Source organism: Micrasema longulum, unplaced genomic scaffold (assembly GCF_059751315.1).
Source record: "Micrasema longulum isolate JH-2025_06_02 unplaced genomic scaffold, ASM5975131v1 h1tg000730l, whole genome shotgun sequence".
NCBI classification, from domain to species: domain Eukaryota; kingdom Metazoa; phylum Arthropoda; class Insecta; order Trichoptera; family Brachycentridae; genus Micrasema; species Micrasema longulum.
Window position 1 is genome coordinate 391604 of NW_028277925.1, and position 72089 is coordinate 463692.

Consider the following 72089-nt stretch of genomic DNA (forward strand, 5'->3'; position numbering starts at 1 on the left):
TACCACGTAAATTCCTTAGATTCATTCACAAACTTAATATACCCACTGAAAATATTGATTATGATAATTTTTTATCTACACTAATTATGTCAACTCTATGTAAAAGAAGAATTAAAATGACTTATTAAATTTATATAAAATAGCAAATGGCGTATTGGACGTCCCGGAATTAACTAGTGTTATCAGCTTGAAAGTACCTGTTCGAAATACTCGGCAGCTAACGTTATTTTTTGAATCTCCTGGCAGTCACAATTATTATTACAATTCACCAATACCTAGAATACACCGGCCAACGGCTAGGTAACGAGTATGGTGAAGTTGATATATTTTGTCTGTCTTTATATAAATATAGGTTAAGTATTCAAAAGGTTATGAATTAATTTGTGTAAAATTTCTTCATATTTTTCTTTATTTACTATTTTTTTTTCTCATGTATCTCTATAATAATGTATAAACTTATATGTATGTATATGTATGCGTGTATGTTTTCATATGTAAATTTTTAAAATATTTTTCTATGTACCATATACCTATGTTGGAACATTTCCTGATTTTTACTTATTATTGTATCTTTTAGCTTTTCTTATGTTATCTTTAATTTTAACTAAATTTACATTCTCATGTTTCACTGCTGCACTTAAATGTAATTTCTTAAATATGTAAAAGCCCATAGGGCGTGTAAATTAATAAATAAATAAATAAATATAAGTTTATAATATATAAGTAAAATGAATGGCTATTTTTCCTGTGGTTCTGTGAAAATCAACTCAAACAACAATTATTATTAACTTCGCGATAAACATAGCGTTATTTTTCACTATTTTAATACAATACTTGCATAAAAGTTAAAAAAAAATACCTTTATGACATTAAGTAGATATTTTTACTATTATTGAAATGTAAACACAGAGCAGTTTGAGCACTGGCCGATTCCATTTAAAATGAATAATGCCAAAAACGGCCACTTTGACTACCACATGTCCTTTGTGATACATAATATGTCAACAGTATCATATCAAAGAAAAATAGTCTTTCGGACAAAATGTTTTAAATGCTAGTTTTCTGATAGAGAATCTTAAAATAGTATTTGCAATCAACAAGCTTCTTTAAGAACTAAAAAACCACGACTGGTAAAAGATGTAAAATAAAGTGTACTTTTTTGTATGGAGTAATAAACTGAGGTAATCGGCGATAAAACCATCGTTTACTGAGTACTGGATGGACACTGGGCGCACTTTACACTATTTTTTTTTGTAGAAAGATATAAACGGTGGTGGAAATTCATTAAAAATTTCAATTATTTTGTATATTTTCCCATAAACAACGTTACTTTAAAACATTATTATTGAAAGTCAAATAAAAAATAAATATTTCACCCTTAGCAATAAACGCATTTTATCTAAATTATGTTATTTTTATAAATTATTGAATAATAAAATATACTCTTACCCTCTTCTCTCTAAAATAAATCTTAAAATTCCGTTTCGCGTGACATGAAAAAAGTATTTCATCTGCCAGTCTGTAGCACTAACTATGCACAACACTCTTTTCTCTATCATTCTTGCTCAAGCAATAATGTTTTTTTCTCATCTATTGATATATTTAACATGCCCCTTAATTGATTTAAAAATAAATTAAGACATATTCTTTCTAGCTGCGATACGCTTTCATTTGCTATTTAATTATGCTCACGCTTATACACATTTAAACACTTACTCTCACACAAATTCACACAAACACACTTGTTTGTTGTAACACAATTTAATATTTATGATTTTTTTTATTTTGAAACTTTGCTGGCCTGTCTTTAAACTGCATCTTTTTACTATTGTTATAAAAAAAAAACACTTTCTGGTGTGACATTTTACACTTATATGTTTATTAATTTGTATAAACCACTTAAATTTTGAGTTATACTTCGACCTGTTTCGAAGTTACCACGTCTTATCTTTTTAGCTCGTATCTTTTTATGTTATTTTATTATTGTTGACTGTTTGTTTCTGTAAAATAAATAAATAGTGGTGAGCTGCGCATAATCGCTTATTTGGACGATTTGCCCCTGCTGCATACGCATGTTAAAAAATCTGTTTTTTTATATTTGAATCCATGTGTTTTTTAAATTTATGTATTACGTGTGCAATCCATAAAACTTATATATGTAAGAAAAAAAGGAGCAAGCGCGTAAATAGGCCCGAAAATATTTTTAGTTAGAAACAAAATAAAATATTCTTCATTAAAACAAAAAATATCTTCGACTCCCAAGGCCCGTATTGCAATGGGAAGTTAACACTTATCTTCAATTTTTTTCTGAAAAGTGAAATGAATTTTTCTGTACTAAAAATAAAATGTGTTAAATGTGTAAAACAATTTTTTTGAAACATGTTCAATTACAAATTATCGACGAAGATTTTCATGCAAATATAAACTATTATGTACTTTATACGTTTCGATATGTACCGATGAAGATAGCGTTTGTAATCGCGGCCCAAGTCATCTCCGAGGGCAAAGCAATTCGTCAAATCCCTTATAATATATCGTCGGGCTTTTGGAGTAAGTTGGTAGCTACAAATTTTATAAAAATGAGATATCTTAATAACTGGCATAAAATAATCTTAACTTAACTCTTATAGGGGTTTATTGAAAAAAAATCCTTTACACGCGGTGATGTAACATCGTGTTACTTCTAGCAAAAGACAAAATATTCACTCAAGTTAAGAATGTTGATAAAAAATATATAAACATACTATTAAATAATTCAGTTCCCATAACTTATTGAAACATATTAAATAATTTAGGCCTGATATAGAAATATAAATTAGAAATCATAAATACGCAGTTCGTTTAACAAGCGTGCAAAACCACTCACTACTAATAACCGACTGATTGAACAAATTTCTGATATTGGTCCTGTTCTTTCACACAAACGCCGGCCAAAGAACCGTGTCTCTGTCTTCTTTGTCATAAGTTCTATTCTCGTGCTCTTTTTTATACAGGAAAACAGATTTATTGTGGTATTTGCATCACTTTCATTCGTATAATTATTCTTCGCATAACAAGGATAAATATTTTTTTATTTTAAATCCAGTATTAAAATAAATTATACCTTCTTTCCAAATGTGGTGTAAAAATGTCTATTCAAATATTACAAAAATTACAACTTCATCATTTAAATAAATAACAGATAAAGGGTTGAACTCCCAATGATTGGCACTTTAAGTGTATTGATTGAGGCAATATTAATTTATATATTAAGCCACCATCATTTTATTGCTAACGATTTTTCGTTGCTTAAACAAATGTTAGTTGATTTTTATGTTATAATTGATATTTAGAGGATTTTTAAATTTTGAAAGATAAATAAAGATAATTTAAAATATACCATTTCAGCCATTCATTGCCACCCCTAGTTATTAAATGGCACAGCAATTTCGTAAGTTATTGGCACCTTTACATTTTTGTGAGAAAAAAATAAAATACCTGGTAATTCTTATCATAAAATAATAAAGATACCAGTCTCGAAGATGTCGCGAAAGCGATGAAACCGGTCACTGGATATTCCAAAATAGTGGATCAAAGTATCACTCGTCTTTTATTTATATAATAAATTACAATGAATTTCCATCAAGGATTTTCACTTACACACTTAAATGTTTTAATTAAACAGATATGTATAATGTACAGATATGATACAAAAAGACAAAGTTTAGTTCAATCTGAATCATCTGAAGATACCAACGCTCTCTTTATTTCAAAATTTGTCTTGAGTTTTTTTTACTTGGTGAATAACTTGTTGATGGTTTGTTTATTATAAACAGTTTTAAATCTTTATTAATATAAAAATGACAGATAAAATAACGATTTCGTTCGGAGGTTTATTTTTTGGTTGAAGCAGTCTTTAATTTATTTTCTTTATTAAAAGCGCGCTTTACTTTTCGTTCTTGTTCATCGTGATTTTTTTTTTCTTTTTAAAATTTTATCCATGTGAGTATTCTTCCATTGCTTCCCAGTGATAACGAAAGGTATTCGAGTTGCTTGTCTTTTATCTGTTCTTATTGGAGACTTCGGCCAAATAGTATAATAAGAAATAGGAGAAAGTGCTGAAATTTTCAGTAGGCTTGCATCATTTGTATTATCAACCTTACTAAGTGATATTTGTTTAGAATGACTGCTACATAAATATATCAGTAGTCAGTTGCAGTATTTGAAATAAGTAATGGTTCATCAATGTCAAAAATAATTGAAATTTCATTAAACTCATTTGCTCTAGATTAGTCTGAGATAACAAGCATAGACGTTATGTCTTGACGGATCTTTTATTCAGTAATAAAATGCCATATTTAATGTAAAACATCGATTTCTTCATTGTTTTGCTGATTGCTGATTGTTTTGCATTTTGCTGATTTTTACAAACACAAGAAAGAATATTTTATTTTTTCAACTTTCAGTTTTATTTAAATCGTTGATTTGGGATGAGCTTTTAACTTTAAAAGCGCAATATCTCACAGATAGTCGAATGTACGTTGCCAATCTATTCCAGAAGCCCGACGATGTGTTTTCTTCAAGTCAGCCGTTGAGGCAACACTAATGTACGGAAGCGAAGTATGGAATTCGAAAAAACAAGGATGAAAGCAGGCTAAATGCTGTCTAAACGTAGTTTTTTTCCAGTTAAACTATGTAAGATAGGTGGACAAATGTCTAAATTTTCGCATTATGTGAGGCTGAGATAATCATTAGCGACAAAAGAAAAGAATTCTGCGTTGGTTTTGAAATGCAGAGAAAAACACGGCGAAAGAAAGAAAGATTTACAATGCAAATATTGGCAAATGCAGAAAACGAGTAAGACTGAAAAAGACAGGGCATGGCCAAATCCAACAAATACTAGATGAAGGACATGTCAAAAGTTGGAATAATCGGCACGCGATATGATGTTCTATCTTCTCTGCCTACACCGACGGAGAAATGACGTGATTGTTTTGTTGATGTTGTTTGTTCATTTCCTACAATATTCGTTCAATTCCATACTTTTTTCAAACAAAAAATAACTTTATTATTTTACCAATAAAATCATTCACAACTGTATAAGTGGATTTGCTACCACAAGAGGTCAATTTTGCTATCCCCTTTAAAATAATTATGGCTCTAGTTATTTTCAAATATGATTAAAATTTCAAATGTGATTAAACCTCTAGAAATAAATAACACAAAATATAAAACTGACAATTTATCGTTTTTCAGATTTATATTAGTTGCAACAGAGAGAAAAAACGTTTTAAAAAAGGAAGTATGGAAGTCTAGGCATCCACAAGACTTATGACCTATCATAGGCTGGTTTCTGTTGCAAAAAAATTGATCTTAACTTCCAAAAGAGGGCACGTCTACAAACATTTTGACATACTCAAAACACTGTTGATTACATAAACTGGTATATGAAGTATAAATTTTAAAACGTTTTCGGGCTTTGCGTAGTAGGTGAAATAATTTAGCCAGAAGAATCTCACCCACATCAATAAAAGTTTCAGTTCCTTTACAAAAGTCAACAGATTAAAGAGTTGGGGAAATGTGAATGTTTAAACATGGGCGCAATGGTGAATGTTACACAGTGTGTAAAGTGGTTTCTTAAACCAGCCAATGACAAGTCGTGAGCCGTTAAATGCCTAGACTTCCATACTCTGTTTTCGAATATGTTTTCCTCCTCTGTTGCAACAATTGTAGATCTTAATTATCCTATGGGGTGGAAATCCAGCATGTTAACAAACATTGTGTGATTTTTTTAAACATTTTAAATATGCATACCGTTTTAACAAGCGAATATATGTTTATAATCTCCGTATTACAAAGCGTCCAAAATATAAAGGATCGCTCCTGAGGCGTATTTCAGCAGTCTTGATTTATCCTTATTTTTCTGACAGTTTTCTTATATGATCTTATTTTCATACGATGTGTATTTTTGAAAAGGGCAAAAAAGTGAGACCTAACGCCATGTGGCGGCTGAGAGGGTTGAAGAGCCCGGCCTGGGACCAGAGGGTCGGGTCTGTGAGTTACACACCAAATATTTCCGCACTATTTAAGTGTTATTTGTACCATTAGGTGTGTACTACATGGCCATGGAATAATTAGCATTAGCACCGTGAAATTATGATTAAATCCTAATAGCATTAGCAGATGATAATTGAAGCTGATTTAATGTCTTATTAAAAATATATATATCTGTGTCCAGGAGAATTAAGAATACAATGAGGGATTCCACTCTTTTCAAAATATTTTTTTTTCTATTAGCGTACTATTTAACTAAGCAAAAATATTTTTTTTTTGTTTGTGCGTTATTTACAAAGATATGATTTTTAAAAGTTACATTTATCAAATACCGCGCCAAATTACTGTAATCAGTGAGACACTTTTCAGTAGTGACGTCATGAAACGGTTGGTTCTCCAGCCAATAACTTCTAAAAATCTATGGAATATTGTTTTGATTACTTCATTAAATTGATCGTAATTTGCTCATTTCTACGTTATGGTTGTTTTTACGAACGTTTCGATTTAGAAAAACCTAGAAAGTTGACATAATCTCTGGTTGAAATGTCAAATTATACAAATAATACTCTTTTTTTCTATAGTAAAACGTTCCTTACGAGGTACGGGGGCTTTAAAGCGGAAACCGGAAATACTATACGTAGATATAAGAAGTGACGTCATTATTTACGATTTTAAAATGAATACTATTTTTGACATTTTTTATTTATTTTTGCGTGCGTTTTTGAGATATTTCATCCTACTACAAAATTTAAAAATATTTACGTGTACAGAAAAACATTTAAAAAATTTGATTCCGGGTTGGGCTGGAATTCTTCATTCTCTGTGTGAAATTGAACCAAAATACTGGACAAGTGATTTCGACTTGATGGCTGCTTTCAGGTAAAAACCCTGAATAAGGAAATCGAGTGGAAATAAAATTATCTAGTAGCATAGTGGTTTGAGCGTTCGCCAACCATGTTAAAGGTCCCACGTTCGTTCAAAGGGTATTTCACTTGATTATTTCAATGTCCTAATACTGGCTTTTAGAAGCGTAACACTGATTATCTCATATTCATGTGAAATATGATTTTAATACAATTCATTATTGGCGTATGAAAACACTGCCCTGTGCATCACTGGGCGCGGAAAGCAAAACGATGATGGTGATGTATATATATCTAAGATGTTCAAAACTAGTTAATGACTATATAACTGAACTAATGCTTTGTACCCTTCTTTCCCATCAAAGGAAAGTAGTATTGCTAACCCTTGGTGTTAAGATTGTCAAACATAGTACCTATCTACTTATAATCCTTTCACTGTGAATTGATTAAAAAAAAAAGTTTTGAATAATTCATTTTTAAAGAATGGGAACCAAGTTGTGATAGGGCGGAGTGCGAACCTCGGGCCCCTGATTCGTTAGTGCTTGACACTATCCACGAGTCCACAAATATAAAGCTTTGTTCATCCTTTTACAATCATTCGGAAAAACTCCTTGTTAAAATGGTACCAAAAAGGAATGTTTCGTCACTTTTCAGATAATTTTATGGACTGCATAGAAATTGTTTACTCACCTTTTAAGTTCTTCCGTTAGTTTCTTTTAGGAAGCACTTTACTTTTGCTATTGCACGGATACCGGTATTGGGTAGATGATGATGAGGTGTATATTTTTGGCTGTTTAAATCAGGTTGTGGTCCCGTGCCTTATTAGTGTTGTGGACTCACGGATCAGAGGTGCGAGGTTCGGACCCCTCTCTACCCCAACTAGATTCCTATTTTCTAATCGTGAGTTATTTTATCATTTATCATTTTTCATTTATCATTTATTTATTCATATATATGTACATTACAAAATAAAATATCTTAATTTATACATATAGAAATAATTAGGTAAAATTAGGTATATGTAAAAAAACACATTAGTATACATAATATCCAAAGAATAATATGTTAAAAAAGTAAGAGAATCTTGTAACGAAAAACTCCCTCAGAGACGTGAAAAATGTCAATGTCCAAAGTGATATTGTTCAACATAGAGATAGCCCTTCCAACAGGCATAACCATTGGCAGGTTGGTTCTGTATATTGGAATGTGAAACAGTCTATGTTGACGCTGTCTTAGGTAATTATCAGGAACATAAAAGCTAATGCTCCGCATAATTTCAGGGTCGTCAATAATACCGCGCAACAATCGAAAGAAGTGCGTTGTTAAATACACATTCCTTCTAGTCTTCAAACTGCTGTAACCAAGCATACCCTGGAGAAACTCAGTAGGATAAAGCTATGGATAATATCCGCACTCCCTCATGTAGAGAAACCGAATAAATTTCTTCTGAACCCTCTCCACAATAAGAGAGTACTTCAACTCACACGGTCCTCAAATCATCGAGCCACTCTCGAGTCTACTTCGCACCAACGAGTTATAAAGAATTCTCAGTACTCGTGTACTACCAAAAACCCTAGCAGTACGCAAGACGAATCCTAACATCTTCAATGAACTACTACAAACACTATCGATCTGATCATGAAATGTTAGGGAACTCACAAAAGTGATGCCTAGATCTTTAACCTTCGCAATCCGCATAAGATTCTGGTCATTCATTCTATAGCGGAAGAATAGCGTTTTGTGGGCCCTAGTGAAAGACATAACTGAGCATTTTGAAATATTGAACAATAATTTATTTCGTCTTCCCCATTCAGATACGTTTAATATATCCGTTTGGAGAGAACGAAAATCATCCAAAGTTTTAACCCTCAAAAATAGTTTCAAGTCATCCGCGAATAATAAAAAACGCGATTTGACTACAACTTTTTTAATATCATTGATAAAAATAGAGAACAGTAATGGACCCAAGTTGGATCCCTGGGGAACACCTGAGTAAGTATTAAAAATTTTTGATCCAAACAAGCCATGTGAAACGTATTGATTTCGGTTTCGGAAGTAGCTCGCCTGAAAGCATTTCATCCGAGAAACCGATCTCACTCAGCTTGTTTAACATAACATCATGATCGACTGTATCAAAGGCTTTGGCAAAGTCATTATATGAACAGTCAACCTGATGTCCTGCATCTAATGCAGCCGTAATATAGTCTGTAAATATCATTAAATTTGTTTCAACCGAGCGACCCTTCCTGAACCCGTGCTGTTCATCTATTATAAATAGCTCGACTCGAGAAGCGATGATTTTACTTATTAAAATTTCAAATACCTTAGCTGGCGCTGAAAGTACAGCTACAGGTCTATAGTTTTCTACGGATGACTTAGAGCCACTCTTGTGTATAGAAGTAACTTTAGATATCTTCTAAATTTCTGTAAAGACTCCTGTATTTAATGACAAATTAAATAAAAAACAAAGCGGCCCCTTTAAAAAATCTACGCATCCTTTAAAAAAGAACGTCGGTAAAAAATCTGGGCCAAGAGAATTGGTATTATTCAATCTATCTATGATCGTAGCTACGTCTTTCTCATTGATATTTGGAATAACAATCGACTGTGCACCGTTTTGCGTAGTACACCGCTTAGCAGCGTTAACGTCAAGAAGCGGAGGTTCACTACTGTATACATTACAACTCGTTAAAAATAGTCGTAAAATTGAAATATTTGGGTAAATGATAAAAACGCAAACATTTCTTTAAAAAAATTGAATACGAGTCATTAACCCTGTAAATGCATAGACTTCCATATTCCTCCTCATAATGTCCTCCTTCTCTGTTGCAAAATATTTATATTTCAATATTTTAATCTGAATATTATTTATGTTATCAACTTTGGAATGTTATAATTTATTTTTTTATTATTTATAATTTACCCTTTCTTTTTCAGGATTGTTATTATATTGTTTCACATGTTACTATAATTAAATTTATTTTATTATGTTTATTTTATTTTTGTTGATTATACGGCTTAACACGGGCACAGCCTTAAAATCATCAATACGTTCATGAATCTGTAAACGAGTGTAATTTTATAATATTAAATAAATAAATCTTGGAATTCTTTGGGATAGATCTTCCGGCTTTTCGTAGATCTCTTCGCGACTTAACAGTGTGGGATGAAGTTGGACTGGCATGGTTTAGCTCAAAATGTTAGGTCTTTCGTTTTTTAGAATATATTGTATACAATTACTGTTTTGCCCTTGTTTATCTTTGCTAAATAGTTTTATGTTCTTTTTGTTCAGTTTCTTGCATTTATGTTTCTTCATGTAACTGTTGTAATTGGCTTAGGCAGTATATATAATAAATAAATAAATAAATGAATAAATAAATAAGTAAATAAATAAATCCAGTCCCTGTCTACAAAAATTAAGACAAACTCAAAATATTGTTAATTTAGTTTATTGTTAATCTCATTTAATATTGCTGTTTCAGTTAACATGCTATTAAAATAAATAAAATTATTAATAAATTCTTTCGCACAACAAAAGCAATGTCCCATTAAACCCTGCTTTGACAGTAAACGTACCACACATTTTGCCGGTCCGACATTTTCAATTAACTCCTGACATATTATGACGAATAACAATAAAATACAGTAATTTAACCGGGTCTCTTGAAACCTTTTGTACTGGTCATGATTGAATGCGTAATTATGTTGTATGATTTAATTCTAATAAATTTTACGTGGTTTATAGTCCAAATATAAATCAACTTATTATGTCATTCTCGTAGACGAAAATTAACTCCATTTAACACATGCGTAATTGCTGCATTTTGGAGAAAACCGGTGGGGAAATATTAATCTCTTTAAAAGGCAATATTCATATCTATTGTATGTTCTCGATGGGCCGAACCGATTTACGTGCGATTTTTAGCGAAACGTAGGTCTTTGCTTTGAGCATATTTATAGCCCTTAAAACTTTCTAAGTTTAATTAAGTAGAAAAAAAAAATTGAGGCATTATTGTTTTTTTTTTATAGTTCACCAAGGCACGCTCACGCGCTAGTTCACGCGCTGCATTCGCCGAAAATGCGTAAAAATGGAAGAATGTTATTTTTTTGCGTACAAAAAGAGTTCGTTTTTTAAATGTTTACAAAAAACATTACTTTTTTTTTAGATCCCAATCATATTGTTTCCTTAAATTCTTTATAATTTCTGCACTTTTATTTCTTTTTACTGGTTTTTTCGTAAAACGAAAATAACAATATCTGACACTCAATACATAAAAAAACACATTTCTAAATAAAGTGAACCCCCGTTGGCGGGAGGAGCAAAGTTTGATATTTGCAAAAAGAATCCCATATCCGAATATAAATTATTTTTATATTTCTAATTCAATCATAAACAAGTACCTAGGTTCCTAATTATCGATGCAAAGTTACACTATCCTTTCACTTTAATCCAAACAGTATATACTCGCTTTCACGCACAATCAGGCATTTGGGTTTCAATTAAATATCAAGCTCACGTCAAAACCGGCTGGTGATTTAAGAACAACTAAATACGCTTTGGAAATGACTGAACGTTTGGACATGAGTTAAGTGTCATAACTTAAGAGGGCTCAGGGTGCTATGTGTACTTAAAGGTTAACGGTTTTATTTAAGAAAACCAAACCTATTTCTTTGGTTACGTAAAAGCGTTACGAAGCGAATTTGTAAGCATACTTAATAATGTTTTATCTTGAGGAGAAACACGGTTCAATTTATCTTTATACAAACGTACTCGCGTATTTTCATCCTGGATTATGGCACTATAAATATTTACCATCGGCGTGTCTCAATAGTTTTGTTATATTAAAAAAGAAGAAGTTTATTATGGGAACTAGAACCATCCAAAAACCGATAAAAACGTCCAGTTAAATTTGCGGTCTTCGGGCGCACGGTAAACACACATGATAACTAGTGTTGAAAAACATTGATTGAAACGTACCAACACATAAAATTTCATTCTGATTTCAGACTGATTTGAAAAAATACAAAAATCAATTTAGTTTTGAGTTGCGGAAAATAAGACAGCGAAACGTCGATTTTTTCTATTTTATTTCGACAAATAAGGTCCAAAATACTGTTGTATTTTTAGCATAGCATCGGAGAAGCAGCTTGAAGACAGTGATAGAAAAACAATTTTCAAATAACTATTTATCGAAATTCTTTGACACCTTAAGAATTAATGTAATCCGAAACAAAAAAATAAATATGTATTTGTACATTTCTAATTTTATTCAATGTTTGTATATTTTGATAATTTATAAAGCGCCGTTATTTGAAAACCACCTCAAGGGGGCTGTGCAATAAATAAATATCCCACCACGTCTTGCAGCTACAGAGCGCATGGACGGTTGGGATTATTGTTCCTTGTCTCCAATTATGATATATAGGAGCTAGATTAACGTCTTGCAGCTACAAAGCGCATAGACAATAAGAATAAAAAGAGAAGTTAGATTACAACAAGCCTTGCAGCTACTGAGCGCATAGACGGTGGGAATTCAAGACCTCATTTACTAAATTTGGATATTTGATAGGTGATAACATTTACCTATTAAATCTAGATTACAAATCGTTTTGCAGCTACAAAGTGCATGGACGAGTGAAATTCTGGCAACTTAAAATTATCATTAAATTAAGAAAAACAAACATTAAACATAAAAGTAAATTTGTAAAGTGTTCGTGCTAAAAAGCAAACAATTAAAAACTAAACAGATAAAGCACCGTTTCAACACTATGGATAACATAATAGATAAATATATCCGAAGAATATATTTCGTAGATTTTGGGTAGTCACTAGTCACTGTCGCAGTGTCGCAAATGTGCATACACATGTTGTTTGATATCAAGCTTTCAATTGTGTTCATTTAATATGTGAAAAAATAAATTTAAAAAAACTTAATATTTTTAAAACATTAGCACGTAACAATGACCACAAAGAATCCCTAATTAATAATTTTATACGTAAAAAACTAATGAAACATCCATTGTCTCAATCATGTACAGGGCTTACATATATCGATAATAATAAGAATAAAACGTTGGTAAAAATAAATTAGTGTTACAAAAAAAAATCTTTTGGTTTCGTTTAATAACAAAAAATCTTTGGGCCAGATTAGTTGACAGTAAAGATCAAGTCAACAAATTTGAAAAAAGCGGAAAATATGAATAAACATGTACTCGTCCTGGTTTATATATAGGATAAAGCGGGAGAGCAATTAAATATAGACTGAAAGACACCTCTGCTGGCAAGCTCATACTAATGAATTAAGCCGCAAAATATTTTTCAGTCTACACTCACTTAGAAGGTTGCAAAAATTCTTACCCATTAGTACTAAATGCACCCTTATACAAGCATTACTACTACCTATTCTAGATTACGCTGATGTTTCCATGATTGATTTAAGCTGTGAGCCACTCGATAAACTTGAACGACTTCAGAATACATGCATAAGGTACGATTTTGGTCTTAGGAAATATGACCAAATTTCTGATTATCGTAGGCAACTGAAATGGCTCAAAATTAGACAGCGGAGAGACCACCACTCCCTCTCACTTCTGTTCAATGTACTTCATAGTCCTAACGCTCCTATATACCTGCGTGAAAAATTTCAACGCTTATCAGTTCATGGTTTACCTCTTCGTTTTAATTCTCAAGGCACTCTCTTAATACCCATCCACAATTCCTCTTTCTTCTCTAACTTATATAGTGTCCATGCGGCTCGACTGTGGAATCATCTCCCATCCACCATCAAAGATGTTACTACATTATCTCTGTTTAAATCACGTCTGAAAAAACATCTCCTTTCTTTTCCTTAATCTCTCCTCCTTTTCTTTTTCCTCTCTCCTCTTTTTTTCCTTTTTCCCATTGAGTAATAGTTTTGATTTAAGGTAATTTATAAACAAATACGTTTATTTCTATTTTTATATACTTTTAGCTTTTTAATCTTTTTTTCTCTATTGAATATGTTTTGTAACTTGAATTATAAAAATAAAACTTTTATTTAATTGGTTGGTTGGAAGAAATTGCCATTTGACAATAAGCCCGCCAATGTACAAATAGCATTATGTACAAAAGTTAAATAAAAAAGAACATTTAGTTCCACAGAGATTAAATAACGATATGTCAAACTATGCATCACATTTAAATGAGTTAGAACATTATTTTGTCGAATCAAAAGACCTAAAAATTTTAAATGTGGGACATAAAGGTACAAAATTAGATAGATTAGAAATTTTAGGAATAAATAGGATAAAAAATAATAGTGATGGAATTTCTATGAATCAGAAGATATAATTCAATCTCCTTAATTGGACCCCGTATATTGTAATAAAACAATAAATATTTTTATAAAATAGAATCCTCTCTTCCAGTACACCGCCAACACATGTTTCAATAATTTGTCGCACTCTGTTTCATTGAAATATTACGTATTGCATCTATTTCAATTTATTTTTTAAATGAACCTACACTTAAGATAATATTTAAATTTATATAAATTATCCTCACACTGTATAATGTTTTCTAGTCTAAAGATGCCCATTAAGTTTACCAAGTATTTATAATTAGTAACTTTTATTTAAATATAAGTTATTACATCAAGTATAAATACGAGTATGTACTTAAATCATGCAATAGCTTAACATTGCTGGGTTCAGCACGTGAATAATAAATATAACCAACTGTTACAAGAAGAAGCAAAATTAATTTAAAAACGCTTGCGACGCGTTGCCTGGTTCATATATTCAGATTTTATTAATGCTAAAAACATTGGAGTCTTCCGGTATACTACTACTGAAATAGTTTGTTCTTAAACACCGGTAGTGCAGTAATAGTACTCATACTTTCAACGGTTTTCTGGTATTAAAGCAGTGGATACCGAATGAATTCCACAATTTTTACAACGAACTGCCTCTGACGCAGCGAGGGATTTTGCAAAAGATATTTTTATTGTCATGATCAACCAAACTTCACCATTATGTCATTTCTTTTGCCGTCAATTTTATTTTTTTATTTTGTTTTTTTACATAATGTTTACTATCAATTACTGTTTTATTGCTAAAATTGTAATGTCATTAAATCAACATTAACCTGTTATTTTCAAAAACATTTAATATTCAAATTAATGGCACGTAATTTAATGTTGCCTGAGGAAAGTTTTATACATACATTGTTTTTAATTCAATATTCTACATGACTTTTTATACTAAAGTCCGAGGAAGAATTGGGGCGCGGGCCGGGCGGTTCAAACAAAAAACATTTAAGTCCCATAGTTATTTAATAGTCCATACTTCAAATGCTTAAAAAATATATTCTTATCAAAAGCCTATAAATCCAAAAAAACAACACAAAATTGTGTTTTTACTTTGAGAGATACATTTAAAACAGTTTTACAACTTCAAACCGCTTCGCTCACCTGAACAATTTACCAAATGTGACTTCCAGCATTTCAGCTTTAAGGTAAAGATCCATATGTGTTGCAATGATAATTTTAGCAGGAATATTGAATCGGTTGAGTTGAAATAGAACCAGAAACATAAATACGTGCTTCGAGTCAATGGCTACTCTCTGGTAAAGATTCTAAAAAAACGAGTAAAGATAAGTCTTCCTCACAGTACAGTGATTGGCACATATGCCTACCATGCCTGTGAGTAAAATGTATGCATTACCGTGAATTAAACTCTCTTAAAAATCGAAGAATAATGTAAGACCAGTTATTTTGATGCAAATTAATAGATAATAAAATTGATTACTTGAAAGACTTCCATTCCGTGTGTTATCTAGACCGACATTACAACATCGTCCACAAACTATTTGAAACAATCTACAATACCTGGAATATGCGAGCAATATAACAATAGATTTACCGAGGCTGATATTTTTTATGGCAATGCATGTAAATATAAGTCGCAAATAATAGAAATATTGAGAAAAACAGATATTTAATTTAACTTTATTTTTATACATATGCACATTTTAAATTTTATATTTCATATTTGTTTAATTAAACATAGTTTTTATTATTTTCTTTGGTGTTATTTTTTTTTGTGTGTGCTACACTAATATTCAAAAAAATTGATAACATTTGTGTACATTCTGTTTTTGTACCCAAAACAATAAGATTTCAGAACCAGCCAGTGACAGATCACAAGCTCTGTAAATGCTTTGATTTTTTTTGCATTATTATTTTACTACTTATTATACGATGTTTTTTGTAACGTAATTTTAGTATGTTTTTAACAATGTTTTTTAGGATATTTTTAGTATGTTCACAACCTTTTTTCTTAAATACTGTTTTTTATTTTATTTTTTCTATGTATTGATTACTGTTTTCATATTTTGACAATCTTAGAACGGGGTAAAAAACCGTATTCAGATAGTCAAAGAAACTTTGTTTAAATGTATAATGTCATGTTTCTGATATGAAATAAAAAAATCCTTGATTTCTTCTTTAAAATTATTCTATATCTATTGATATAGGTTTGATTTATTATAATTAATTTGTTTTTTCGTATTTTCGGTCATTTGCTCTTGTCAAAGCAGTCGTCGTCCCGGTGATAGGGTGTAAACACGTCCCCGGAATCCGCCTCCATCTTCTTCTGTCTCCAGTACTTCTGAAGGTTCCCTGGAGACGCCAGTCGCCGTTGTCAAGTCAGTCCATCTCGTTGGACTCCTTCAACAGGATCGAGATCCTTCGATCCGTCATTGTAATACTAATTTCACCATTGTGTTTGTTCGCATTGTGGCGTGACAGATTAACACAGTTGCACATGAGAAGAAAGCCGGCGTTTATTTCCCGATTCCTGGATTACTCAATTTATTAATTGATTTCAGATTACAATAAATAAGGCATTTCAGTGGTTTTTCTTGTTTTTTTTTGGTATTTATTAATAGACTATCAAAATTAGACAAATTTTTATTTTTATGTACCGAAATATCAGCGCTATGACTTTTTAAAGTATTGTAATGTTGAAATTACTACGTCTGTGACGTCACAAATTCTACCAGGACAGTCCTGCTGATTGGTGAGTTAGCTTCTTAGAACCGAATATTTATTATAAGACTAACATCTTATGATTCTTTGACGTAGTTCAAAGTAGTTCATTTTTTTTTCATACGTTTTCGAGAAACTTCGCGATACAATTAATGTTCTAATTTTTACCGCACGTAAGTAAATTTTTTTTACAAACGATTTTACGTAGCACTGAACTTCTTCATTGTCTATTTTGATTTTATCTTTACCCAAGCATTTTGCACATATTCTTAATCTCAGTGCCGTGATTTTGTTTTGTTTATTAATGTTTTTTTTTTCAACCTTTTATTTTGATTAATTTTGATTAGTTGATCAAGCAGTTTATTAAATTGGGAATGGCTCATGTTTTCCAGAGACTTTTTGCCAAACTTCCTATACTCAAACATCTTACTTTTACAAACATTATGAAAGACTCCTTGTAATTAAACCAACTGGTCCATGGAGAAGTATTGAAATTGGAAAATTGTTGCCTAGTATATGAAATACTTTAATCAGATAATTTCACAACAATAAAGGTCTCAGATATTTAATTTTACTAAAATCATTAGATTGAAGAATTCAACGACACCCTTGATGTTGAAATTGTCAAACGTAGTACCTACCTACTAACAATATTTTCACTGTGACTTTGTTAAATTGATGTAGTCAATAACCTTTAAATAAGCATTGCTAAATGCATGATTGTGGTATTTATCTTTTAGTGACTTACACGAAGGTCATCGGAGTCAAGAAATTAAAAAATAAAAACAATTTTATGTTATGATATATAAAAATTGCTATCATGGAAATAAGCTATTGCTATACATGTAAATACTGCTTTTACTACTATTAGTGTTTGCAATATATCCAGTCACTATCTCCATTATAGTGTACATTCTGATTCACTTGAACGCGTCCAGAAGAAATTTCTAAAATATATTAATTTTAAACTACATATTCTAGCTGCTTTTGAGAATTATAATCAATTGTTATCTTTGGCAAATCTTTTTAAACTTTCCGATGGAAGAATCCCAACTGACTTCATATTACTTTATAAAGTGATCAATTCATTAATTGACTGTCCAGATTTGCTGGAGTTTGTGTGTTTCCGTGTTCCTGGTCGACATACCCGCCACAGATATTCTTTTTGTTCTGCAAGTTCTAGGACCAACTATCACATGTACGCGCCTATTCCTAGGTTCCACAGATATGGTTATCAGTATGAGGACAAGGCTGATATATTTTTTTATGTAAACATTTCGCTAATATTTTTAGTTGCTTATGAGTATTTCTCTACTTGTTACTGTTGGCATAGTTATGCAATTTTATATTTTTTTGTTATGTATATACATATGTAAAAATATTAAGTTTCTTTTTTTTCATATTTATGTTCAATATATGTAAAATGCAATTTATGCCGTTTATGTAAAAATAAATGAAAATGAATATGAATATTAATGACAATATTCAAACAATACCCACAATAATTTTCCAAACTCTCAGTGAAAGTAGTGTAGTTAAATTCAATCAAAATCACCATACAAGAAATATTATTTTTTCAAAGAACTGGATTTTTTTTCTTTAAATCTTGATCTTTTTGTATGAGCGAAACCGATAGGAAGCCCCACGGTCTTTAAAACGGCTTCGGTTAAGTGTAAAAATATATTTTCACATAAAAAGATGGAAGAATTAAATAAATATGAATGTTTGAACATGTGAAAAATTATGAATGTAACGCAGTGTGTAAAGTGCCATTGAAACCAGCCCATGACAGGTCAGAGCCCTGTAAATCCCTAGAATTCTATATTTCTTTTTTAATAATCTTCTAACTTTATTGTAATTTGCTATATCTTACTTTGTTTTTAAATCTAGTCAGTTGGTTAATCACAGATTTTTTTTGATTTTTATTTGAATAAATATATAAAAAAAAATAAAAAAAGTTGGTATTATATAAAATCAGTCGCTTGCTCAGTTGTGCGAATCAAAATTTAATTTATTATTGAAGTATCACTTGAATCTTATAATCTGACAAAATTTCATCATGGTTTCAAGAAATTACAAAAATAAACGAACGATATTATGTTTAACCAGCCCTTTTCTTATACATTACATTAAATTATTAGATCGTTTTTCAAATAATTATTAAAATAAAATAATCAGTTTTGAATTGTTAAAACAGCGTTGAATATTTTTAAATAGTATTTTAACTGAAGATGATCAGCATTATGCTTCCGATACACTTATTTCCAGGTATACTTACCTCGCTCTACTTCGCTCTACTGAGCGAACACTTTTTTAATAAGTTGTTCATTTCGACTGGGTCACAAAATAAGTCTAAGACAAGGCATTGTATGCCATTTTTCTATCGACTACACTATGAGGTAGTCCCGCAAACATTACCTATAATTTTCAATTTCAATTTCAGTGCCAAAAACATCAGCGTTTATTAAATTTAATTTATAACCATTCATGTAATTATACAAGTAACACAGTAAATAAGAAGGTCCATTACTTTTTGCCAGAATCGTGGAAAAGCAGGAGTGTTGTCAAGTTGCGGAAGGTGTTGACCTCGCTCTTTCATGACATTGGTCGTAGGGAGTCAGAAAGGTTGATGCATGCCGCGGATTGAAGATGTTTACTGGATGTCGAAAATAAAATATGAAAATGAGAATAATTAAAAAAATAAATAAATACAAATGGCAATCACGAAGTTTCGCATTATAAATAAATTGTTCATGGTTTATGAATGTATGTATGTGTATGTATTTCTGTATATGTATATGTGTGTATTTGTATGTGTGTATGTAATGTATCAAAATGTGAATACAATTAAGTTTATATTTTATTAACATATTACAACAGAGATGAAGAACATTTAAGAGAAGGTAATATAGAAGTTTGGGCATCTACAGGGCTTATGACCTGTCAATGGCTGGTTTAAGTGGCCACTTTACACACTGTGTAACATTCACCATTCTGCCCATATTTGAACATCTGCAATTATATGTTAATATTAACAGCTCCCCAGGGAGTTAAATCCAGTCCTTGTCTACAAAAATTTGAACAAACTCAAAATATTGTTTATATTTTATTAGTCTGTGCTTCCTATTAATTTGTAAACTATTATCATGTATTAAAATGTAATTGCCAATCTTAGAACGGAGTATGTACCCTTGTTAGCTTTGCAAAGAGAACATAACATTGTATTTTTGATAAAATGTATAAATAAATAAAGAAAACTTTATAAACGGTTGACGGTTTTAAAATAGTTAAGTACAGCATTTTAAGGCCGCACGACCAATGCGAATAAGTATCAAAAATATTCAGTTAGCATCTAAATTGAAAACAGCGGGGTACAGTAGCGACGCATAGCTATAGTGTCTTGCTGGCTTGGCTAAACTAATTTATTTCCCAGAAAAAAGACTGCTCGTGGACACTCTAAAAAGTCGTCGTGTCATTTTGTTTTTTTAAATATATATTTTTTAAATAAATTATTTTGAATTTACTTATTAATCATGCAATAAAAAGTATAATACAAATGAATTACCTTCCCAAGATTTGCTTAAATTCAATTCGGGTTTTATATTTATAATATTACGCCTTTTTTTTTTAAACACAGAAATTCCGAAAAACAAAGAAACAAAATAAAATAAAAATCTTTATGAGTAAATATATTATGGCAATAATATAAAAACCAAATAACAAAATAAGGTAAATAAATAAAAACGCTTTTAAGAATGGAGGAAGTGGTAAATCTAGGATTAGGGGAGATAAAATCGTAAATGCAACATGTTTAATGGACGTAATTGCGCAATCCTGACTCCCTTACATCGCATTGCATGGTTAACTCCAAAGAAGATGACTCTCGGGTTGACCACCAAAGGGATCGATTGACAGCTGGGAATCAATCTTGCACGAGGCAAATCCCACTTAAATGCTGGACACAAAGTCGACTCGACAAAAAAAAAAAAATGTATGCATTCAACAAAAACTCTACGATAAGCAAATAAATATATATTTTCTCTTTCTGAAATCAAATTTCTGGATGGTAAATTCATTTCATCCAGTTTTGCAACGGTTGTAGTCTGTCCCTATTTTTTTCAATTTCCAGTCTGTATAAATGGGTCGAATATTGGTTAATATTTTCTGCAGAGTGGAAGGTAGAAAATACGTACTTTTCCTCCGAATATTGTGAACCCATAACTATTGTACGTGAGAAAACATCCAATCATCCTAGGCAATATAGCAAGAATGAACTTGAACGAACTACGCCATACAAAAGATACAATCCAAAGGAAAACGTAAAATATACTTATACATATTGCTTATCTCAAATAAATCCATTAATATATTTATACTCTTTATATTCATCATTTGATTTTTATTTTTTAAACGTATTTATGAATAGTGTTTAGATTTTGTGTTCTACTGAGAGTAGATTCCAAATGCATAATTATTAATGACAGTAGTAGTCATTGCTTGCTGAGTTTTGGAAATAACAAGACGTGCTTTTGTGGGTATCCGCGTGGTCTCCTAAAATTAATATTTACCTGCTTATATAACACATTAATTTTAACGAACTTTCACCAAGCAATTTTGAACTTTTTTGGAATTCATCTCGTTAACCTCGCGATAATTTGCAACTTGTTGAAATCTAAATATAACAGGCGCCGTGGAACAGTTGGTTAGACGTTTAACTATGAAACTGGCGACGCCAGTTCGATTCTCGCCAGTTGCATGAAGGAAATCCAAGAAATATTTTTTTCAAATGGTCTGGTTTTGTGGGGTATTTTTTATAACTTCTTTCCACATCCCCTCTGTCCCACCTGCTGACAAGCTTCTAATAAAGAGGCATGGCTTGGTTGATATGATACAATTATTACGAAAATGGAAATCGAAAACGGAAAAAAAAATATTCCCGCCATTGCCAGTAAATAATTAATAATGTAAGATTAATCTTGTAGGGAATATTTCTTAACCAGTAGCTGTGTAAGTGTCTGGGTAATTAGCCTTATTTTTAATCCTGCCATTGTATCATAGTTGGTCTAAGTTAATTTGTGTATGGAATGAAAAGAAGCTTATTTGCTGTACGCGTAACGAATGATTTCTTTGATGTTTGACACTTGTTACAGGTGGCCGTTTTAAAACTGAACAATATCAAAATTCAGTCATATTTGCTAACGCAAACGCCTTAACGTCATGCATACATTTTGACATTCTTTTTTCTTTTTACACGTTTTTTCCCATTTAAATTTCGTGACTGCCGTATTTTAGTAAACATTAAAATTTTATATTTTACTAGCCTTAATCATATTTTGTTGACGAGAAAAACATTTTTTTTTCACTGTAAATTGTTTTTACTTTAAAAAAAAATGTTTTTCAAAACATTTTCGTCTACGTTCGCGTATGTCAACACCTAAAATTTGCATTCACATCCGCGTCGCGGATGTTAAAAAAGTCGCATTCGTTACATCCCTAATTAACAGGCATTTGCCTAGACTTCCACATTCCCTTTTCAAAAAGATTTAGTAACTGTCAAAACATCTGTTGATGTGGTAGTTATTTATTAATAAATTAATAATAGTGTATCAGCAGAGCAAATGATCAGTTGAAAACAATAACAAATATATGGAGTATATAGGGGGTGAGAATGGTGTGGGAATAAATGACAAATGTTTCGACACAATCCGATTTCCTGTCATCTGTCTCTTGTCAGGATACAATAATTGAAAATTTTGTTTTTTTAATCTTCCTTCATTAGAATGGGGGATCATTATGGACGCCGTTCTTGGAATGATCGTATAAAACAAGTCCACATCTGTCAGTCTACCCACGCTATGGGAGGTCATTTAGCGCGGCGTATTCAATTATTAAGAACATAACTTATTTAACGAATGATACGCGATTAAATTTTCAATAAAACAATTTGGTTTTATACAAGCGTTTTCCCACGAGTTAAAAAAGGGATGTTGATAACTCCAAAATACAATACTTTTTAATTAAAGCTTGTTTTACATGTGTCGGAAAATAGAACAAGATCTTGCGTAAAATATTGTGCTGTTTCTAAGTGTACAATAATTATTGTGTAAAATCTTAGGCCATTGTTTTCTTTTCCGTGGCAGATTCTGGGATTGAAAATTGCGAGTAAGCATGCGTAGTAGTTACTTAAATGTTTTCGCCGCTATGACAGATAACGGACACTTTCACCGAAATTTTTTGCAACAGAGAAGGAAAACATTTTCCAAATAAAGTAAGTCTAGGCATTTACAGGGCTTATAGCTTTGAACATTTTGTCCATGTTTAAACATCCACATTTTCTCAGATCTTCCATGTGTTGACTTTTGTGAAGTAAAAAAGCTGAAACCTTTATTGATATGAGTGAGATTCATCTGGCTGAATTTATTTTACCTACACGGCAACGACTAAAACAATTAATTAATTTTTATATCTGTAAGTTTAATAAAAAATATAATGTTCATGTAACTCAGTGAGTAAACTTTCTACCTTCTCAAAAATATTTTTCTCTCAATTGCACTAAATTTAGACCTTAATAGCTCTATATTTATTAAATTATTAGTGATAGAAAAATAATCTGATCTGATTTTTTTGTATAAAGTTGCATTGGATGTTCCTATTTTGGTCGAATATATCCATTTAATTGTGCCTAATAGGCCAATGAAGCATCTTTTCTATATAAGCCATATTAGTATATCAAAGTCAAATTCGCACATTAATTATCTGTTCCCAAAAATTCACTCTCTCGGGAACAAACACACCAAAGGCCGAAAAATATAAGTATTAGCTTTAACTATCAAACTTCAAAAACCAATTATTCTTTAAAAAATTAAATAATAATTGAGTTTCTAGTATTTGCCGGCTTCGTGGTGTAGATTAGAATATTTCCACAGTCCATTTACTGGCACCTGAAGTGAAACACTGATCAGCTTACCTTCATGTTACAAAAATGATCAAGTTACGCTGCGATTGGTGCATCAATGCAGTGCCCTATGCATCACGGTGTGCGGAAAGGGAATGATGATAATGATGATGTTTGTATTTTCATTGTTTTATTTTTTTAAATTTAAAGCTGTATTTTTATATTTGTTTAAATTGTATAGTCTCTTTATAAGTATAAGCCTTTTGGACGTTAATAAAAAATAACATTTAATAATTCTTTAAAAATGGCAATAGATTCTAGTATTTATTCTAACACTGCATTGCATGAAAATATATTTGAATGAGGTGTTTAATGTCGTATAAATTTATTATAAGTGTTATATTAGATCTTTTACAACGGAAGGGTGTAGACATATTTTTTATATTAATAAATGGTTTAGCTGTTGCGCCACCTTCTTTGCGTGACTAGTAATGATATTGATTACTGGGTATAAATGAAAATGGCTTAAGATTTTCCCACCCTCAGCACGTAAGTGTAACCTACCCCTACTGAAATATATTTTTTAAAAACAGTTCCACGTCATAAAGAATTTAAAAAAACTTGCTAAGTAAATTTAAATTGGTGAACCGATGCAGTTCCCTTTGTACCATTTGGTGCAAATAAGAGTGTAATGATGAAGATAAAATTAATAACATGTATTCTCAAGATGTTTAGTCAAATAAATTACCAACAGCATAAGGCAAAAATAAAATAACAGCAAATAAAAAATATGTATGGAGCATCAAAAAGAAAATTGGAATAATCAAACATCTACATAATTATAAATAAAAGATAGAGAAGATCATTTAGTGATGAAAGTAATTGACAATATCATGCTTACTAAATAAGTACAGTAAGTATTATAAAATATTATGTTATTATCTTATATATACTTACTGTAAACTATTTTTTATTATTTGTTTTTAACTTTACATTTTACATTTATTACATTTATGAATTTTTTACATTTATGAATTGAAAAAGGTCTCCACAATTTTTATATTAGTTTTGAAAATACAATTGATTTTTCTTAATCCATTTCATATATTTTTATCGGTATTTATAGTATGTCATATTTCCCTATTCAATCAGACGATGAATAGGAAATATAAAAAATTTAGGAAATTAAATGCTTCCGAATTTAATTTCTTGTAATATTAAAAACTAAAATTAATTTTAAATAATACGTATTGATTTTAATGTAAGCGTTTTTTTACAATTATCTAAATTAACACATTGCATTACACAAAAATAAAAATATGTACTAAATGCGTGCCGAAATGATTAGAATTTTTTAATTCAAATAAATTAGTATGAAATATAAAGTCGGCCTCATGGTGTAGTGGTTAGCGCGTTTGTCTACCATTCAAGGGTTCTTGGATAAAAAATGTGTTTTTACACTAGAATATTTCATAATTCCTGGACTAACACCTGAAGCGTAAGACTGATCTCCTTAACTTCATGTAACAAATATGATCAAGATACGCTCTGACAAGGGTACTGATTCAGCGTCTTATGCACCATTAGATGTAGAAAGAATAAATAACGTTCACTTTATTTGTAAAAGAATAAAAAAACATACAAATTTCTTTTAGTTGTCAAAATCTGTGTTAGAAAAGAGAACCACGACCCATCACAATAATGTAAAAAATAAATTACAGCCAAAGAAAATTCAATAAAGGAATAAAAAAAACTACTTCGAGACAAGATCTAGAATATTTAGACTTAAATCACCAAAAAAGCATAGCACCTGTATCGAGTTTACTTTGTGACACACCCAGGACATTTGTGCATATAAGCCATAGTTTGTGCTGTGATGATCGAGAAAGGGATGAGGGATGATAAAATATTAGGTGTGTCGGGTTAGGTAAACACCTCAAAAAAGTGTTTGCTTTCCATTTTATGGTTTAGTACGTTGGTCTTAAATAAATATTTCCTTTTATTTCTTAAGGTACATAAAAATGTGACTTTATGACTAGCTATTCTTGTTATTACTCGATGATTTAGAAACATTTTTGAACTTATTTTTGTGCGTAAGTAATCCATAAATAAAAGATGATATAAAGACTTCAACATTAAAAGTAAAAGTAATTTTGTATCTCTTTCGATCGTGCTTCTAAGCCTCAGGCCTGATAATTCGGGTCACCTAACCTTTATGGATTTCCCATAAAAACAGAGGCTGAAACAGTCCGCCTAATAAAATTAACTTGACTTACTTTTCCTTTTTATTTTCTCTCAACGCAAAAGTTTTCTATGCATAAGACCCCTAAAAATCATGCCCCGAAACTTGGAGGCCGTAAAAGAATACCATAAAAACGTGGTCTGTTTTTCTCAGGATTGATTTTCTTGTCTATATATTTTTATACCAACTTCCCAAGAGTTATCTTAACATTCCTTTATTTTTATTGCATCCAGGAAGTACTATCTCGAATTCTTTTATTATTTTAATTTAGATTTACCTTTTAAACACACACACGTTTCTGCATTTTTTTGAAGTATGCACATTTGCGTTTATTCATAAAAAAATATAGGTCATCATCATCATCATTCTTTTCACGTAAATAATGGTACGTAGGGCACTTCATAAGCACACCAACTTCAGCGTATCTTGATAATTTTTTGTTACGTGAAGGTAAAATGATCAGGCTCACGCTTCAGGTACTAGTCCAGGGACATTTAAATATTCTAGTTTAAAAACACTCTTTTAAATCAGTCAATCACCATTTAAAAAAATAAAAGTTCATTTATTTATTAATTTTTCAGATATTAAGAACATTACAGACATAAAACCCAATTCATTCTAAATACGATAGTAAATTACAAATAATAGTAGATAGGTACGTTATTCAAATTAAATAACAAAATGTAAACAGAAAAGCCATGTGGCGACCAAATAATGTAACTAAACTCCAAACTATTTCTTACGAAGAAATTATACAATGTCCTCATAACCTGAGTGTAAGAAAAGATCTTGGCATTTCTAAGAACAAAACTAAGCATTTTAGGGAGTCATTACATAGATTAACTATATGAAGATTAAAAAATAACTGAGCGTCAAACAACACCCGAGATCTCTGGACGTTGAAGCCCTTTCAAGCCTCACTCCGTCCATAAGATAACGATAGTATATTGTTTTGGATGCTCTTGTGTATGACATTACAAAACATTTGGAGACATTGAAGAATAATTCGTTTTGTTTGCTTCATTGAATTATATTTTAAATGTAACACTGAAGTTTAACACAATCTGAAGAAGTCACCATTTCACAAAACATTTTAAAGTCGTCAGCAAATAAGAGAAAATTAAATTTTTTATGACTTTACCAATATCATTTATAAAGATTATAAATAAAATTGGTCCCAAATTAGAACCTTGAGGAACTCCTTAAGAGGTATTTAATGTTTGAGATTGATACAGTTCGAATGACACATATCGCTTTAAATCTGTAATATAATTTGTGAATAGCTTCAGAAGAATGTCACTAAAGCCAATCCTCTGAAGTTTCAGAAGCAAAAGTTGGTGATCCACCTTATCAAACGCTTTGGAAAAATCGTTATACGAACAGTCTACTTGAGCACCTTTGTCGATTCCGATTTTTAATTAGTAAATATTTTCAGTATGGCATATAAAATACTAAAAAAATATGTATTGTGTTTATGCATAAAAAAAAAATATTTAACTTTATTATAAAATATGTTGTATTCCCGACTGCCATTTTTTTCCAATATTGACGTATTATCTACTTTTCTCAATGTTTATTTTTTGTAAATTTATGGATATAATTTTAAGTTGCTTGAACTCCACTCGTCCATGTGCTTTGTAGCTGCAAGACAATTGGTAATCTAGCTTTAATATGTTCATTTTACCAGGTATCAAATTCCTAAATTTTGACAATGTGGTCTAGAATTTTATTTTATTTTCAATATATTCATTTAACATTTATTGAGATACAAGTCCCAAACTCCATGAAACCAAGTCCTGTGTTGATTAGGGACGAATATATGCATATAACTTTTGCAGTCAATATCATCATAATTACTACATATCACAAAAACATAATTAAAAAATACATGGCAAATCAAATATAAAAAAGAACATGCATTAAAAAAACATTTAAAACATATGAAAAAATAAAAAAACAAAATTTAAATAAAACCAGCTCAAATATTTAAAAAACCATCAAGGAGTTTCTCAATTAAATCCTTCCCCCTAAGAAAGATCCAGTCCAGATACTCTTTTTTGAAAATAGATTTTTTCCTTGAGAGCTTAACATACTCTTCCAAAAGTTTAAAGCCACACAAGCTTATTTATCAATGTTTACTTAACTTATGAATTCATTCTTATATTTTTTTTTCTACCTACTGGTTTCAAAACCACACAAACTTCTTTTTCAAGGTAGGGTTTAAAGAACACCTTGTATAATAATGAATAACTACAAAATTAGTGCTTGAAGTGAAAATTTGATTTGGATATTGGTTAAATTTATTTATTGAAACCAACACGGTCATACAAAAACAATTGACGGTCAAACAATACATACAAATAACAGGAACATTTACGATATTTCACCATCATTCCCTTTCCAAACCTAATGGTGCATAGGGCACTGAATTGGTACACCAATTGCAGCGTATCTTAATAGTTTTGTTACATAAAGGAAAGAAGATCAGTCTTTGGCTTCAGGTACCAGTCCAGGGATTATGAAACATTCTCGTGTAAAAACACCCCTTTATATTAATATTTCACATCAACCATGTCGGGAATTGAACCCGAGACCTCTTGCATAGTGGGCAAACGCACTGACCATTACACAACGAGACCGACATGATATAAGAGCAATAATTACATAATTACAACAGTTGACAATTAAAAACATAACTTATAGGATACCAGTAGTTACAGAAAATGAAATGAAAAAATAGAGAAGGAAAAAATATGAAAAAAGTGGTACCAGGAAATAAAAATTGTTCCTGTAAAATTACTCTGTAAAAATGTATTGTGTTTTGTAAAGGAATATTAAGTTTCACTGAAAAGATCGATCATACTGATATTCTTGTTAAATGAGAAGCATACTTGGTTAATACATTATTTTTTACACAAGTTTGATCGTTGTTGTGATGGTATAAAAATAAGTGTTAATTTGCTAATTTTTTTTTGTTTATTTTTTTTATTATTCTACATAATGAACAAGAGATAACAGTAAAGTGGGATATATTTCATTATTCAAAATTAAATTTATAAGTGATCTTACACAATGATATTAAAAAAAAGAAGTATTTATTAAAACAAGTTATGTATCCTTTAAGTATGTGGGAAGAAATACATAAATTGAATTTACATTACATATTATTAAGTTTTATAAACATATTTGAAAATTCATATTTACGCATATATACCTATTGATTCAAATAATGACATTATAACCCACCAACAAAATAATTTGACTTTTGCAAATTCAATGCGATTATTTTTTTCGATTAGAAAAAAATATTTAATATTTGGATAAGAAGCCTATGAATATGTGAGTAGCAGAAAACATATTGAACAGACTAAGTTTCTGAAATGGAACATAATAGCTCCTAAAATTTATTATGCTTTTTAAAATATCAAAACTATACTCTATGGTAAATAAATTAGTTTTTAACTTTTTCATACATCAATATAAACAACTGCATACTTTAGTTTAAACGTGGACCGGTTTCGATGTTACTACTTCAATGTATCACTTTCAACTAAAGCGATTTATATACATTTTAAAATAAAAATGGGTATAACGTCATACCTCTAAGTTAATATAAGAAAAAGTTTTTTTTAATAACATTATACCTAAATTCAAATGCTATAAACCCCAAAACATCTTTAAACGGTTATAACTCTCCCAGTTAAAACTTAAAACGCAATAAAGTTCAAAATAATAAAGCATGAAACAATTTAATATCATGTATATTATCGTTATCATTTTAAAACTTTCGGAGTTTCGACAAGAGTTTCTGTTTTGAAATCGCTGAGTAAAAAGATAGATATAATTTTAGTAAAAGCTCAAAAAAACAAACAATCCCGCAAACTAGTCAACCCTTCGGTTTTTTTGAATGATTTTTTCCGTCGAAATGATGGCAAAAGTTTTTATCTTTTGATAAATGTCATGACATTATCTGTGATATTTTAAAATGACTGGGAACGAAGGGGATGTTGAAGCAAGCAGCCAATTGCAAAATCTAGATTCGGGGTTGGTTATAAATATTTTTAATTCCCACGTCAATAGTTCACATGTTAAGTTAGTGACTGCGTTGACTGGGGTAATATGGTAAAAGATTATATGGTAACAAGTGGTGCATTTCTCTAGGGACGACGAACATGGACCGGAAATAAAATTTAAAAGCGAATGAATGGAAATGCGAGGAAGGTAGACTTTTAACAGAAAATGACCAAAGCAAGGATGATTTGAACGTAGTTCAAATCTACATAACAGTTTGAATGTTTTTATTTTGACCAATGATCAATAATTCTTAAATATTTTGTTCAATAAAACAAAAATGACATATTAAGAGATTCATATGATTGAACTATTTCATCCACGTACTAGGCAAAGCTTAAAAATATTTTGCATTTTTTTTATTCTTCTTTTTGGGCCAGGTCGGTTTACCAACAATGTTTTGAGTTTGTCCGAATTTTTGTAAACAAGGGCTGGATTCTACCCCCTAGGGATCAATCGTATGAATCTCACCCGCAACAATAAAGGTTTCAGCTCTTTTAACTTCACAAACGTCAACAGATAGAAAATTTGAAATAATATCGATGTTTTAATATCCTGAATGATAAAAAAAAAACAGAAAACAAAAATAAAGTTCAGTGTAAAACAAAAAAATTACGTCGATGGGTTATCTATATACATACAAATTTAAGTTTGTGGCCGCAAACCTTGGAGAATAATCGAAAAAATTGACTTATAATACTTTTAATTCAGAAGTAAGAAACAAAGTCATACGACAGCAACATAAGTAGACGCTATGAATTACATAAATGATTTTTTTCCATATTTTTTACCTATTTATTTACTTTCTTTTTACATAAGCCGCATAAATTGCCTTTTACATATATTGAACATAAACATGAAAAAAATATACATGTGTGCATGTATAAACATGCATAAATACATAGCAACAAAATATAAAATTGCATAACTTTAACAATAGCAACACGTAGGTAAAAACACATAAGTAAACAAAAATATTAACAAAATATAAACATTGGGGTTCAAACTGTCAGTAGGGTCGCAGTGAGTCAGTGGGCAACACTACTGACTAGTCTAACTCGTTATGGTCCACGTCGCGAACCCTGGGCAATGGAATCACACTTATGACGGTGTGATCACAGCAGATAACGAGAGGATTAAAGGCGAGTTTTTGGCGCCTCAAAATCAAAACCAACCAGCTTAGGGAAGGTAACCCCGACATAAAATCCACCAGAAAAGGCAACGGGAAACCACTCTGGTCATATTTTCCCAGGAATCACTACGGCGAGTAAATCAATAAGCAGTCGTCCTGGCTGCGAAATGTAAAATTAGCGCAGGACAAATGCATATGCTTTCGCTGTAGTGATCGCCAACGTTGGGAGGACTCGGCAAGGCACTAGAAGAAGATGAAACATTGATATGAAAAAGCAAAAAAGAAAAACATTTTTAAATATAAAGAAACGTGTAAAAATTACACTGAGAAAAAAAATCAGACTCGTTTTATAACTATCAAGTCTAGAACAAAATATATCAGCCTTATCCTTACACTGATTACTATATTTGTGGAGCCTAGGGATAGGTGAGTGCATGTGATAGTTGGTCCTAGAACTTGCAGAACAAAAAGAAGATCTGTGGCGGGTATGTCGACCAGATACACGGAAACACATCAACTCCAGCAAATCTGGACTGTCAATGAATTAATTGATCACTTTATAAGTAATACGAGTATTAGGTATATTAGGATTCTTCCATCTGAAAGATTTAAAAGAATTGCTTAAATGAACAATTGATTATAATTTAATAAAGCAGCTGGAATATGTAGTTTAAAATAAATATATTTTAGAAATTTCTTCTGGATGCGTTCGAGTGAATCAGAATGTACACTATAAATCAGGATGTACTTATAACTATAGGTGTCCCCAGGGACCAATATTAAGCCCCCTTTTGAATTTATTGTATATTGATTACTTTAGAGATTCAAATGTATCGGGGAGGTATTTCGTATTTGATAATAATAATCTTTATTAACCATTTTAAGAAAAAAAAATCACAATTGTATGGTGACAATAATATTAAAACAATGTGTACATTAAAAAACTATTTATATATAATCCCAAATAATAGAAAAGGTACAATGTGCGATATATTTTTCTCAATGTCGGTTTTTTGTTGCATTTATCTATGTAGATATGTGCAAGTTGTATATGTAGTGTAGTATTGGTAGGGTATCGCACCTGCAGGCAGCACAGCAGGAAATAACAGCCAGGCGATTCACGGTCACTTGCGTAAATATTTAAACATGCACCCGAATAACAGCGGACCACCCCGCAATCACCGCTCACCATACTTCCAACAAGAACATAGACACATATATATATATCTGCAGTAAAAAAATATAAATAAATAATACAGTATGTTTCAAGTGCATTGTGCCTTGTCTAAAAGACACATTGCCACAGCCTTTGAAAACTTCTGTAGCTGTTTTATATTTCTAATTGATTAAGGAAGTTTTTAATTTGGTTTTTTTCCACTACAGTAGTGTTAGCGCTGGGCCGATGTGGTACTTAGTTTGGGTACAACGAGGAATTTGTTTGTGTTAGCTCTAGTGTAGTGTGAATGGTCTGTATATTTCTGCGTGTGTATGGTTTTGTGTGTAAATGTAAGTGTAACTTTATTCAACAGTTGATTGATAGTTAAGACAGAAAATTCTGAAAACAGTAAACTTGATGGAAAACGATAGAGCTTTTCGTTTATAATTCTAATTATAGCTTTTTGTGATTTAATGATGGGTTAAGGTTAAATTTTGCTGCAGCGCCCTAACCGATTATGCCATATGAGAGCGCAGACTGGCATAGAGCGTAGTAGGTGTTTTTACAGTATTTTATGACAATTAATAATATAACAAATATTTATCATTAACCGGAAGAAATAAAATCATTTTCTTGTTTTTATTGTGATTCTGTTGATGTGCTTCTTCCAGTTTAGTTACTACTAACATTTTATGTTACTTGATACGAGTACGGTTCATCATTACTGTGTTTATCATGAATAAAAATATCTTTTTGATGGGCATTTAAAAAATTAGTTTCTGGGCTAAATGTAAGATGTTTAGTTTATGATATATTTGGGATAAATTGGTTCCTGTCAAGCCGGTGTTTCACTTTTTGAAGGTTATCATTAGCATTTTTAAAAGTAACTTCCCTCGTTTAACCTTCAAAAATTAAGACCGTGTCGTCAGCAAAACAAATTACATTCCCACTACCTAATAAAAATCATTTATACAAAAAAAGGAACATAATTAAACCAACTGTACTTCCTTGTGGTATGCCATAATAATGCATATTTGCTCTCTTAGCCATTTTTTAAACCAATTAAGACTCATTTTTCTTATTTCTAGTTGTGTTTTTTTTTTGAGAAGGATTTCAATGGAGATCGTATCAAAAGCTTTTGCTAAATCAAAACTGAACGATGATCATTTGTCTCCAACATCCGTTGTTTTGGGAATATCTTTTTTTTCGAAAGACAGATTAATTTTAGAATATTCGGATAATCAGATGATACTCTATTGATTTACACTGGCGATAGTGAAACTCAATTGCAAAACCACATCAATGAAGATTTGAATAAAATCTGAATCAAAAAACAAATGCCTTATAAAACTTAGCCCAGTTATTAAAAATGAGCAAATTAAACAAACAGAAAATGTAAAGAACTTGGGTTTGGAAGCAAAGTAGGCGCCACGAAAGAAGTCCTGCAGACTTAGCGCAGCGATCGCCAGACAAAATATTGCCATATTAAAGTGTTTTATTTTCCCACATAAATAAATTCACATTAATAAATGTTATTAAATATTTGCATATAACCACTTACCGACTTTTTTATGTCTACCGTTATTTACAAATTGAATTAAATTCACGTTATTTACAAATTGAACACAATATCAAAAACAAGAAACTAATTTGAAAAAAAATTATGATGTTACATGTTAAAAAAATAAAATAGATGCCAGTCTTCAGGGTATTGTTAAAGTAATGGAAATATGAAGGAAACAGGAAAATTAAACAAAACTTTATTATTAAAGTGAATAAATTTATTTTTCTGGCATAAATGACATTTAACAATGCGATAATGGGATTACTGCCAGGATAAAGTGGGGACTACAGTCACTATCACTTACTGAACCTGATGTATGGGAATCTGTATCGCTACCACTCGCTGTCGATATAATAATATTGACAATTTAGCAGTGCATCGTTTTTGAAGAATTCGTCTTCAACATTTTCCACGTGCTTGCACTGAATACGCCAATCTTCGGGCGTAATACTTGAGAAAGTAGCTTCAGTTGAAACGATAATATCTTTTTGATCTTGTGGAACGTTTTTTTCCGCAACGCATTCAGTTTATATAGACAAGGTTTAGTCGATTGTTCCAAAAAAGTCACTCCCTCTCTATGCAGCCATTCTTGCATCTCAGATTTACAATTTGCCATCGTTGGGGCTCTATTTATGATATAAAGCATTGTCCATAACCACGATAGACTCGCAAGGTAAGTTTAAACGCACTTTCTCCCTCATCCATTTAAAAAATATGACCGAGTTCTTATCGTCATGATATTCCAAAGACTTGGATTCTGACTAAAAATCATTTTCAACGAATCCATCTTTCAAACCTACGTTGACGATTATCCAACGATTACCTGTGGATTCAGCAACCAAAAGACCATGTTTTTGATTGCTTTGCCAACTTTTATTTGCATGCTATGAGGAATGAATATATATTTCAACCAAAAAAACAGCAGATCGCTTATCCTTAAATGTATTTTTCCCCTGAGTTTCTATATATCTAGAACGTCACGCTGCTATATCTTAGCGTTCCATTAACTCTTTCCGTTTATTCCTAAAACGAACACCAATTTTTCGTTATATTCTTCGCAACGTCGTAATACTGCTATGGAAATCAATATCAGCATTAAATTCCATTCGTAATTTATTAACAGTTGGCAATTATTTTTTTACAATGTAAAAGTTTTGTATTTTTTGGCAAATAACACCTAAATCAAAATCGTTCAGATGATTTTTTTTCGGATAAGGTCGTTTTTTTCTAAGAATAACTTTTTTTAGACGTGTTTGCAGCTTCTTCTCCCGCCTTGATTAATCTAGAAACAGATTTTTCAGAAACACCCGTAATTATAAAGAAATGTTTACTTAGGGTTTTATGTAATATAAGTCTGGACTCACATTGGACCAAAATATACTTTATATTTACTAACAATCAGCTGAAAACGATAAAAATTGTCCAGTACTGGGTTTCAAACCTAAGACTTCCTGCATATAAGTTTGCGGCACCACAAACTGCACGGCGAACGACTTAAATATGTTATTTCCATGACCATATTCTTTAATGGATTTTTAAAAGAATAATTTAAATATTTTCTTTAAGTGGGGAAATGTTTTTTAAACTACAATAACTAAATAATACCTGTCATGGTGCCATGGTGGCAACAAGGTAACAAACTTTTTGTAATGGAGTTAAAAGTCTTTATTTTTCATTTCTGACTCACAAAACTCTTTCACCTTTAGAATCATTTTACGGGCGTTACTTTTCAACACTTTTGGCATATTTAAAGCTAAATTTTAAAGCACTTTCTTAACAATTCTCACTAGTAAAACAACGTTGTAAACAATGATGGCCAACAAACTGTATCTGTCACTTTTAGTTCTTCGATTTGCCACCACGGAACTTCTTTCATAACATCTACTCTTGATGACAAATAAGCATGGACTAAAAATACCAAAGCAAATGTAAAAAAACTGTGTTTAATTAGCAGGGAAATGAAGTATGATAGGTGAGGTCTTTGATAAAAGGACAACATTAATGATATCCAATGCTTTCATACTACCACACTTCGTATATGAATTATGATAAGTCGCAGTGTCTAATGCAAGTCAAAAGCAAGAATGAGTTAAAAGAACAATAAATAAAGGACTTAACTTAATTTCTTACATTTGATAAGCTAGGCATTTAGTAGTTTTTTACTGTATTTTTATGTTATTGTTTTATTAGCATAAGACTACTTATGCTCTAAAAGATAAAAAAATCTCTATCTTAAAACAGGCTGAGCCATGTTAGATGGAGACTATCATAAACAGAGAAAACTCCGTTTGAATTTTATATTAGTTAATTTTATATAGATTCCGTTTTTAAATTTGTATACTAATTTTATGCAATAAACTTATTAAAAAAATAAAAGTATACATAAATATAAAATAACAAAAATGCTCAATTCAGATTAATTAAATTACACAGAAAGGGTAAAGATGATATTTAAGATTAAAATTTTTCAAATAAAGACGATGGTTAAATTAATATATTAATTAATTACAATATACATCCAAGAAATACAAGAACATCAAATAATTTAATTAACGAACAACCTAGGACTAACAGAAAAAAAAACGGTTTTGTGTATACATCAATAAAGTTTAACAATTTACTTTATAATGACTAAAAAGATGTATAAAACATATACGCACTTAAAAACACCTTTCGTTCTTTCAGCCCATGTGACGAGTGTTATGTGATGTAATTTTGTCGATTTTTATTGGTGTCATAATATATTTTCTCTAGTACTTTTGCTGATTGGGAATATTTTGTACAAATAAAATATGTAAATATAATGTAATATGTTGCATAGTGCCACTTTTCTGTAAGCGTAGGAGATATTATGATGAAACGCCACACGTCCATCTTAGAGTTTTGAACTTTCATACGTCGTCTTGGCGTACGATCTTTTAATAAATAAATAAATTAAAGCTGGCTAGTGTCGTATTCACGGTAACAAGTTATACTATCATATGAAATTTAAAAAAATACGTAAATGTCTTTCGTACATTTATGATGCATGTGTATCGTAATTTGATATATCTTTTTTTTTCTAATCGTCGAAGTCAATGCAATATTTTCTATATTTTAGATTCAGATCAAATGTAGATATAGATATAACGAATTGCGTAGCAGGACTGAAGTGGCAATGGGCAGGACATGTGGCAGGATAAGACCCCTAAAATTTTAAGATGCAGACCTTGGGAAAATAAGCGAGGCGTCGGAAAACCTCAAAAAAGATGGTCCGACGACATAGCTGATGTAGACCGACCACCGATAAAAATGGAAGGATATGGAAGAGGCCTATATCCAGCAGTAGAGGACAGAAGGCTGAAGAAGAAGTATAAGAAGTATAGAAGTAACGGGTCTATGCATTATAACCAGTGACTAAATGTGCACTTTTTTTATAAAATATGATTTCAATCTTGAATCGTTCGTTTTACTAGGTAGTTGTTCTCAAATACCTACGTTATATCATTTTTCTATTTTATTTTGATTTCACCACTAATTAATCGATTTTGTGGGTGTTTATGAAAATAATAGTTAACAACTTTTATTTTTCCACGTGTTAAAAATGCCAAGATTGACCATTGCCATTGATTGAGACAAACATTATTAATTACGCAGATAACGAGACATTGAGTAAATACAAGGTTAGATTTAATTTGGATAATAAAAATCGATAAAAGTTGCCCGCGACTAAAAATACTTTTTAAATTACCGTTGCTGTTCTTCTGTTTACTTACTACACTTGGTAAATAAACCACATATGATAAACCGGTGCTGAAAATTCTTCGGATTATGAATTCATTCAAAAAAATTTTTGGAAAAAACATGAAATTTTTAATTAAGAATTTTAATAAAAGTTCGGTCAACACAATATTTTAAAAAAGGTTCGGGTATCTTTTTGAACATACGGGAAATGTGTTGCGTTATAAGTTGAACTGAGCAACAGTTTTCATTAATTTTTGTTGCCAGTGATCCTAAACGAAGATCTTCCCCCAGAGATTGTACCCAACTACAGAATGGTGCGTAAAAACAGCACAAAATAATCTATTTTATTTTCATGGACATTAAACTTTAAACACGATGTCGTAAGTATAAAACGAGAAATGTAATAATATAAACATAATTGTTCCTGCGGGGATGTTAACTGTCATCTATTTATTTGGTCCGTGTCCAGGTGGATGAAGAGTACAGTTCTGTGTGAAATAGAACCGTGATCCTAAGCTTGTGTGTTCGGATAAATGGCTACTTTAAACCATTGACAAATAATTAAATAGGGACGTTACGAAAAGATTTCAATCCGTGGGTTATTCCCTTACTTGCTTTTAGTCTCTAAGGGACCATCACGTGATAAAACGTTACACCACGTAAAACAATGTCATTGTGTGTGATAAGAAATTGCTTTAATTACACTGTACCTGTGAAAAACAAAAATATAATTCCGTTGGTATATACAACCCAATTTATTAGATAAGTCAATAATTAACATTAAATTATATATAGGTCGAGGATAATTCTGTCAGCATCGTGGTGGAGTAGTCAGTGCGTTTGCCTTCCATGCAAGAGGTCTCGGGTTCGATTCCCGACATGGTTGGCATTCAATATTTTTTAAAAAAGGTGTTTTTACACTAGCATATTTTATAGTTCACGGACTGGTACCTAAACCGTTACTCTGATCATCTTACCTTCATGTAACAACAATGATCAATATATTTTTATTTATTTATTTAACTTTTTGTAGATAAATTTAATTGTACATTGGCGGGCAATTACATGTGCATGCCAAATGGCAATTTCTCCCAACTAACGAATAAAATAAAAGTTTCATTTTTATAATTCAAGTTAAAATATATTCAAAAGAAAAAAAAAAAAAAACCTCGAGATATATAAATAAGTATTTGTGTTTAAATTACCTTAAATCAATACTATTACTCAATGGAAAAAAGGAAAAAAGAGGAAAGGAGGAGAAATAAAGGAAGAGAAATATGTTTTTTCAGACGTGATTTAAATAGAAATACTGAAGTAACATAGTGGATGGGAGATGATTTCACAGTCAAGCGGCATAGACTTTCAATGAGCAAGAGAAGAAAGAGGAATTGTGGATGGGTATTAAGATAGCGCCTTGAGAATTAGAACGAAGAGGTAAACCATGAACTGATAAGCATCGAAATTTTTCACGCAGGTATATAGGAGCGTTAGGACTATGAAGTACATTGAACAAAAGTGAGAGAGAGTGATAGTCTCTCTGCTGTCTATTTTTGAGCCTTTTCAGTTGCCTACGATACTGAGAAATGTGGTCATAATTCCGAAGATCAAAAATATACTTAGATATGCCGCGATTGGTGTACTAATACAGTGCCCTATGCACCATTAGGCGTAGAAAGGTAATGATGATGATGATGATAATTAGTTTTGTTTTTAAAGGACAAACAAATAAGATACCGAAGGCCAATATTATTGTTATGGTAACGAGTTACACAAAATATGAAATGTGTCTCTTTTTTACGTGAATGTTTTCATGTGTATCGTGATTTTCTGTCTGTCTATTTCAAATGAGGAAGTTCAATCGAGTCCTTTTTTATGTATTGTATAACCTTTGATACGATTTTTAAACTTTTATAATGACTCCGCCCGTGACGTCACTAGTTACCGGTGGGTTGTCCTGACCGGTTTGTTGGCTTCCCGGAAACCGGAAATCTAACCAAAGATGATTGGTTGACTAGCGAGAATTTGTGACGTATTTCAGAATGGTTCATCTTTTCAATTTTTTTTTATACATTTTCGAGAAACTTCAACTAACAATTAAATGCTCTAATTTTTACCGCGAGTAAAAAAATATTTATTATATCCAATTTTCGGTAGCACTAAACTTCCACATAATTGAGGGCAACGCAATATTTTCTAAAGGTCAGATGCGGTTGTTGGGACAGTGATTTAAGCATAATCGTAATATTGTTTTTTAATCACTTTAAATATAAAAGTAACATGCTAGGTCCGTCTGTAGATTCGATAGAACTACTGCTTCCCTAAAAATTTGACTTCTTAACAATCAGTCATTAAAAAAAAGATGTAGTACAATAAAATAAGCTATTCGATAATTAATCTTTTGAGTAACTAGTAAAATATTTTTTAATTAGTTTGTTGATAATTGTAGCGATCCGAGATGAGTTCCATTTATTAATAGCATTTTTATATTATATATTACATATTTTTAGCGAATGCACATGTAGTTATGCGCGGACTGAAGTAAAATTTACTGCGCTTCGTCTAATTTTAAAATAAGGGACTGCTCAACTCTGTTGGTAAAAGGCGGTCTCCCAGTAGTGAATCGTGAATCAGCGAATGCGCAAATTGAGATATTCTGTAATTTTTTAGAAGCAATTCTAACAAACCAATACATGATTATTTTTCGTATATTGTGACTTTTTTTAACAAATTTAGCACTTGAATTGGTTGATACGATGATATTATAATATTAAACTATGAAATGTAACTCTTTTATAATATGCTGAAATTACGCATAAAAACGTTTTTTTTTAGTTTTTTTCAGAGCATATTCGAATCACTGGGTTAGCAGTAAGCACATATTAGACATTTGTACCCAGTATTTAGTTACTACTTCCGTACAAAGTACAGCTACAAAACCTGTTTTGATAAGTTTTGAAAAAAAAGGTATTATTATTTTTTGATAAACCTACAAAATAGGAGAACTTAAGTCAAAAATTCCGCTTCGTTTTGTGGAAACGTAAAAAAAACATTTTTTTAACTTTTAAAACCCGCTCTGGGTCAGTTTATTGTAATATTTACACACCAGTATCCAACAACTATCCTACGTTATTTGAGGAAAAAAGCATTCGGAACGGGCTTCTTATCTCAAATACAGAGTGCAGGTATTTTTAAATACTTGCATTAAAGACTCACCAAGCCAATTTACTAAATTGATGAATGAGGGATTGTGGTTTCGTGGTATTATAATGAACTCCGGATTAGGACACCCGAAAGTCGAACCTAAGATCATTAGAATGCAAATCTTTATTTTTTGATAAAAAAAATTAGATATGTAATTGGTAGCTAGAGTGTTTTTATCCTTATTTCTATAACAACAACCAAGGCTGGTATTCCAAACGCGTTTACAGCGCGCTATAATGCGTATTTAGTACGTAAAAACGCGCTATTCCGCGTTATAATTTCGTTTGGAATACCAGCCCAGAACTGTACAGAGCTCTGCATTTGCTCTCCAATTTTAGTGAATCTTTTTAATTTGATACATAAAGGCAATGTGATCAGATTAAGTCCTTGAATTATAAAAAAATAAGGTGAAAATCTCCCTTAAATTAATATTTCGTAAAATTTGTGGGAAATTGAATCTGGAACCTCAAGTATGGTGGGCAAAAACGCTAACCAGTCAACCGCTACATGAACTAATCTACACCCATTTTTTTTATTTATTTTTTTTATCTGAGAGTTGTTATCGAGTCGAATCTTTTCTGGAGTTTCATTTTACGCACATAACGGTTTTATGGGAGCACAAAAAGATGCAATGACGCGTATTTCGGGCCACACATCACTTTACACATCAACATCACGATCGGTTTATGGACGGAAGTATCGATATGATGAGGGTGCGTAGGCACCCGAGGGATGGGCTGAGTGGGCCGCCAGCTGACTGCCCCCTGGTTCTCTCGCCCCTCGCCCCTCGCCCCAAAACCCCCGCTGTATCTGGCCGCCCCCCGGCTATAACGTACCCCCAACCTAGTTAACTTCCCCTTATCCTCGTATCACAAAAATCCCAATCGGCAATCGCACCCGACCAGTTCACAATTCAAATTCGAGGCGCAGAATAATTGAAAAGCGAAGGGGATAATTCCAGTATGAACGGTTAAGTTTTATCAACAATATTTTTAGTTTGTGCAAATTTTTAAAGACAATGACTGGATTCAACTCCCCGGGGAACTGTCAATATTAAAATATAATAACAGAGGTAAATAACATTTTAAAGAAGGTAATACAGAAGTCTAGGCATCTCACCGGCATAAATAAAGGTTTCAGCTCTTTAACTTCACAAAAATCCACAGATGAAAGAATTGAAGAAATATAGATGTTTAAATATGGGCAGAATGGTGAATGTTACACAGTGTGTAAAGTGGTCACCTAAACCAGCCACTGATAGGCCATAATCCCTTTGGATGCCTAGATTTCTGTATTACCTTATCTAAAATTTTCTTCATCTCTGTTATTATATGTTAGAGTTTAGTTTTAAATTTTGCTTTTTAAAGTAATTTTACAAAAATATTAATTGGAACAATTAATAAAATATATCTTGATTTGTATTTATCTTTTTTTTCATTAGTTTGTTTTCTTTAACATATTTGAACATTTTTTCTTCTTTCTAGATAGACTTACTTATTCAACAAAAGAGGTGGAAAACATTAACTAGAAATGTGCGATTCATCTGAATAAATTATTTCCTCTGCTAGGCAACACTTAAAAATGCTTTTCAAATTCTTTGAACTTCTTCCTAAACCACCATGTTTGATTAATAATATTTTGATGACCATATAATGTTTGTAAACAAGGATTGGACTATTTTTGTCACTCCCTATTTTCCCACCCCAAATTTACTTTCTTTTCATTACCCTCTTGATAAACAGTATAAAGTTTTATTTTTATCTTATGTAGAACCCGTAAAAGAACAATTATTTGTTGTTGTTACCTTAAACTTGATGGCTGTGTTGTTTTCAATAAAACAAAAAAATAAATTTAAATAACATAATAATTAACGGTCAAAATCATCAACTGCTAATAAGCTAACTGCTAATAAGCTATATGCTCAATAGAATTAAAAAAATAAAACTTTTTGAATAATCATGTTGTAGCAATATTATTATAATATTTTGAAAGTGTACAATAATTCAATTAAAAAATACATTTAAATTGTTGTAAGCCCCTAAGCTCAAAATAATAACGAACGCCCTTTTACATCGCAATGCCATCAACTAATACGACAATGAATGATTTTTGCTATTAATTGATAACTTAATTTATTTAAACATAAATTAAGACCTATTATTTCTGGCTGCGATACGATCCCACTTACTATTTAATGATGCACACTACTTCTACACTAATACACATAAACACACATCTACACTTACTCTCATACAAATACACATATCACATCCTTTTGTTGTAACACAATTTAATAAGTTGTATGATTTTTATTTAGAAACTTTGCTGGTCTGTCTTTAAACTGTATTTTAAAAAAATGTTATTAAATCATTGTCGACTGTTTCTTTAAAATAAATAAATAAATAACTCACACATTTATGTACAATAAAAAGAAAAGTATATCATTTTAAATAACTGTATCTACTGTACCTTTACCTATTTTGTTAGTGAGTTTTTTTAAAGAAATGGATTATCTTGTAATCTTGATTTCCAGAACACTAATATTGGATGTGAAATATTTCAGTTTAAAAAGGCGTCTGTTCCGTGTACATAAATTACATTAAATAAATAAAATAAAAAAATATCTGAATTCACCTTGAAAGAGGTTATTCATGTATGTTTAAAATATATAATATTCTTGATTAAGTTCTACGGGAATTACATTCCGAAGTATTTTATAAATATTTGGACATACTCGAAATATTATCATTTATTGTAAATCTATTTTTAAATTTTAATTTATTGAAAATATACAGCCAACTGCCGACTATCTCATTTAATTCAATGCTCAACTTTATTGTTGAGTATATAGGCACATTGTGATATGGTTTAATTCATTACGCATGGCGTAAATATTTTTTGTATTTCAGAGTTTTTAATTGTGGTAAACATAATTTGTAATAAGTACTACTTAATTGCAACCAGGAATACTTTATTTTTGTTATTTTTATTTTTATAATTAATTAAACATGTTATAATACAGATAGTACATATTATTCTACTAGGAGTTATTTTAAAGAAATCATTTCGGACCGAACATGTAAAGAAAACATTATTTAAGAAACATAAAACACCGTACTTTACACCATAAGTATAAATCACATGAATAACTATCACTATCACAAAGATTTCAGTAATATTTTTTTTATTGCGATACTTTTGGATTTTCTATTCGAGTTTTCGTGTTATAGCTCATCGGGCAGTTTATTAAATTTGGAATGTCCAATATTTTCCAGAGACCTTCTGCTTAACTGCGTTGAGCGAAACTTAGAGATTCCCTGAGTAATGCCTATTGTAATTGTAAATATTATGAACAAATGTGTATTTTAAATTTGTGTGAGCAGAAGAGTTTATGATATTCAAAATAGTATTGGTTAAGTCATGCAGTGGCATCACCTTGAAAGGAAGTATTTTTGTCTGTCGGTAGATATCCTTGACATGGGAATCCCATTTTAGTCCAATAATGTTTCTCAAAGCTCTGTTCTGAAAAACTTGTATTTATGAGATCTGATTCTTGCTGTCGAAACCCTATATAAATGATAGATAAGATAAGTGGGAATGCATCATAGCGTAGTAGGCGGCAAACAAAACGGAATGAGGAAACAAGCCTCGAAGTCTATGCAATACGCCCGTTACGGGTGCTATTTTTAATATAACATGTTCAAATTGGAAGCTCCATGAATGTTTGGAGTCAATAAATAGTCCCAAGTATTTAGTTACATTGGTTTTATAGCCAGTTCCGAGAAAAATATTTATATTTAAGTTCTGTTTGTTCCCAAAAATCATGTACGATGTTTTTTTAACATTCAGACTTAATTTATTTAATCTCATCCAGTCAGCTAGACTATTGAAATCTGTTTCCATTATGTTTTCTTGTTCTTTCAGGTTACCTCAAATTATTTCCTTTAATTTTTTTGACTAAAAATACATAAGATAGGTTAACCAATACAATTCTAAAATTTTTTAAAAGTCAGTGAAAAAATTCAGTGCTACGAAAAGTTGGATATAAACACGTTTTTTCTTACGCGCGGTAAAAATTAGAGCATTTAATTGTACGGCGTATGATTATAAAAAAATGGATTGAAAATGGAAGACGGGTTAGGGATTTGGGGTCAAACCCACATTCAAATGGTGAGAGTAAGTTTTTTGAAAACGTACGAAAAAAACAAACTACTTTTAACTACATCACAAAAAATCTACCAATAATATAGTATTTTGATATATTTCCAGTTTACAGGAGGCCAAATCGCCAATCAGCAGAACTCATTGTAGGGAACTTGTGATATCACAGGCGGAGTAATGCCAAAATTTCGAAACTTTCGAAAAATTATAGTGCTGATGCTTAGCTTGACTGTCAATTGGCAAAAAAAGGATGTAAAAAAGCCTCTGAACTTCCTTATACGCTTGGCTGGGAAAACCATATTTAACTCTTTTGAACCCGGAATCCTTTGAGCAAGCGTCGTGTTAGATATTACACCGCTCCGCTAGAGCCGTCGATTTACTTCAATATCACTCTGAAAGCGATTTTAAATTCGCATGTTCAATCAAATATGCGAATCGAAATTCGTTTATTTAATTCATATATCCGTAGAAATTTGGAATTTAAATGTGTAGTCTGGTCACCACCTTAAATAACTCACAATAATTCAATTGAATCTTTGCAAAAAAATTACCTAACATGTAACCTGTGCCTCGATTATGAATGCTATCTTCATCTGTTTATATCGAAATGGTATCCTTAACTTCTGTACTATCTATATCTTACCTCGGTATGTTCTACCTACTTGTCATATCAACATCATATGATCAAAATAAGCAAATGGAATGACCGCAAACAATTAGTCCGCGTTCCTTATGCCATAAACATTTAAAATGGTTCTCATTTATATTTAAAATAGGCTTTTTTAATAAAAATTACTCACTTTAAAGCTATTATAAACTCCAATAAATCCCAATTCAAGCAAAAAATGCTCGTTTGAACATGAATATTGCATGACTTTTGGAAATCACCTAGACGGTACGCTTAACGATCGTCTGTATGTATTTACCGATCGACTACAAAGCCGGCTCCTTTAACGTCTCGATACATACACTCAAAAAGATAGTAAAAAAGTGCCAACCTCAAAATGATTAAAAAATGTAATTAATCATAATTAAAGGAAAAATTGCTCGGTGGAACAAAATAAATTTTAATGAGTAGATAAACGTATGGACGGGTTCTAGACCCGTCGGAATAAAATTATGTACTTACATCAAAATTTGATGGTGGGGGTATCGGTACTATACCTTTGTAGTCGGTCGGGGGACTTTTATCTTCAACTATGACGTCATACTGAAGCTATGTCATTTTGAAGCGTAGATATGTGTACCGTGACTTACGCTTCCCCTTGATTCATACCGATGTACCTACCCAAAACTTGAAGGTGGGGGGTCGGTAGTATATCTTTATAATCACAAGAGGGAATTTAACCTCAACTATACCGTGAAGGTGAAGGTATGACGTCTTTATCTTCCCATCATAATCGAGGCCCTGGACGAAACCCTTTAGTCTTATGACCAGCGCCCTGAACACTTTGGCCTATATATGTTGGGGTTTAGGAGACAGATTTTAGACTTGATGTATCTTTGCAATATAATTAATTATAATATTGACTCTACATTTGGTTTAGAGAATTTATCTCTAAATAATAACGATTGAGATCGTACACCATATTTTATATTCTAACATTCTTTAATAATATGGCGCACTTAAGTACATTATCACGTATGACAAGATTATATAATTATTTAAAAAGTAATGCTAATATTGATATCTTTAACGATACATAAAATAATTAAAGGGGAACTGTAATGCAATTTATAAATACAATCAAATAATCCGGTATGTTAGTTAGGTAAAATAATGTATTATAACCTGTTTGTATAATTTATTTTGATAACTTTTATTATATTAATAGAACCAAATTATTCTAATTAATAAAAAAACAAATTTAAAACTTGCATATTGTGTTTATATATAAGTGATGACCAACATCTAAACCTAACAAATTCTGATTATTACACCAATTTGAATTATTATGGTTTAAATTAAAATATAACCGATACTTTGAATCAGGTAATTAAATCTCTCGCAACAGTCAGGATTGCAGAGATGCATTTTTATCAGTGCATTTTTTTTATCTCGGTTGTTTATGTATTAATAATGCACGTACCAAATACACGTACGTAAAAATAACATCTAAACATTATTTCAGTATTTTTGATGTCAATTGCCAATTCTAATCGAAATGATGATTTATAATGATCATTATAATGTAATGCAAAATACAATTGTACTAAAATCACAACGGCCCCTCTAAAGGTTATGCAATTTCACAAAGCTGATTGTGATTTATTAAATCATGTTAAATCCCAAACTGATTGGTCGCGTATTTTCAATTTAACAAATACTGATACCTTTGTGAAACCGTTTTATATTATTATTACTGGTGTTACTACTCATACATGTGAATACTCACTAAATTATAAAGTATTTATAAATATCCTCTGTAATAAATGAGATTTTTAAAAAATAATACCTTGCGACTATTTGAAATGTTCATTATTAGTATTTAAAGCAACATTTCTTTTGACGAATCTGAGATTCACGAAAATATACTTCCATATTTCCTTCTCAAAAATGTTTTTGCTTTCTGCTCGTCTAGCGAAGCGAGCAAAGTACTGCTGGGTGAATATACCATCAGTTACCAACTGTTGCATTTGTTTATTTATTTACTTATAAGTAGTGTAGAAGTGTTACAGATTTCACATAAATTTTATCTTTTAAAACTTTGCATGTCAGGAGCATACTTGAATACAATTCAAATATCTGGACCCCATTTTATGGAGTTCATTCGTTAAAACTTGAGAGAGTGCAGAGAAAATTTGCACGTTTTATCAGTTACAAGCTATTTACTCCTATTGCATCTTTAACCATGACTTCTTAATGAATACACTTGATTTGGAAAGTTTATCCAGAAGACGGAAACTGAGTGATTTAATGTTTCTCTTCAAGATAATAAATGGCATGCCGGACAATCCTGACTTGCTAAATGTGATTCAATTCCAAATACCTGTTAGGACTACTAGACATAATATTACATTTCATATAGATATTGCTGCTACTAATTATGCAATTAATTCACATATTCCAAGATTGAACAGTCTAGGGAACCAAATCAGTTGTATTGACATTTTCCACATTAGCCAAATAAAGTTTAAACTTGCTATTAAAAAAATAGTTTAGGATTCTGACCGCTGTTTATGTATTTATGTTAATATGTAAAAAGAGAAAAAGAAATGTATAAATAAATACACTTCAAATATATTTATAAACGTATGACTAGATATTCTCAAGGCACTCTCTTAATACATATCTGCAATTACTCTTTCTTCTCTAACTCATAAAGTGTCCATGCGGCTCGACTGTGGAATCATCTCCCATCCACCATCAAAGATGTTACTACATTATCTCTGTTTAAATCACCACTGAAGGAATTTTCTCTTTCTTTATCTCTCCTCCTTTCCTTTTTCCTCTTTTTTCCTTTTTCCCATTGAGTAATAGTTTTGATTCGAGGTAATTTAAAAACAAACAAACAAACAAACCATCATCCGTAGGGTTAGGCAGAGAGGATAGAACGCCATAACACTCTATCTTGGCATACAGTCCTCGCTTCCTCTACATTCATACATCTTCTCATGCACGCACGCCGATTATTCCTACTTTTGACATGTCCATCTTCAAGTATTTGATGGACTTGATCGTGCCAAGAATTCTCGGTCTTCCTTGTTTTCTGCATCCATGAACATTTGCATCGTAGATCCTTTTAGACGTTCTTTCGCTGTCCATTCGCTCTACATGTCCAAACCAACGCAGCACCCCTTTCTTGATTCTGTCAATAATGCATGTCTTAGCCTTACACACTTCACGGTTCTCGCAACCAGATTTAAATTCAAACGGATTTAATACAACACGGATTTAAACACAAATACGTTTATTTCTATTGAATATGTTCTGTAACTTGAATTATAAAAAAAACTTTTATTTTATTGGTTGTTTGGAAGAAATTGCTATTTGGCAATAAGCCCGCCAATGTACAAATAAAATTGTGTACAAAAAGTTAAATAAATGAATACAGATAGATATTTGTTTTTTTATAGAGTTTTAAAAATTGATCGCTTTTTTCCTTAATGGGAGTCTGATTTTTTTCTTGTCTCTGGTAATGTGATCATGCTGTAGTTGGCTTTGATCAATTATTTTATACACAGATATCATGGTATTGTAAAATATTATTTTCCAAGTGTTAGTATTTTTGATTCACTTTGCATCGACACAATCCTTGTGTATTTTTTTTTTTTTAAATCTTAATGTTTAGTTCTGTAATAGGGTAAATTTGTTTAAATTTTCTTAGTTTGATAACAATAATATGCTGCTACAGTAGTTAAAGTGCGGTTCAATAATTGTAAATATAATTCATTTAAATCTTCTAATTCTACCAAAATTTTTTTTTGCAATGATTTTCGTTACCATCTAAGTGTGTTGATAAAATGTACGTTTTGAATCCATCGTTACACCTAAATATTTAATTTCACTAACATCATTCAGTTTTTCACTATCTATCACAATTTATGGCGTTGTTTACATTCTTTTGCTTCCTGTATTCATATATTTTGTTTTGTTTTTGTATAATTTTAACTTTAAGCAATAGAGATATTTTAATTAGATCATGATTCATTTTGTTCACTATTGGTTTACCTTTATTTAAATGTCTCAAATTGCTACAAAGTGATATTTACCAGAAATAAAATTATAAACAATCATTTTATCTTATAAATAATTGCAAAATTACCGAAATAGACTGTTTTTGTGACCTTGGTATATATTTAAATTTAAAAAATAAACATGAAGAATATATAGAGAAGACAGTGAACAAAGCTAACATTGACACTTGGGTTTATGGTAAGAGACTGTAAGACTTTTGGAAATCCACAGACACTAAACACATCATATTTTGCACATATACGCATTGTCCTCTTAGAATAATGCTCCACAGTCTGGTCTCCTCAATATTCCAAATACATTTTAAAAATTAAAAGGGTTAAAAAAAAAATTCAAAGCACCTAAACTATTGTCAAAATTCATATTTGAAAAACTATGAAAAAGCTGCAGTACATCACAAAATCGATACTTTACAACCTATGAGAACCATCACTGATACCGTTTTCCTTTACAACATAGTCAATAACAAGTCGAATTGCCCGCAACTGCTTAAGAACATTAAAATTCGTATTCCTCAACGTACAACTCGGCTGCAACAATTGTTTCATGTTGGTATTTCAAGCACAAATGCAATAAGAATGCATCTTTTCCCAGAATCCTAAATTATTATAACAATATTTTTTCTGACATCGATATATATTACCTCACTATAAAGAAAATGCCAGAACCTTAATTGTAAATGATACAATAATTTAATCTAACTGTACCTATTCAAAAAGATTTTACGTACTAATTTTTTTTTGTATACTTTCATATTATATTCATTTTCCCTTGTTTAAAAGAAGAAAGAAAGGGAGGCTGATCTGAGGTTACTCCGTATGAATCCGCTAGCGAAAAAAAAATTTAAGACCAAATAAACGAGTTTTTTTGCTTTTCATATAATTTGTTTTACTATTTATTTATTTATTCACACTCTTTATCAAAATACAATTCCATATTCACTTTGCCCAGCTAACAAGGGTACATACCCCGTTCCAAGCTAGGCAATTACATTTTTATATATTATAATAGTTAACAAATTAATATAGAGCACAGACAAACAAAATATAAACTAATTTGGATACACATTTTGATTCATATACATACAGACATACACATATATACACACATGTATATATAAATATACACATATATACACATGTACATACACACACGTACATACACCCATGCGCATACACATACATACATTCATAAAAACATAGACAATTTATTTATGCGAAACTTCATGGTTGTCATCTATAAATATATATTTTTTTAATTATTCCTTATTTTTTATATTTTATTTTTGACATCCAGTAAGGTTCTCCAATCCGTGGCATGCATCAAGTTTTCAAATTTATTGTCGTTATGTTTTATTTTGTTTAAGTATTTTTACAAGTGGAATGAAACGGGGTGGCTTAAAAGCCACATTAAAACGGGTTCCTTTTTATTTCTTTTGTTTTTTGACCATGTATTTAGTTACACATTGAAAACTATACTAATTGATCTTTAATTTTGGTTTATTTGTAAATATGTTTTTTTGTTATAATGCCGGCCGTTTTCTTTTTTTAAATTAAAATAAATCACAGTCTCCGGATATTTATATTAAAACATGTTCAGCAAATCAACTTATTTAGAATATTTTAATGTCTCGACAAAATCATTGATATTATTAATAAATAAAACCAGTCCGAGAACCGATAGTTGGGGTACAAATAAATATCTATTCAGATTCGTCAATCACCTTTGTTATTTGATAAACATCGCTTAGATAATCATTTCGGGGATTATTTTGCCATTATATAGCAGTTTCTTTTATTTCTGTCATTTTAAGTACTTTTTATAATTATTTATCTGTCAATTGCTTCGAACGGCCTTTTAAGATAAAAAAAAACTACAATTACGTACACATTTTTGTCGGTTCCCTCTTTTCAGACTTCTAAACAAATTAAATGGTTTACTAACTTGTTAGACATTATTTATTTGAAACATTGCTCAAAAATCATAAACACGAATTTTTTTTATCTAAGCGAAAAATAAATGAACTTTTTTTTTAATATTATGTTTTTTATTGTAACACAACAGGCCAGGAGGCCCAATTACTGTGGTGAATTAAAGTACAGGCTTGAGAAAAATCACATTAAATTTTTGTGTTCTCACTGGGAATCGAACCCGGAACCTTCTGTCAGTGATTGAAGCACCTTAACCACTACACCACGGAGGCTGCCGACTTTTATTTACTATGTTAGTTTAACAAGTCGATATTGAGGCACGCTAGAAAATATGGTTCGAATGTCTCTGATCTATGAGTCTCCGACACTTCCACGAAATCACAACCCTAGTTAAATGGTTATTCAAAACACTGTGATTATTTCTGTGTTCGTGTTAAAATACTTCCTTAAGAGTGATATAAAACCGAAAAATAACGCAATTATAATGATTTGTTAAAAATTTGTACGAAGTTAACGGGAACGGTTTGTATGAAGTTTGCCGGGATTCCATCGAGTTAAAACAACAATAGAAAAACTGTGAACATGCCACCCCTTGGAGAAGGCCCCAATCAACCCTAACAAAGCTACCCCCTTAGTCGGACGTGTCGTTCCTACCCCTCAGTACTCCCTGCCTTCCCCGTACGCAAATTACTACACGGACTTGCCAAGGATAACATTCTGTGTACTAATCTGATTTGTACAGGTACCAGTAAAATAGGGTAAATGGTGAAATGCAACATTTTTTATCGTTAAGACCTTACAGATCATAAATAATATTCAAATTTTATAGAGTGAATAGTAAACTGATGATAGATGCCTTAAAACAAAAATAAAACCAAGGAATTTGAAGTCCCATTATCTGTTCTAGAACAGGAATAAGTATATAATATAGCCAGTGAATTAAATTCGCAATTTATGCTTAAAATTAAACAATTTAAAAAATAAATGAATGGCTTCTCTCTTTGATCCGTGAACATTGATTTAGTAAAGTTTTTTAACTTTTTCTTTATCAATTATGTTATTCACAGCTTGAAAACGACTATGCAAGTATGTGTTTTTTTTTCAAAACTACAAAAAATGGAGTTACAAATTTTTACTGCCAGGAAATTGAAATATAAAAAGTTGTTATTTTTACAACACGAAATATTTATATAGTAAATGAAAACCCTTATTATAATCTAATCACAAATATACTTTAAAAAAATAAAACTTTTTTAGAATTATGATATTGAGGTTTGTAAAGGAATGGTTATTTTACACAACCAAACAGGAGATAACTCTATGCAAAACTGATCCCCATTAGTCGTGTATGGAACTAATAACTTCAAAATGGCCGCAATACACAAAAATCTAGACGAAAATGTTCACATATGTACTGACAGCGATTAATAATATCAAATGCACATATAAGAGATATTTGACATTTAAAAAAGCCAAAGTAAGTTAATGTCCATTACAGTATTGAGCTAATGTTGACGTTTTATGTATGGTCTGTTTAATTTTATGTTTCAAAATGTTTTAATATATTTTTTGTAAAAAGATATTTTATTTTGGCACGAAAAGAAAAAAATAAATCCTCCCTGGTTTAGACGTTTGATTACAAACGGAAGGGTCCGGGTTTGATTCTTGGTGAAAACATAAACATTTACATGTGTTTTTTCTCAAGTCTTAGTATTCTGTGCCATAATTCTGTGTTAAAATTATAATGGACTCAGTATTAATGTTGACGTTTTAAAATTCTTCATGGAGTTAATTATTTGGGAAAGTTGCTGAATGTACATATCGAGTGTTTGATACTACCGCATGAAATGTATGTGTTGGCGTATGTTTTATATATGCGTTCATATATGTGTGCATGGATGGCTTGAGTGTGCATTCGGTATTTTTATTTATTACTAATAATAATTTTCTTTCAAAATTGTTGCTATTTACAGGTACTAATCACCCCATTTGACGGTACTTGTAACAATGATAAATTGGTATCAGAATACAAATAATTTTAGGAGTGGGATGAGTTATTTGAATTCTTAAACTCATTTGATAACGAAAACAAGTTCACGTCTTGAAGAAATTGTGTTTCTTGTGTGAGAAATAAAATTATGAAAAATAGATTATAAATAATTATATCGTTTTATTTTAAATCAAATTAAATTTCAACTGTAAAAATCATGAGAGTAATTTTAAATAATCAAAATTAATATTATAAATATAATTATTTTAAAAAGTCTTTAAATTTAACCAACAAATAATAATAACCTCAGAGATATTTGGATCAAGAGTCGTGTCATTTTAACAAAACATCTTTTCGTATACTTCTGAGTGGATAAGCGAGATTATTCGGAAAAATCACACCTAAATCAATAAATGTTTTGAATATTTTTCTTCACAAATAATTAATGAGTCAAATAGATAAAACAATCAAAATAATCGCGTGATTGTTTTTTTAGAAATAAAATACGAATTTAAAAGCAACATGACTGATATAATACTCAGTCACTCAGTGGCAGAATCACAATATTATTCCGGCATTTAAAATGTTTCCATACAGTCATTTAAAAAAAAGGGTTTTGAATAGTTTACCACGAGGAATGTTCCTCTAAAGTTTTTTGGCCTCGCCATAAAACACCGTGTATATTTCGCTATCAAATTGTCCAATCAGCCACTCAATTTTCGTATTATATTTAAGAAATTTTTACATTAAAATAATTAATATTTTTTTAGGTATGTATTGACATATTTTTTACGTAAATATGTTACCCCTTTAATTTATGTTGATTTTTTAAATAAGCTATCTTGAAATATTATTTTTTTGCAAGAAAGGTATTATTTAATGGACCATTAAAAAAAAGTGACGATTTGTTTCACTCCAATTTTTATTTGATATGTTAGTACGTTAATGTACCTTTACAGAAATACCATTTTGTAGCTGCCAAACTCATATAAAGTTAGCTTAATTTATTATTTTGTTCACAGGCGCACGCCTTGCGCCATTCAGTCGAAAACAATTGATCGATTTTCTATGGGAGAACAAACTTGCCGTTCAAGCTAATACCAATGATGTTCGACAACGCATGGTATAACTCATCTATTTGACGATACCCGACGCATCAGAAAAAAGATTAAATGAACAAGGTTTCATTATTTTTAGTTAACTTCTAGATGCGATACAAGAAAGCTTCCCGTCGAAAAGATGACTTTTTAACTAGATTCAAAGGAATGGCTTTCTAAAGATGACATTACAACATCCACTGATAAACAGCAGCTCGGGTCAGATACCATAACACCTGTAGCTTCATTACCTACAACAACTTTAACTCCTGCTATGTCATCAACACCTACGCGTGCTAGTCGTCCCTGCGTCAGTCGAACAAGAGTTTTTTCAAGCTCATCAACAAAGAAAATGCAGACAAAGATATTGTTGAGGAAACACTCTCTTGACAAACTGGTGCATGCTACTTTAACGACCTTCATTAAACAAGAAAAATAAATGCAGCTGCTGTTATTAAAAATATTGTGTTAGCCAGTCCAAAATATGTTAAAATCATCAGAAGAATTAATATAAGAAAACTTGCGATGCACCCACACACTCCACAAGAAGCATTAGCTTTTTTTGTTAAGCACTAATTATAATGTATTAAAATTTAAATTAATGCAAAGAGAAGCAAAGGAACGAAATCAAAACATTAATACATCCTACGACAAATTTATGAAAGCGAAAAAGTAGTGCTATTCAAAAGATCTCATAATAACTGAAACATGTGCAGAAATAAGCTTGCAAAGTTTGTTAAATCATGCTGAAAAAAAACTAGCAAAATGAAGCTTTAAAACGGCTAGTAACGGATGATATGATAATTGAAATGATATACAAGTGGGGTTTCGATGGCCATTCAACATATAAGCAAAGATTTTCCGGGAGTTCCATCACTAATTCAGTAAATAGTGATGTTTTAATGACTGCAGATCGATATGAAATATTGATTAAAAATGTGGTTCTAAACTGCAGTATTTTTTAAATTCATTTTATCAATTAAAATTAAATTTATTCGCGTTCTTGCAATTTAAGAAAATATTTCCATTCTGGTTGCCTTTGCATGTTGTAGTACTTGTGAGTGAGTTTCCTGACGAAGAAACGGGTACATCTTGAAATCGGTAGATATGAAAAGTTGGTAATTAGTAAAATACTAATATGTTCTAATATTATTGAGTAGTAAATAACTCACTATTAGAAAATGGAAATGAAGTTGGGGTAGAGTGGGGTTCGAACCTCGGACCTCTGATCCGTGAGTCCATAACACTAGCCACGGGACCACAGGTCGATTTTATATATTAACATTATATTAAATTGTTTGTAAACTTTGTACATCTTTTATTTTTTAATTAAAAAAAACAGAGGCATTGAGAGGATTCTAAGGAGTGGGGACGACGTGTTGGCCTCTGTCCATACACCCTCCTTCCTCCTTATTAATCTGCGTAGAGTTTTTGGTACTTTTCCTCTATACTTAGTTGACAGATAGTCTATACTGGCTGCAAGTGGATAGTGTGCTTTAGGATTTTATCAATGCAATATTTCACGTTCTTTGACCGGCACCTGAAGCGTAAGGCCGATCACTATACCTTTATGAACAATGATTTTATTTTGGACTTAACAGTTTTTAATTATTTGCCCGCCGGAAGGGTGGTGTCGATTCTGATTCTCTGATAGGACTGGTTTCTTCCGATTTGCTAACATACCCTGTTGCCGTTGGAATTGGGAAAATAAGATTAAAGGTGACCACAAAGTAAAATAGACTACAGCAGTAAATGAAAATATTAAAAAAACACAAATCATTTGTTTTGTTTTTTTTATTTTTTAAATTTAGTTCTATGATAAACATAGTCTTATATATATTTACAACACAATATTTACATCTGTACATATTCCAACATTATTAATTACTATTTTACATTTACTATCCTAATTTATAATATTCAAACTGTTCAATATTTACACTTATATTAACATATGTAAATTCCCTATTGAAAAAATATATAACCTAGTATTTTTTACATGTATACTCTTTATATTTACATTTAAATACATTTATATTTTATTAATTTTTTATACTTTCTGGCATTTCCTCAAATAACTGTATTACCTTGTGCATAAGGCACTTCTGAAACATTATTTTTGAATTCTTTTCCAGTCTTATATATATAAATAAATATTTGATTACCTTTCATTAAAAACACGTTATAAAAAAATTAAAGTTTATGATATCTTAATCCTTAGATAATTAGAAAAAAAAATGTAAGTTAAATAGATTAAGTTAAATGACTATGAAAGTAACTAAGTTTAGGGATTTACTTTATCTTCACCCTTTTAATAGTCAATTATTAATTTATGGTATCGATTTTGGTTTTGATTTTATTAAAAAAAATCAAAGTATTCGTAAAAACTCATTAAATTTTTTTTATAAGCGTGATAAATTATTATTCTAGTCAGAAAACGAAAAAGCTAGTCACCAGAAAAAAAATATTTTTAAATAAGTAAACAAAAAACAGAGTAAAATTTTATTTAAAACGAATGCGATTAAAGGCTTGAAAATAGAATATTCATATTATTATTTCTAGTACGTGATTTATTTGACTACATAAAAAAAACTTACGAAACACAAAAAATACGATCAGTGCTATGCCTTAAAAACATTGAAATTGGTTCACCTAACGGTTTTTATTACCGTTAATCTTATTTTGTCGTCAACAAGGAGTAAGGTGCTATAAATGCCATACTAAACATGAAAAACGGTTCTCTGAGTAAGAATACTACAAACCTGAAATACTAGTTTCAGGAATGTATAAACAAGAAAGATATTTCACCAACTAACAACTAGGTACAAAATATTTTTCCACTACTACTACATCACGCCATTTCCCCGTAGGGGTAGGCAGAGAGAATGGACCGTTACACACGTCTATCCTGGCATACAATCCTAGCCTCTTCCACATTCATACATCTTGTCATACATGCCCTTCGGTTCTGTCTGCTTTTGACATGACCAGACTTAAGATTTTGGTTTAGCTGATCATGCCACGTCTTCCTTGGTCGTCCTCGTCTAACGTTGCCGTTCATTTTTGCCATATATACTTGTTTTACCATTCTCTCGTCGTTCATTCGTTCTACGTGACCAAACCATCTCAGAGACCCTTTCTTAATCTTATCAATTATACTTGACTCAGATTTACACTCTCGCCTGATTTCATCATTCGTAACCCTGTCATACATTGATTTCCCACACATTCGTCTAAGCGATCGCATTTCAACCGCGTTCACTCGGCTTTCATCCTTCCTCTGCCAGTTCCATATTTCACTTCCATACATAAGTGTTGGGACTAAAACTCCGTTGTGCACTGCCAGTTTAGCTTCGATTGACATATTTTTATTAGAAATTACTGTGCTTAGTGCTCCGTTCATTTTGATGCCCGCATTCACTCTTCTTTCAACATCTTTTTCTACTCTTCTATCTCTCGAAAACATGCTTCCTAGATACACAAATTCTTCTACTTGCTCGAGACATTCGTTGTTTACATTTATTATGCAGTCAGTAACCTCACTATCCCTTTCAAATACCGTCACTTTTGACTTACTTTCGTTCATCGCCAATTCACTCTACAGGCATACATCATACATTTTAGCGACTATTTGCTGGAAATCAGCCTTGCTGCTTGCTAACAGAACTGCATCGTCAGCATACAACAAGCAGCTTACTGAAAAATTATCCATTTTTGCTCCAATACCCATACATTCTATATCTTTCATACAGTTTTCCATGTAAAGATTAAACAACCATGGTGACATTACACATCCCCGTTTCACGCCTTTTGAGATCACAAACCAAGATGTAAATCCCCCATTAACTCTTATACACGCTGAACTCTCCTCATAGAGAGACGATACTGCACGTATATTTTTCCAAGGGATTGTATTATTGAAAATTTGCAATTTCGGAACACATCTATTTACATTAATGAGCTCATATCGTCACTTTTTAGGCAAAAGACACTTACCCTAAAAAGGTTAGTTTTGAGTTGAATATGCCATTCAAAGCGTCAAATTATGGTCGTTCTTCTTTTTCTTCTTCTGCAGCCTTATTATCTCCACTGCTGGATAAAGGCCTCTTAGAAACGTCTCCATTCCTTCCTATCACCCGCTTTCATCATCCACGTTTTACCGGCAATAAAGGCAATGTCGTCAACCCATCTTTTTTGTGGCCTTCCAACACTTTTTTTGTTTGCCTATGGTCTCCACATTTTTATTCTGGGTGTCCACCTGCCATAATTTTGTCTCGCCAAGTGTTCTGCCCTCTGCCATTTCAATTTCGCTACACGATCCATGATATCCATGACTCCGGTTTGGCGCCTTATATATTCATTTCTTATTCTGTCTCTTAGACATACACCGATCATCTGTCATTCCATGGATCGTTGCGTGCATTTTAATTTCTGCCATTTTTTTTGTGTTATAGACATGGTTTCTAGATCATATGTTGTCACCGGCAACATGCACGATTCATATACTGTCTTTTCAAGCATATAGAGAATTGTTTATTTTCAAAAATATATTTAAGTTTGCCGACAGCAGCCCAACTTAGCCTTATTTTTCTTGGTTACTCCGCTATCTGGTTATCTTCACCAAGTTTGACTTTGTGTCCTAGATAAATGTATTCATCAACCACTTCGATTTTATTATCGTTAATCAAAATGTCTCTTCCTGTTGGACTCATAATCTTTGTTTTCTGAATATTCATTTCCTAACCAATCATTTTTTAAGAAGCATACATCTCCTAGATAGAAAAAAATTGTTTAAATCGAAATTATTTGTTGTTTATGAAAAATTATGGAGAGACTTTCAATAATCTCAACAAGCATAAATCACTAAAGTTAGAGAGAATTAATTGACAGTTAAGGTAGATTTAGATCTTTTTTTAAGTATGAGAGTTTTCATTCTAAAAATAACATCTTGTTTAAGTTAAGGTATTTGCATAACAAAAGATAAAACAACAAACACATTGAAAAGTATTTTTTTATGTTAAACATTATTAACCCAGCCGGACCGAAGGGAGGAATTCGAATCCCCCATAGACCGATTTTAATTCGATAACTCAAGTATTATTAAAGCTTTTTGCCTTTTATTTTTTGTAATCGTGAAAATTAACGAAATAAGCAGTTTTCTTATATTGTTTTAAAATTTTTACATCGTTGTTTTTTTTTTAATAAAAAAAAAAGAATTAAAAATACAAGGGTCGTCTTCTCATTATGTATATAAGCATTCGGCAAACGAACAAAATTGAATAAAATACACGAATGGGTAAAATACGTGTACGCGAAAACATTATTAACTTTTGCACGATAATAAACACTTCCAACGTTATTCTCCTGACGCCATATACAAGTAGGCGCTGGGGTCGTTTGGTCCCCCAGTTCGGATCATGTGTAATTTTTGGATGATAAGTGAGGAAATGGTTATACTACAAAATGTAATAATAAATTGTTGGTAATATTCCTTCCAGTCACTATTTTTTTTGGGCTGCATCAAGCAAAAAACACTTAACCAAATTTTAGCCAGCTTGCTACATTAAAAACCTTCCATACACATGAAAATGAATAAAAAAAAGTAACTAATGAAATTAATAAGGACACGAAATAATTGTGTTGTATACATAACGCTGGATCAAATTTATCCTGGTTCTCGAAATTTTCGAATTGCGATTTTACAAAATGGTGTATTTTGAATTAGTGTTTGGGTTAGATAGTTACTATTAAAAAAAAATCTGAAAATTGATATCCAGTGGAGATTAGTACTCTCGTAGTATTATTCGTTGTTGCATTCGCCTATAATGTTAAATGTCCCAAATACAATTTCTAGCAAAGTCGACGTGAACATTGGTGGAAAATGTGGTTTTACATTGAAATATGTAATTGTCTTTGGAGTGACACCTAAAGTATAAAACTTTACCTTAATTTCACGTAACAGACGATCGAGATTTCGCCTTTGTAAACTTAATCCAGTATCCTATGCACCAAAGGGTTTGATAGTGATGTGTATGCAGTAGCGTGCCTAGGGTTTACGAGTAAGGCAAGCCCATATATATATTTTTAATTCACATGTGATGTAATTCCCTGACGGCCTCCTAGTATAGTGGTCAGCGCATTTGCCTACCATGCAAAAGGTCTCGGGTTCGATTCCCGACATGGTTGATTTGAAATATTTATTTAAAAAGGTGTTTTTACACTAGAATGTGTCATAGTCCCTGGACTGGTACTTGAAGCGTCAGACTGATGATCTTGCCTTCATGTAGCAAAAATGATCAAGATACACTGCGATTGCAGTGCTCTATGCTCCATTAGGTGCGGAAAAGGAATGATGATGAATTCACTTTTGTGAAAACATGATGTATGCTTTCTTCACTACAGTTGTACAGTCTACAAAGCATCCAAAAGGTATATTATGACGAATAACAATATTTTATGAAAATATGCATAAGATAATCTTTCTGAGTTCGTTTAAATAAATTAAATAAAGAAAACACAATATTATTTAATATAAAGTAATTCCTTAAATATCAACCATTACCAGTAAGTAACATTAATAAAATATAGCATGCGTAGAGTTGAATAATAGTCATCGGAACCCATGAATACATAAATATAATAAAGATAAATTATAATTGATATAGAATATTGGAAAAGGAAAAGGAAAGTAGATAGGCAAATAAAAAAGAGACGTCGGCCATCTCCGAATTCTTTTTATATCTGACGTTTGCACAAAATGAAGTAAATTATCATAAATCTTAACCAGTACGGGTCTTCAATCAATTAAGATAAAAATAACCGTTTAAAATTATCAAATTCCGTAAAAAAGAGCATAATAAACAATCGTAAAGTTTGTTCGATCCGAAATACAAGAGGCGCTCACTGCCAACTTTACCTTAAAGAAGCTGGCTTCAGATTCCCATATAAAACTCAACATATACAGACAAACATTTTATGAGTTTACTGTTTGTTTACATGCGAATTGCACCGTGAAATAAGCCCCATAAGAACCCCACATGCGTAAGCGAGATAAGAAGACATAGTGTCGTTCGCGCACACGGATTTCTTACGGTTCGGATCTCGGGACGCGTACACTACCAACGTCGAACAGATCTCTAATTCTCATTTGGCGCGAAATTTAAACAACGAAATGAATTATTTTTAAGCATTTGGTCCAGATTTGGTAATTTTGAAATAAAATTAATAGGCAAGCCCGGCTTATGGGCTTCTATGGAAATACCGCCACTGTGTGTATGATTATTTTTGTAGGTTAGGGTCGTTGCTTCAAAAGGTCTTGCAACCTTGTAAATGTATTGGAAATTAATTATCGCCCTTCAGACCTCGGTCTTAAAGTGCCGGGCTACTGAGTGGAGAGCTAATGCTCTCGTATCTATTACTAAATCTCCTTCTCCAAGCCTAGGTCCTTGAAGTATCGATATAAGGGGCGAGCACTCTTAACGTTGTGTGTGTTCAAGTGGAAGATCCGGCTTCTTTTGTGATATAGAGCAACACGTCCACCTGCGTACAAGTGTTTTATTATGTGCACTGCAGAACCTACATCTAAAAGTTTCAAAAAGGGTCATTCTAGCAAGTTTTTTGTTCAATCTGTAGTGCACTGTAAGAGCTCTAGTAGTATTCTTCTCCCAGTTTTATAGAAAATTTACAAATTGTTAGTACCCCTTTAGAAGTTCTTTTGCCATGTGCTGACCAGGGCTTACCTATGAAATTGTCATTTTGTATAGGGGTCTCATGGACGGTGGTTGACAAGAGCTTATTCTTATGTAAAAAGTTAATAAAATAAAAAAAATGTATATTACAAGTTGACGCAAGGTCCGTCAAATATGTTAAGTGACGGAAAGTCTCTCGTTTTAGCTTTTGTATATCGTCTGCCTTAAGTTGTGCGGTTGGGTTTTGTCGAGAAGTAGCTGCGGTGATAGGCAATTGACTAGCTTCAGTTTTATCGCGAGCTTCTCCATCACTATCAGTAGTTATTGACAATATACGTCCGCATCAACAGTTGAGTCAGATCTTAAGAAGCTTTAGTTTAATTCCAAAATTATATTGCAAAAAACTTCTATTCAATTCCTATTCAACTCTTCAAAATATTTCCTTATCCTTAACCTTCTTTCCTTTTCTTGTATAGTATTTTATATTCTTATCTTAGTGTGTAAGGCGCTCTATTATTATATTTGTGTTTGTGAAAAACTTTAAGCTACCGATATTTGAACCTGTATGGTCGAAACGCCCCGATCGAAGTTAGCGGCATTAAACGCGTTAACTAGATATTTGTTCTAATTTTCATTTGTACGTTTTTGCATAATGTCTTTTGTTTGACATACATACGAAGCGAAAGACTCATCGTTCGTTTTATCTTTGTGTAACCAAAATTAAAATAGTTTTTTTTTTCTAACATGAATATAAGATGATTAGTCTTACTTTTCATGTGTCAATCCAGAGACTATGAAAATTTATATAATGTATGTCTAAACAAACAAACAAAAAAAACATCACGTTGATTCCCAGAGCGGTAGAAAGAACTGTACGTCATTTCTCTCAATTTTGTATACAAGTACATATTTATAATGAAAAATAAACCTGTTGGTTTTTTAAATAGTTTTTTTAAATGGTTTATTAATTATGCCACTGCATTAAATCACCAAGACCATTTTAAAAATCATAAACTTTTCTGCTCACACAAATTAGAAATACACATTTGGTAATGATATTCACAATTACAATACGCGTTACTCAGGGAATCTTCATGTGTCCAAGTTTCGCTCAACGAAGTTCGGCAGAAGATCTCTGGAAAATATTGGCTATTCCAAATTTAGTAAACTGCCAGATGAGCTAAAACACAAAAAGTAGAATAAAAATCCAACAGTGTCGCAATTAAAAAATATTACTCAAATCTTTTTGATAGTGATAGTTATTAATGTAATTTATATAGATGGTGTAAAGTACTGTGTTTTGTGTTTCTTAAATAACGTTTTCTTACTATTTCGGATGTATTGACCATGTATGATATTATGTATTGTCACAAAAATGTTTTTTTTTTATATGTACGGTCCCAAATAAGTTTCTTTTTATAACTCCTGAGAGTATAATATGTACTATATGTATTACAGGTTTTATTATTAATAAAAAAAATAAAAAAAGGATATAAATAAAAATCATCTACAAAATATTATACATGTTTTATCCATATAATATGTCACTATGCCGGGAATCAAACTCGGAAACCTCTTTTGTAATAGGCAAACGCGCTGATTAGTATACCACGAGGCCGACAATAACAAGTATAACAACTAGACCTCTTTGTATTTTGTGAATTGTTTCTTTGACAATCAATTCAAAAATCTTTTTTTTTATGTTTTGTAATTTATGTTTGTTTCAATTTCTATTATTATTTGTATTTATATTTGTGTTTTATTTTTTTACTATAAATGGTGTTTTCTATTTTCGCCAATTGTGAAACTGGCGTCGCGGGTTCGATTCCCGCCGGTTGCAAGAAGGAAATCTAAGAAATATTTTTTTCTCAATTGGTTTGGATGTTGTGGTGTATTTTTCTCCACCGCCTTCTTCATCCCCTCTGTCCCACCTACTGACAAACCTCAAAATAGAGACTTAGCGGGTTATGCCTTAATGAAAATAAATAAATATTGTAATTGATTTGAATAGTTTAAGCACTATTCAATGAATAAACATATGTTACAAAAAAGGTCCTGCCTAAACACAAAAAAACCCAGCTAGTCGGGACCTGAAAAAACGAACCTCTAAACATTATGAAAATGGTGAAATAAATAAATGGGGCATTAGTAGTTACATGGATTGTCAAGTCATCGGTCTTATGTTTCTGGTACTAGTTTAGGAACATTGAAATATTGTTGTGTGGATCCACCCTCTAAACCTATCTTTTACTTGCCAGGAATCGAACCCCGGACCTAAAGAATTATAGGCAAACGCGCTAACCACTACACTATACAACGAGGAAGACTTATCTTCACTTAATTTATTTTTTCAAAATAAATAGTCCTTTGCACACGAAAATAAGGAAGTTCAGGGTTTTTTTTAATATTTGTTAATATACCATCAAACTAAGCTAAAAAATATTTTTTATCGTTTTATAATCGCTACAATTTTTATTAAAGATATGATTTTTTTTATAATTGCGTGACGTTACTAGTTTTTTCCCTGGAGTTGTCCTGATCGGTGAGTTGGGAATCTATCACAACAATCTATCATTAAATGATTTAGAAGAACTTGCGACGTCATTTAAAGTTAATTTTTTTCATTCGTTTTAGAGAAACTTCGCCATACAATTAAATGCTCTAATTTTTACCGTGTGTAACAAACCATTTTTATATCCAATTTTCCGAAGCACTGGACTTCCTCATTATCGTAAGTCTTCAATACTAAACTTTTTATATTTTAAAACAACAATGCCATAACGACGTCCAATTAAAACTTTTTTCTTTTTAGTATTTGGTACTTGTGGTATGAACACAAAATGCGAAATTCTTTAAGCTCTCTTTTCTTCAAAGCAAAAGAAAGAGTGGAGACGTAGTACGTCGAATCTTTTGTTCAGCGAAAGGTGCTTGTCCCACACGTATGGTAAGGTAAAGGACTGAGGTTCGAGGTTTCGTTAACAAGCTAACGGTTTGAGATGGAAAAAGATAACTGTATATTCGCACAAAAGAAAATCAATGTAAATTTTTCCTCCACGACTTTACCTTTGTAAGAATCCGAAATCTATTTTTGTAACTACATTCTATCCGAGCGGTATAGTTTTAAACAACTTATTTATTCTGTAAATGTTATAGGAAAAAAGAGTGCTTCTTTTAGCAAACACAGATATCTGTTTGAATATTATTTTTAAAAGTTTTACTATAAAATTAGAAATATCAATATTTTGGCTTATTTAAAGAAATAGATACTTGAAAATCTGTATTTTCAAAAATCATTTTATCTTGACTGACAATTTTCAATAAACCGATTCAAGTTTTTTATTTATTTTTTTTATTTATTTATTTATTTTACAGAAACAAACAGTCAACGATGATATAATTACAAAAAAAAACACCGTTTAAAGACAGACCAGCGAAGTTTCTAAAATAGAAATCATACATATTTAATTGTGTTGCAATTAAAGGGTGTTTTTGTGTGTATTTGGGTGGGACTTAGTGTTCAGGTGTGTGTAAGCGTGAGTCTTATTAAATAATAAGTGGCAGCGTACAGCAGCTAGAAAAAATGAGTCTTAATTTATTTTGAGTTAAATAAATCAAAAGTAAAAAAAAAAACATAACAGTTAGAGCAAGAACGATAGAGGAAAGAGTGTTGTGCACAGTTAGTGCTACAGGCTGGCACATGGAATGAATATTTTTTTCTTGTCACGCGAAAGGGGACATAAAGATTAATTTTAGAGAGGTCTATTTTATCATTTAATAAATAATTTATATAAATAGCATGATTCAGATAAAGTCAGTCTATTTTCAAGTGTAAAAAATCCATTATATTTAAAAGTTTCGCTGTAAGTGCAAATAGTTTTACTGTTTTTATAATCAATATTTAAAAAAAATTCGTTAAACATTAAAAATCCTTTCAACTTTTATTATGTATTTTGCTATAGTTATTTGATTTTTCGTACAATAAAAACTTTAAACGGTCTATTTCCAATATTCAGCAAATCATTGCAAACTAACTCAAATAATTATTTGAAAAATAAAAAGCTTTATGATTATTGATGTATTAATCACAAATTAATTGAATATAAATTGTACCGCATTATTTTCGACTCTGAAATTATCGTTTCGTAAAATTCGATTAAAATAAAACATTCACTCTTGAGCGATTACGATCAACGATGTCAATTTCACCGGTCTCGGATATAACATAAATATTTTAAATTAAGTATAGGGCTCGAATACTTTTTTCATGCTTCACAAATCGGCCGAATCCCATTAACATCATAAAGTATAAGCGGATTATTACGGATTCAACACGTAAATATTACTAGTCACTAATGACTCGAAGTGTTCAATCAAAAATGTCGCCGCATAGGCCTTTCGACCGGAAGTTATTTTACGAAAACATTTAAATGTCATAGTATCAAATCGTACCTATTTTGTATGATGTATATTTTGTAAAGGGGGTCATTCCATGGCAACTCACGTAACATTAAACTCTATAATTTAGCCTTTTAAATGTGTTTTATCTACTATGTAATATAATATGAAAATATTTATTCTGTATATCGCTGTACATTAAACATCGATAAAGAGACAGTTTTAGAAAAACAATAATTCAATTAAGGTAAAAATATATTTTTCAAATATTTGACGTAACACACATTACATTGCGTGACATAAAATTATTAGCGCAGGTATTTAATGCTCAATCATCATAATTTCCTTTCCGCACCTAATGGTGCATAGGGCACTAAATTGGTACATCAATTGCAGCGCATCTTGATGATTTTTTGTTACATAAAGGTAAGCTGATCAGTCTTACGCTTCAGATATCAGTGTAGGGATTATGAAATATTCTAGTGTAAAAATATATTTTAAATGATATTTCATATCAACCATGACAGGAATTAAACCCGAGACCTCTTACATGGTAGGCAAATGCGCTGACCATTACACCACGAGGCCGACAAACATATAATGCTAAAACTCTGGTCTAACTAAACACGTAAGAAAAAATAAAAATACAAAAGCTTTAATGATTCCCTGTTTATTTCATAAACGATAAAAACATTGGCTTTTTAAACAGAAAAGCAAAAAAAAAATAATAAATAAAAGTAACTCACCTTACATTATATATTCGACAAGTCATATTTTTCAACAAAATGCATATTGTATAGTAACATAAATAACTGAGTCGGGTTGTGGTTCCGTGGCTAGTGTTGCGGACTCACGGACCAGAAGTCTGAGGTTCAAACAACACTCTACCCCAACTTGATTTTCATTTTCTAATAGTGAGTTATTTACAACTCGTCGACAATGGACATTATAATTGAAATATTTGGGTAAATTATAATAACGTTAATATTTCCGTTGTTCAAAAAAAAAATTGTAGTCATTTTGAAATTATAATTACGGCAAAGATTTACTCATCTGAGCTTTTACTTAACTATAAAATATAATCTTCAGAATCAATAGACAAGGAACCATTAACTTAATACTATAATTCTATGGGTGGGGGTGAAAATCACATAAGTCAAATTGTTCCATTTTTTTATTTATTTGATCATTTTGTAGTTTTTTTAAAATATTTTTTTTATATCGGAGTTGCCTTATTATTTTAAGGTTAATATTTCAAAAAGTGGATTTTTCTGCAATTAAATATCTTAAAATTTATCTAAACTATTGGGGATATATTAATGTGTGCTAATCAGGAACTTCTCAGCATTTGCTCACGTGGAAAGGAAACCACTTAAAACTCTTCAGGAGAAGCCGGCCTGTTGGCAGTAGTCAACCGGCCTTCCGTTCCACTAGAGGAGTGTTCGGCATTTTGTTCCCTACTTTGGTTTATTTTACCAATTTCCTGCGCTATATTTATCATGTATAATACTACCTCTCGTGTGAGTTCTTTATTACCTATCACCGATGGGATGTCGCATAGATCTTCACCCAGGCCTCTGCATCGCGCCTCCAGCTGTTGTCTTTGAAAGCTGAAAAAGGGGCAATGCATCAACAGGTGAGGGACATCTTGAGAAGTTTCATCGTCGCATGGGCAGCTGTCGATCTCTGAGAGCTTGAAGCGCTGCCGGTAGCTCATGAAGCCACCATGACCCGTAAGCATCTGGGTGAGCTCGTAGCCAGCATTTTGCATTTTTCTGAAATCATAGGCATGAAAAATTGTAGGGAAAAACATTTAAGTTACACTTCCGGTTATTTCACTCAAATAGCGATCGTTCCAGAGTTGAAGGGTCCTGCTTTTTATTTTCCTTTTGGCAAAACTGAGCGGAAAATCGGCGAAATCGGGGGCTGTTTTCTTAAGCGTAGCCTCCCGATCATTTTGTAGTATGCACCTATGTTCACACGTGTTTCAAAACACGGAAGTCAAATAACGTTATTAAGAATAGTATTATCAATGTAATTTATCGCACAAAATAAATTTATTAATTATAGACTAAAAAAAAGTTTTCTCGAAGAAGAACCTTTTCTAACTTTATGCCTTTAACAACGTTAAATTGAAGAGTTATTACACGACTTTGTATTCCTGATTATTAGCAATAATCCAATTCCTATTAGTATGGGGGAAAAAAATATTTTTCAATGTAAGATTTGATTCCTACAATGTTTGAGATACAAAAATTTGAATCAGGTTGTGGTCATGTGGCTAGTGTCTCGGACTCACGGACCAAAGGTCTGTGGTTCGAATCTCACTCTACTCCAACTAAATTCCCATTTTCTAATAGAGGGTTATTTACAACGCGTTGAAAATGGCCTTCAAAATGAAATATTGGGGTAAATCATAAGAACGCAAATATTATATTTTTTACAACAAAAAAAAATCTGTCTCCTGAAAAGTAAGGCATTTTGACTTATGTGGTTGTTCTCCCCGCCCATAGATTTTAATTTTTATTCTAGAATATTTTTTTATTGCTTTTTTCCACAACATGGCCAATAATGGTTGTCAATTACAGAAAATCAAATTTTATTTTTTACGTTCTCACCGGAAATCGAACCGGGAACCTTCCATGCGTTATTCAAGCGTCTAAACCATTAAACTGTTAAGTACCTTTCGGTGTTCATGAAGTTTTTCGAAAAGTGTTTTTTTTTAAATTCATGTCGGATTTTCATGGAAACACCCAAGGGGAAATGTAACTTCGATTTATATCATTGAAGTGAATAGATTTTATGAAAATCACAATATTTTAACTACGGAAATACATTTACGTGTTATTATAATCCTTTGGGATTCATTGACGCATCTTTCTGTAGAAAACCTGATAGTTTAGAGCCAAAATCAAATTACTTATAGCCACTAAAAGCCCGCAAAACACTTTTTTTGCAAAAGATTTGAACTTTTGATCTATTGAAGACTGTGAAATAATACAAGAAGCTTTGAATTAACTATGGACTCGGTAAATAAAAAAAATAAATGTGTTCTATGGAAATGCTTTTCAATGACAGTTCACCGTCAAGAATTTGTTGGATTTAGTCACGCCATATTTTTTCGGTCTTACTTGTTTTTGCATTCATCAATATTTGCATCGTAAATCTTTTTATCTATTCTTTTGCCGTCCACCGGCTCTACATGTTTAAACCAACGAAAAACTCCTTTCTCGATTTTGTCGATAGTGATTATCCTTAGCCTTACATAATGCGCGGGTCTCGATTGTGAATAGTTTTACCAAACATATTGTAATGGATTTAGTTCATCGGCTAGCTACTGTGGGTTAATAAGCCAGTTATTTGACTATTTTATTATTTGGATATTTATTTGCAATGTTTCTGCACCTGTCGAAGGAATCAGCGATAAGATATTTCTCTAACGTGAATTTCTACGTACCAAAAAGTAAAACAATTTTGACTAAGAGTCATTTCTCTGTGGTAGGTACAAGGATTTTTAATTAACTAGATCAGATGACAAAAGAGTCTGAGTCATTTTCAAAATTCAAATCTGGTTTGAGTAATTGGTTTGCTCGAACGAAAATGGGTTGCTGCGATAGAATGTGGAATAACTGGTGAACGACCAACATATACGTATAAATGTAAAATGTAATAAGTCGTATAGTGAATAAAGTATTGAAGATATGTTTAAACTTAAATGTATGTATAAAATATAAAATGAATATGTTTATGCAAATATACTCGTATATGTATATGTGTGTGTATGTGTGGTTATGAACGCATTACAAGTGCCCCGACTCAACATGGATTTTCTAGCGAGTCGAAGAAAGTTCACAGGCATGGATCGTTCTTGATGATGTTAATATAAACTGTCTCTGTCCGTAATAAATATATGTACAATGTTATTAATAAATAAAAAAATAAAAAATCAACATTTGCATTCCATACCCCCTCACTAGAAACTGACAAGTCTTTGATTCTAATTTAGGAAATACTAATTACGCGTTTTATTTTGCGTTTTGATTTATTCAAAGTAACATATCATTTTGATATGTAATGGTGTTGATTTATTTAATACAAATGTTAATTTAGGCAAGAATTTTCAATCTAAATTATTGTAACTGATTCTTCATTGTTATTTTGTTGTATTAACGAGTATACTCGTATCGCTTTTATTCTTTATTTTTAATTTCCTTTTATTAATTTTTAAAATTTTATCTTTCTCATTTTATCTTGGTTATTTTCATTCTATAAAAAAGCCTTTTAGGAGTATACCCATTTGTAGAATAAAATAATTGTTGCATTTTGAAAACATCGTAACATACAATTGTGAAAACTTTTAGTTAAATTGTTATTTAATTGTAATCGTAGCCGAAAATATCTGTTCTGGTATGTAATAAAATCAACTATTTGCATTTCTCAATTATTTTATAATAAATTGGTATGCCTATGTTTGAAGTTTCAACAAAATTTACGAAAATGTTAAGCAAAAAGTAAGCAGTAACCGAAATATGTTGCCAGAATGTCAATATAGGTTTTCGGTACTGTGTTTGACATTTGGTAAAACTGTTTCTTATATTTTGTCGGGTATTTCTTAGATTTAATTACTACCTCGATTCTTTGAGACATTTGATTTACTAAAAATCAGAAGTCTTTGGGTATGATAACCCTTAAGTACGAGTGGATCATGGCCTTGATCAATTGCCTTTGATTGCTTGGATTCCGACACAACACCAGCACTTTTAACTTCAACCAAAAATTTTAATGGGATTGAGGTCAAATTTATTGATAAGTGACGGCAAGATAGTGATGTGATGGTCATTGAACCACTTATGATTGCTTCGTGCGGTGTGACATAGAGCACCATCCCGCTGAAAGACGGGCACTGGTCAGGATCCCCTTCAAATAAATGATAGATAGTGGGCGGCAGTTTTACCACCAAGATAAATATCTGACGTTGTAAACGGTAAAGTTCAGTGTTGCTTGAAAAAAAAATAATTTGGTCTCAGGTGGGCTACATTATAGAGATAGATTATCAAAAATCAATAAGCAATTTTTTAAGATTAAAAAAAATAATGCAGATAACCAAATAAAGTACCTACAAACACTTACCATTTCACCAGTTTCGCTCAATCCACAAGAACATGATATCTCTCCAAGAAAATAAGATTATATTGTATGGATTTAACTTTATAAATGAAATCA